At 35.3% G+C, this 72089-nt stretch overlaps 1 protein-coding gene across 4 annotated transcripts; it reads left to right on the top strand.

Annotated features, from left to right (window-relative positions):
- The first annotated feature begins 12087 nt into the window (after positions 1–12087).
- Positions 12088–67199, top strand: LOC149795290 (putative G protein-coupled receptor No9). Of its 4 annotated transcripts, none has more exons than XM_089965010.1 (3): positions 12088–12308; positions 55664–55733; positions 62054–67199. In XM_089965010.1, exon 3 carries the CDS (start codon positions 62702–62704, stop codon positions 64412–64414), a length of 1713 nt encoding a protein of 570 aa, XP_089821136.1. In that variant the 5' UTR covers positions 12088–12308; positions 55664–55733; positions 62054–62701; the 3' UTR covers positions 64415–67199. The 4 variants fall into 4 exon arrangements, with proteins under 4 accessions (XP_089821136.1, XP_089821135.1, XP_089821137.1 ...); XM_089965009.1 differs by lacking the exon at positions 55664–55733 and adding an exon at positions 13867–13965; XM_089965011.1 differs by lacking the exon at positions 55664–55733.
- Positions 67200–72089: the final 4890 nt, after the last annotated feature.

Raw genomic sequence — 72089 nt, 5'->3', positions numbered from 1 at the left:
TTAGCGCTTGTTCATTTGTTTTATATCTTACTTGATTATTTCTCGTACATTATTATTTGAGCGACGCAAAACGATAAAGTAATTAGGATTAAGAAGCACTCAAGTGACCGTGTTCTAAAGCAGGAGAAAAGAGCATTATACCTCAATTTATGAAACATAAGCATCGATAAGGCTCCAAAGTAATGGTACGTTTAGCTTTAAGCAGCAATCAATGTAGAAGTTATCTGCCGTCCTGGTCATATAAATTGATTCCATGAACCGAAAAGGGAGTTCAAATAACGAAGGCAACACGGCCTAAGTGGTAATTATGGCCTTAGTGGATTTAATTTAAATATGTGGTGCCTAGACGTTCTTAATATACAGATTTTGACAACGTTCCGCAAGGACACTAATTGTCTTGTGGGGAGGTATGCCTACCAACTGATAGGGTTTATTCCTTAGAAACGTAAAATTGAAATGGCTGGCTGTAGAGCATATATGAGAAATATTTGTATTATCTGTATTCATTGATTTACTTAGAGCGGGAAGTTATGGAACAAAACATCTCAATTACATGTGCTTGTAAGGGTGAGGCGGGACGCCTGACATAAGTCTGTCATGTTCGACAATAGAAATAGAAATTACTCTTTTATATCTGAGGCTCAGAAAGCATCTCGTGACGCCACCTGCAGCATTAGGTTTCAGGATATATCTACTTGTAGTATGGTGAAAATAGAAGAAAACACAAAGGCTAATCAAGTGTATATATATCTGTCTCTGTAAAGTTCAGTGTACATACTAAGAAACACAATAATACAGGTAGATACACAAGTCGAAATAAAGAAAGATTATTCAGTATAAAGAAATGAACGTATGACATATTCATACCATCAAAGTTGGAAATGTTTATTTCTTCTGCTCATTAATTTTGTTTCTCTGAAAATGTCTATGCATTCGGAGACTATAATTCATAGATTGATTTTACTTTGCCGTTATTGAATAAGTGTTTTGTGTCCAATAAATTAATTTTTCCACATTATCATTTCAAGAAGCGTTACAACATGCTTATAAAGTGACTTATAAATTCTTTACCGTCTTTGAGAATGTAGCCATTTCATTAACGATAAGCTTCATATCACCTGCTGTTTCTTCAGAGAATTGGACCTAATAAAATACAGATCCTTTTTTGCAAGAAAAGTGACGAAAGGAAAGGTATGACCTTTGAGCCGTATTATAGACTATATCGTTCATCGACCGTTCCCTTTATTTTAGTTTTGTTCCTCTTCTTGTTCTTTGTCTTGGATATTACAGTGGATGCATTTGCTGCTTCAAAGTTCTTTATACACTATGTATTTATTACTTGCTTCTGAATGACATCGGAAGACACCAGTAGCAAAAAGAGTTCTGAATCATGGTAACTGCAGTCACGTATCAAAATTACGTGGTCTGAAAATATCTATTTATAGACAAAGGAGTCAATTTTGCTGAGCTGTTTCTAAAACGAAAACATAACGGAAACAATTTGAACAACAGTTTACTTTGAGATGTTTCCGGAGCTGGTCAGATCCTAAACACTATATTTGTTAAATCGCGTGTTTCGTTTACGTCCGGTAATTATGGTTTATTATGTCTAATGCTTTTAAATTCTCCACATTCCCCATATTTGCCCATATCGATCTTTGAAATGAAGTTTTAGAAAAATATCGCAGGTTTTATATTCCAGTTAAAACAATATTTCTATTTAAAGTTGATTTATATAGACTTCTGAGGGAGACTTTAGGAAAAATAAGTCTTTTATTTTCTTTGTGATAATTTTGAGTTGTGCGCTCATATGCGCTAAGAAATATATAACTGGTGATGTGTATTTCGAAATTTAAATTTGTTGAAATTGTAATATTATTTAGTTTCATTGGTTTGCATCCTGAAACACGACCCGACACCAACATACCTTGGTGTGACTCTGGACAGATCACTGACTTTCTACAACCACCTGAAGAAACCTGCAGCAAATTTTAGCACTCGAAAGAACCTACTCCGCAAACAAGCTGACTCAACCTGGGGGTGAGTGCTCAGACATTCAAGATATCAGCACTGACCTTCTGTTATTCGAGAGCCGAGTATTGCGTTCCTGTCCTGGTTCGATCATCCCCCACCAAGTTAAATGATGTCCAGCTCAACACAACAATGCGCATAATACCTGGAACACTAAGTCCTACTTCTTTGCCATGGCTAACGGTATTCAGCAACATTCCTCTTCCATATCTGCATCGCCAGGAAGCAACCGCAAAAATGTTGGATGTGGTCTATGCCAGTGAGACACTTCAACTGTACATGGACATAACCCCATATCCAGCATTTCTAGCAATATGATTCACCTCACGGTCACATCGAACAAGAATCCAAACAGTCAAAGTCGGGTCAAACAATTTGCAAAATATTTACACATTAAAAACATTTTGACTCATGCACATCATATGTTTTGCAAATGTGTCGTATGCTTACCAATTAATCTGGAAATACGCAAAAGCTGATTTGCCATGATTGACCTTCAAAGTATTCATGTGCCACAGCTGATCACTAATATTCACCCGATACTTATTTTATCTAATGCACTCTTTCTCATCTCAGATCCGCTTCACTAAAAAATGTGCCCGTCTCAATTTATTTCATCTCAGTTCATGTGTCCACCACGTGCGAAAGTTTTTGTTAATAGATTAGTCACTGAGTTTGTCGAATGTATCACATCATTACTTTGGGGGCACTCCCGAGAAAGGACGGTATCATGAACGACTTTGGTGACGGAATTACGTGGTGGCACCTCATAATTATAAACTTAATATCTGAACGTCGTTCATAACGTAATATCTTTATTATTTCAAAGAACTGTTTATTTTATGTTAGCTTTTCTAACAGAAAAATTTCTTTCATTCCAAACTTAGATTATAAGAATGGTGAAATTTATGAAAAGCGGCAGCACTGAGGCTTTAGTAGATTGCATAGACCACGCACAGATGATCCATAAAAATACAACACATTTACATCAGAAATTTATGCTAATTTACATTTCTGTCCATTCTTCTCTTCACAGCACTTCCTCACCTTCCAAATGATCACATGTACTAACTTTGTTAAAATGTCTATACCACATAATGCCTTTGAGATGGAATGCTTCTAGTGTTTGGATATTTCGTAGGTAAGTTAATGTGTGATTGTGACTGTGGAGAGCCTTTGATTAAAGCAGGGGTGTGATGGGCGTAAGGAATGGGAAATGGAGTAGCCTGCACCCCAAATCATCCAAACAATTCTTGCGATACAACCCGAAACGTTATTTCTGGAACCACCTACGTACAAATCTTTTCAGTGCTCATAATTCAGTAAACTTTGCTTCCTTCACTGTGTACTACTTTGACAGCATCTAGCAGAGGACTGAACCCAATGCAATTTAAAACAAAACGAAATTTGCTGGTTTAAAAGGTGCAGAGATATGCCTTCCTGTCGTTCTGGAGTAGAATAAGTCAATTAAAAAAATGTATACGTACTTTTATAAAATTTTGCATTGAATTATTTAGACATGAGAGAGAGAGAGAGAGAGAGAGAGAGAGAGAGAGAGAGAGTTACAAGTATGCACCAAACAGAAGGGACAATGCTATCACTGGATTCTACAGAAGAATGATAATACTAGGCAGAACATTTAATACAAACAATACTGTCATACCGGTTTGAGAAATGTTAATTCGTACTCTACGGATATTACAACAAAGGTCAACGGGTAAACGGCACCAATCGTCTGCACGCACCCAACCAGTCTATATGCCATTACGACTAAGGACGCTTCACAAAAGTGATGCGGCAAGGTCGTTTTTATGAGGCTCTTTAAGAGCAACAAACCATGTGTAAGAGTGCTGTTATAGGAGATACGTTCGATGGTGTTTACAATGTATTAGATGGTTCAGAAACTATGCTTGGAGGATATTATGTATGTTTACTTGATGTTTCTAGTGTTTAGAAGGGTTAGAATTATTTGCTTGGAGGATGTGTGTTGGATGTTTTACAAGTATGCAAAATAGATTGTATAGAGCAGAATATGGATGCACGTTTGATGGTTTTGATAGTGTTCTAGAATGAAATTCTAGTATGGGTGCGTTTTTTTTAAGTGTTTATAGCATTCTAGAGCATTTCGAATGATGAAGGAGGAGGAGTTAACGCTATTCAGCGTGATTTTAGAGGTTTAGAAGGAATATGCTTGACAGTGGTGTTTCAAGGTAACTGAGAGTAAAATCTATGAAGCAGTTTAAAAGGTTAGTACAGTTTATCGCTGATATTACCCTTGTATATATCCCAGAAAGTGCTTCACATATCCATACACCTGTTGCTTTGATTGGATCGATGCAAACATGTTTAAATTGGTGACATCATAATATTTATCCATACGGCATACACCAAGCTATAAATATATAAGGTAAAGCCCAGCAAAAGCGTCTGAAATTACATTAATTTAAAGATTACACAATGAAACACTAAATTCAAAGTTCTGTAAAATCATACAAATCCTATTACAACAAAACAACCCAAACGAATGGACTGACATCAAGGGTTATTAAATATGAAATGTTTTCATCTTTTGTAAGAAAAGTACTTAGGAGATGCAAATATTGGCCAGACTAAATTTATAAGTAATTACCTACAAAAATCGAATACGGCGGAACGACCGTAACTGTCGCTCTGTCTTCCGGGATTAGACACGTATAGTTCAATTCCACTTTCGCAAATTCAGCTTTGTAATATCTACAAGTGAAATGTTTTTATATGTCGCCATGGCTAGTTACAAAAAGAGGATGTTAATAGGTTATCGACTTTTTCATCTACCACATGTTAATCGTGAAAATCAAAACACCACAAGTTTGGTTATGTTGTACACATCTATTTCCTTAACTTCAGTACGTAAATAGAACCTGACACCAAACCTTTTTGTTACATGAATTAAGACATGACAGCTGTCATTGCTTTTTCGACGACCGACTGAGCTTTAAATGGAAATCTTTTTACGCATTGTAAGCCTAAAAGCCATTCGCCTTTTTTAAAAATACATTTCTTTACTTGTAAGCATTAAATAAACATTCCATTTGCCTAGTATAATGACCTTACTTGATCCAAGGAAAGCGTTACCATCAATACTTTTCACAATATATTACACTAGAAATCTTTCCACATCTGGTACTTTATTTTTAAACGTTTAAAATTTCATTTTTATACACATGAGGATGATAAGAAAAGTTCGATAAAGTTAATTAATTCACTAAATTGTTGTATACATTTTCATAGCAGTTGTTCATGCATTTTTCCATCAACCTTTGCATGCCATTCATGTGTGCATTTTTCCATCAACTCTTTTGTGACGTTCGTACGCGAAATTTATTATGTTCGCAATGATTAAAGGAATTAGTTAGATAAAATCCGTGATTTAGGTCTTTTCCTTCAAGTTTCAATGTCACATTGATCATATTTGTTTAATTTCGTGCTTCGAAGACGGAGCGAAATACGAAAAAGTTTCCTTAATATTGTGTCCAAAACATTTGCCAAGGCGATGTATGACTTTCTCTAGTGTTATGCATATTTGATTTAATTGTATCTAATTTAATTGTTTGTAAGTTGTAAAAAAATTTTTTTTTTTAAACATTATATTATATTTCGAAATAATGTTTGCTAGGAACTCATACTTTTTACAAAACATAGCTTGATTCTGACTGTTCATTATAATAAACACCAAATGTTGACCCATATCCTGACCTTGATTCAAAATTAGCAGCAGCCACGTAAATAAGTTATATTTTTATTTTTAAATAATTGGTTGTTTTCGAGGTCATGATGGGACTACGTGGTTTAAAAGTAAACAATTTTGTTTTATTTCTAAGTGTAAAATGATTGATTTTCGTCAGGGCCATGTTAGGCGTATGTGATATAAACATGATCACGTGACCCCCTTTCAATTTCGCAATTTGGGGATTTTCGAAACTGCATTTTAAAATACGATATAAACTTTGTTCTTGAGAAATATTCTCATTTGGACTCTTACACTGGAAAGTGTATGTTGTGCCGTTTGGAGTTATTTCAAATTACTTGGACTCAAAAATATTTATTCTATTTTTTTCGTGTGAAAGTACCTGTGCTCATATGAAATTCCTGAACAAAGACAGCTCTTATAAAAAATTTCTTCGGATTTCCAAAATCGGAGTGATATTTCTTATTTCTACACGGAACTGTAGACTTTAACACACTACAGGTTACATCATACGTAAATGTCTTCGATCTTGGATTCTTCTTATGGACTCAAACTTGAAATCATTAGAACATTGTATTATTAGGACTTCTAAAATTTTATTCGTAGATTATTCTTGGGTTATTTTTGGATTTGATTCTTAAAACCGTAAGTTCATATTTTTCACTTTTACAGAATTTTTCCAGGAAAATAAATTATTATATTTTTCAAAACTTGTTGTTTTCACTCTTTCCTGTGTTACTGTTTATTCGAGCCTAAACACGTAACACTAGGTTTTATTTTTGTCTGCATAAATATATTAAATCTGAGTGCATTTGTCTCTGATTTAATGCTGCGTCTTAACCAAGGTGAATGGGTACGTAATGAACAGAATTACTGACAAGCGGAAATATATATATTGGCCAAATCAACTAAAACAGAGTTATGTAATTAACAGATAATTATTTTTCTTTTATTTCCATATTCACTCTTATTATGTAACTCCCCTCAAGCAAGATCACACCTGATGGTTTAGTTTTGTATTTTATCTTGTGTGTAAAATTTAATTTTACATAAAAATGCGGTTTAGGGAAACGTAAGGACAATGTTTAATGATTTCTCTCTCTCTCTCTCTCTCTCTCCGCGGAAATACAAAGATTCATTTGCATAAGCGATGTCGAACATATTATAAAATATTGATACTACGATTGAAATAAATTCTTGAGTAGCATATTCTGTCCATTTGTCAGGATTTTCTTAAATATTTAAGTAAACTAAATGTCGTAAAGTATTTAGGTTAACTAGACCTTAACACAATTTAATATGTACGCTGAAGAAAAACATGAGCACTTTGTCTTCCATAATATCAAGATGCCCTTTACATTTTGCTTTCTGGAGCTTGGATACATGTATAAATTGTACCTAAAACATAAACTGACCTAAATATTTTTGTTTTAGAGAAGCAATGAAGAATATCATATATTGATCCAGTCCTATTTAGCGTCGATTTGTTTCGAGCATAGTGATATAATGGGCTTACTCGGCAATAAATGTTGCATACATCAAAATTCCGATACAATAAAATTTCCTCTGTTACTATCTTGATTGCTGATGCTTTCCTGTACAAGAGATTAACGATGTGTATGCTGTAAATTCCACTTTCATCGCTCTTTCACTTTAGGCTAGAGTATGCGTTTAAATTTCTAGTCAGTGTACCTTAGCAGAGAGGCCAAGTGAAAACTGTTGTGCCCGGTAAACTGATAGGATTATATTGGTCGCGTTCAATTATTTACAATTTCAGTTTAAAGTCACAGAACATTATACCAAAATGGCAGTTTAAGTAGCACAACATTCCTAGCTTCTGGAGCAAAAATCTGACATGCTGAACTTATTAATTCATATATGGAGTTACATCCAGTATGATAATACTATCAAATAACGTCGAGTCCTTTGTCCAGTTAAGTCGACACGATATAATATGAGCCACAGTACAACAACCTGTCAGATGTTTGCGTCGTCTTAAATGTTTTGCGTTCTATTTTGCAGTATTAATGATACCCAGTTTTTTTATTTACGTTCTGTTCCCTGATATGCACTCAACAATGGTTTCAAATCTTCCTAGAATTATTTTATATTTGCCATAAAGCCCGACAGTTAAACAGGGTCATATATTATGAAATCAATATCACCAACATTTTGACTCTGTACAATGGCAATTTACTGTGGAATAGTGCAAACGAAATATATAATAAATTTTAAATATTTTTTTAAAAAAGTTTTGTCAAATTATGCTGCCTGCTGTTTGTCAATTGATACAGTATTTTGGAACAAGTTTTATTCCATATTTAGCACATCTGCATTAAACTTATATATTTAATGGTTGAAAAACACTCAACTACTATGAAAATGCATTAAGATAGTAAAGAACTTTGTTTTTTGTGTGCTACAGTTTTTTTTCTTCCTCACTAGACCAGTCCTAGTTCAGAATATAACGATTTACGTTTCCCGTCAAGTTAATCATACATGATATATTTCACTTAGATTACCTATACGAATAGACTGTCACCTTAAAACAGATTGTGAAAGATAAGCTTATGAAGACGATGTCCATCGTATCAATGTTAAAGAAAAAAGTGATTACTTTTCGCTGTATTGTGAGCTCAAATATTAATTGATTCACAAGATATCGGTGATCAACTTTTATGTACAACCAAAACTATATAAATTCAAACCCCGACTATATCTCCAGCGAATGCAAGCATCAGAAGGTAACAGAGACAAAAAGTCGACAACAGCTCTTACGGATATCAAAATGCATGTATCACTTTTAAAAAGACTCCCCACACACTTATTTTTATAGCATTATTTCTAAGAAAGAATCTCGGTAAGAACATTCGTTTACAACACTATTTAATTATTAATGGGATTGAGGAGACGTGCTGACTTAGGATATAGCACATTTGTATCGCAACATAGTTCGTGAACTAATTCGTTGCTTTCAGCATTTAATGACCAGTTTTATCCTTCTTTCATTTCAAGATACATGTATTTTATGCATAATTTGCATACTGATTCGTAGAACTTTTTAACGTAAGGATTGGAAGAGACAACAACTTGGAGATCTTCATCTTAAAGACACTGGTCTGCGTACTGGTCAACAAAGTGAAATTTCAACAGAATCCAAATGTTGCGGGTCGGAACAACAACAACAATAAAAATACTCAAAAGCTAATCAACAAAACAACTCCTCATTTTGCAAAATAATATAAAGAAGAATGAAATGATTTATAAAATGGGATTAATCTTTTATTTTACTTAAAAAATGAAACTTGACCTTACCCAACGAAATAAATCAATTTACAATTAAACCAATCTGCATTGTGAATTTGGATTATGTTTTAAAAATAAATCATATCTTGACCATGTGTAACATGAATAAATCAAATTAAAGTGCACTTGGCTTTATTTACCTTTCAGCTCGAATAATAAACCTGTTTTAGCAAAAAAAACTCGAAATCGAAAGACAACCAATTAACGCTATGACAAAAAGATATGCTATTCTCATGAGAATAGATAACGAAAATGGCATATAATATGACTAATTGATCCAATCTTATTGATATTGATGCCATTCTTGATTTGTATGGATTTATATAAAACTGTTGAATATACAAATTATGTGGAGATTTACAAGACAGAAAACGAAACAACCACTCTCGTCAGTCACTCGAACATCAGATGCAGCGCATCGTGTACCGTTTATCAGGACATTTTAAATATGTATACTAGTAAAACGATATAACACAAGGAAAATTGGCAAAATGTTTAAAAATCTTGCACTAAGAAAATGGACACAGTTAATGGTTAGTAATACTAGTTTTATCCCGTGTCCACTTAAAATAGTTCATTCAAATTATCTGAGCGCTATCAAACATTGAATTGTCTATTCAAATTTATCAGTCAGTGTCATTAATGTGTATGCTCTCAACATTGTCGTTACTCCATGAATTTTGATATTACAATTTCAAATGAGCAAGGCGGAAACTATACATTGCAAATAAAAAGGTGGCACTAACTTTGCTGGTTGCACCCAAATTACATTATGACAATTATAAATAGGTAAAAATATTTAGTCAGCTGCTCTGTAACTAATAGCTGACATTTTTATTAGTTTCTAAGATTTCATAAAAAATTGACAAAGCCCGAAACGCTCGGTCATTCTCTAATTGACCCCATAAGCATGGAGCTATCAAGTCAAGGTTACTTACTAGTAACATTAGTGACCTTTGTGGCTTGAATACATAGTCTGAGTGGTATGAATATAGTCGAAACCTCTCAGGCTAGTTAGATACTAGTTTTGCACTGTTCGTTGTCAGTTTATTGCACTTATCTTACTCAACCCGTTTCGTATGTAATACAAAGAATGACACCAGTATGATAATGACTGTTGGTCCGATTTTGAAGATTGCCATAAACGTCTTAGCCGAAATAACTTTTGCAAGCACTGCCGTGAATGCGATGACCAACACTGATTGACAAACTTTGTCGCAGCATTACCAGTCGAAAACTGCACCAAAGAAAAAACACTTATGTGATGCTTTTCACTGTCTCCATATATATGCTTACGAATGCTAATCCGTTTCAATGTTTGACCCGTAGCGTTTGTGAGCCTGTTAGATCAGCTTAATACAGAAATAGCAACAAAACTATCTTCGATAGAAATACAGTAATTCCTAGCGTTCATCAAGAAGATGCTATTGTATGATTGTTTATATGTGCAAATGGTCTCATTTTCTAATCTGGAAGAAATACAAAATATGCACATCTGATTCATTAGATTCAGGGTTTATTTTTCTCATTGAAAGATGGTTGTGTGATAAATAAAGAGCACACAAAACTAACGATGGTTCTAGAGACTCAATCCAATATAATAAGGCTGTAATTAGCAAGCTATCAAGGCACTGTAGTACCCAAGAGATTGGGATGGTTAATTTATCAGATATATTTCTTCATAATGACTATCTAATTTGGTACTAGGCTGATTTCGTATATCCATATTGCTCATGAAAGCCGATCAAGTCGTAGATAAATGACGAATGAACCGAATAACAGAACCATGAGTTGCGCAATAAATACTGTAACGATAACGGAATGATGTCAACTAGGATACCAGATTCCCCGTACAAGATAGATTGGACTGTGCCCAAGTACATAAACACGTTAAGGTTTAGGTTACCGATGACATCATGTTCTAAAAACTGCATTAACCTAAGGAAATAAAAATATAGCATCCATTTTATGCAACTTCAACTGGAATCAATCTGTGTATATATGTATGTATGCTTGTATGCTTGTATATGTGTTTGTGTGTGTGTGTGAGAGAGAGAGAGAGAGACAGAGAGAGACAGAGAGAGATTATGACTTTTAACGTAGCTTTAACAATGTTTCAGTCATATTGCTACGATGTCTGCAGTGTGGCAGTTTATAGCGATGTCTAGCACTGAGGCATCATGCCGCAGACATGCAGCATGATGTCCCACCCAGTCACATTATCCTGACACGAGGCCGACCAGTCCTAACACCAGCCTGTTAATGCCGAGCGCCTAGCGATGCAGCTGTTAGTAATATATTTGTAAGTCTTTGGTATGACTCGACCAGGGATCGAACCCATGACCTCCCGCTTCCGAGGCAGACGCTGTAACCACTAGGCCACCGGAGCGGTCATGTATGTATGTATGTATGTATGTATGTATAAATGTATGTATGTATGTATGTATGCATGTATGTATGTATGTATGTATGTATGTATGTATGTATGTATGTATGTATCCTTTTCAAGCGCTAATAATAAATGATATGATAGCAAGAATAATTCTTATTGTACTGGCGATATTTTACTTCCTTTATCACAGTGTTTACTAAGTCTTTTCAAAAAAGCTTTTTTGAGGTAATAAAGTTACGTTGGTATGGTATTTAGAATTTATTTTCAGTGCGCGAGACTCATTCATCCGCATAAGCTGTCACAACCTGTTACGTCTTGAATGGAATAAAACATGTCACACTAAGGTAGATATTAATCAATGAAAAACAGATCAGAGCAATAGGTCAGTGAAACGAACTAATTGGCCAAACGATACTAATGTTTTCGTTCTTTGCCACCAATTCGTTTCCTAATTATAAAGCCATTATTCCGGATGTTTTCTCGGTGGTAAATCACTTCTAAAATATTAGAAATGTCTCTAACTGGTTCGGCAGTTGTTGATTCATGCAATGCACGGCATCTTCGCCAGTTGCCTCTATAATAAGTTAGGAGCTTTCAGTCGAGAAACTTGTGTCGCTCGGCGTTTGTAATCGAACACGCCAAACCACAACGGTAGATTACATTGCAATCCGTTATGCAGGGAATATTCCACTGGATGTATATAATTCACTTATACTACAGACACTGATTGAAAATATTAACGTGTGAATAAAATCAAGTTCCTTCCGTTCTAGTGATTTTTGAAGAAATGCAGATATGTGGATTTCATGTGACTACATAATCTGTGGAATTTAGACTTCCTATTCAATCGAGGTATGTTAACGTTCGTTGTATTGTACCACACCGTATTCGCAGTTGTAATGTAATTAGATATTTAGCACGAAATTTATTGTCGAATTAGCATTGAAAAATCGTTCTTGCTGCTCTGATGTTGGTACAACTTTATATACTTTCCTTCCGTCGTCAATTACATCAGGTTCACACATTTGCAAGTCAGTTGCCGTAGGAAAATGCTTTGGATTTTGGCAAAGCGAGAAACATTGTCCATGTAATTCTAAAAACGACATGACTGTGTTTAGTTCTGCAATACAACTGTAGCCAAAACTGAGGAAAGTAAGAATAGGAAACAGTTCACATACACACAGACACACACAAGTATGTATGTATGTATATATGTACTTATGTATGTATGTATATATATATATATATATATATATATATATATATATATATATATATATATATATATATATATATATATATATATATATTTATTTATATATATATATATATGATAAACAAAAGCTTACTTTGGAGTTACGCCATCGTCTCCCGTAGACGGACGGATGCCAAGGAAATATATATATATATATATATATATATATATATATATATATATATATATATATCTGTATCACCTTTGACGGTGGCATTATATATTAAAACCAAGCGAAATGTGTTCTAGGAGGGTTATGACAGAACTGCATAATATTGGACACTTCTTAGGTACAGGTGATATAATTTCCAAGCAATCCATTATTATACATTGAAGCTCAGGTTAGTTCTTGATGTGGTAAATGTGTTCTTGCTTGCAAGTACTAATGCTATATCCTTGTTTCCAAAATGCAAACGAAAAAATAGACACTTGATTTACCTTTTTTAAATCGGATAAAATCACATCCCTTTTCATACTATGTACGTTTTGTAGACCTTTGTTTGATGACTTGACGTAAATTGTAATCTCCAGCCGTGATTGCGTTGATGCACAATTAAAGCCTGAAAGTACATACATGCATGCATGCGTACGTACATACATACATGCATACATACCCATCTATTTTCGCTGCGACACCGAAAATTGGAACCATTGATAAACGTATTCATTTTTAACTCGAGTTCTAATTTCTGCCAAGCTAATAATCTATGCTGGTCGAACATGTAACTTCCTGGTCATTTTTTATATAATATAACATAAAATAATTTAAATTACACGAGCAACGAGGTCTCTTAACATGTGTTTTCAGTTTTCGCCTTGTATTGTTGCACAAAGACAATCGGCTTCATGACATAAGATGGAACTCAAATATTGTTATTGTCTATTAGGGTCAATGATCAGATAAATGCGGAAAATGAAACGTTAGGTAAATTACAAATTAACTTGTAGGGTACTCAACTTATTCTACTCATCTACCTACCTGCATATCAATCAGATCCCCCCACCCCCGCATACTCAACATTTGCAATGAAGTTCATTGTAGGCTGTACATTAGGCTGTACTTTATTATCCACTAAATTTGCATGGCATCATTACTGTCTGCTCAGCTGTCTGTACAGTGGATGGGAAGTCATAAATTCAAACATTTGTTTTCAGACTTGTTTACCGCTCCAAGCTTCAATTGTGAATCAGATACCAAGGACAAAAAGGGATTATTACATACTGTACATAAATCAGTACTCAGCAATTATTTAGGTAGGTAAAACAAACATATATCTTGTTTGATTTATGTCATTTCTATGCAGATATATACATAATTAACAGCATGTATAATTAACAGAATGTCTGACGCGTTCTGCATATCTCTCGTAATTACAGAGAGAGAGAGAGAGAGAGAGAGAGAGAGAGACTCACTGACCCGAACAAGATTAGTATGAAATAAATGCAAACTCAACCTATCTAAATTGCATTATACAAACTCAACACGACAGCGATAGATGGGTTTTCATCGAAATTATAAGCTGTCGAAAGCGATAATTAAAAAAATAAGGGAAAAACGTGAATGAGAAGGAAGAATAATAAGATCAAAATTTGCGAAATATCCAAATCATAGAAAGTTGAACAACACGCCTACAGAGAGAGAGAGAGAGAGAGAGAGAGAGAGAGAGAGAGAGAGAGAAATAGAGAGAGACCCGAACAAGGAATAGTATGAAATAAATGCAAAATCAACCGATCTAAAATGCATTATACAAATTCAACATGACAGCGATAGATGTTTTACTGTCTGTTATATTTTGTTTTATCTTTTAGTTTCTAATCAAGAATTTTCTCTTTCCTGTCATTTGTCTCTTGATCGATATATAAATAGATTGAGGCGTGTTGTTCTCTTGAAACATTCGAACGAATATCACAGTTTTTTAAATGTTGTCATGGATATTTAAATGGCCATATTTAATGCCGTTTGTAGAAACCAATATTAACAACACATTTTTTAAAACGAATAATTGTTTTATACAATGGACACTTTCCATCTTTTTTGCCAGATTCCTAATTTTTCATTTAATAGAGCCTTTAAAGAAAACTTTTCATTTAAATTATAAGCTGTCGAAAACGATAATCAAACGAGAAAAAAAATTAAGTGAGAGGAAAAAAATAATAAGATCATAATTTGCTAAATAACAAACATTTAACGTTGAACAACAGACGAGAGAGTGGTTGTGTGGGGTGGGATGGAGTGGGGTGGGGGAAAGCTACGTTAAGAAGCCTCATAGACAACGTTTATTTCATTGGATACTATGAAGGCAGTAAAGTTACATGAAACTCAAGTTTACACGAGTATCTTTGATATTTAAGCCTTATTTATTGAAGATAATGACATATTTGGAAGAACACTCCAGAGAAAATAATGGTAAATACTGTTTAAGATTTCACTAATCTAGTGATACTGATGCTATAACATACAGCCAAATGTGTGATGCCAACACACTAATTTTATTTTCTTTAACATATTAAAACACAAACGTTTTTCAGTCTAAAGTCAAGAGGACGTCATATATTTTTTAAAATAGTTTTGCTTTAAACATCGCCTTATTGTTCTTCCTCACTCCCTGTACTCGTCATCTTCTCCGTACTCTCTCCTCCTTCTGTGTAAATGATACATTTGTTTCTCCCCTAAAATTCACGTGTAAACCGTTGAAAGACTTTGTTTCGAGGCAATCCTTGAACTCGAACGCTCTATCTTCCATGAACAACCACATATTCTTCGGTAATGTCCCATTCCTTTCTTGTGGTTAACCCTGATACGATACTAAACGGCACGCCAGCTGTTATCAAGGATTATGTACGGTCTGATAAAGTAGAACTCCATCTGAAAGCAAGCCGAAAGAATGCAACAAACCATTACTATTTTTATCTTTCATTGCCCTACGTATTTTAGTGGTGATGATTCCTTTTTATGTTTATATCAATCTTTCATGATATACTTGTACAAAGATCGATTTCTCTTAATGCTCTTTTCCCATGGATACCAAAATTAAGTTCGGCAGAATTATCTCAAATCTCTTCGTAATCCCCTCCTGTTATATCGCTGGAAAAACAGTACTTATGAGCACTAAATTATATTTAAGCTAATACAGTAATAATAATAATAATAATAATAATAATAATCACTTTCTTAAATAGATAGTGGTTTTTAAAAAACCAAGACGTTTAATATTGCACAGGCAGAGATCCTCTACAGTGTTATCTTTATCCAGTATTACAGAACTAAGAAGTTATTTTTTGAAACCAGTAAATGATTAAACTAATGTCCAGAAACTATTATTAAAAAATTAAGAACAAATAATATTAGTTGTTATTTTCAATTATTTTGGATGGCGTCTATTAAAGTTATTTGAATTTTCATATTAATGACCAATAGCTGCGAAATTTGTTGCAGGACCTTAGAGCCTGCTAAATTATAGGTGAACGTGCCGGGTGTGATGGTTGATATGTTGGGATGGGAAGATGAAGGAGGGGAGAACTGGGGCACATCACTCATATTTTCATTATCTCAGCATAACGAGATCGTCAGCGAAACTATCAATGTAATGGATACAAGTCGATAATGATACCACGTAGTTAGACATTTCTTAAAACTAAAACACCGCTTACCTAAGGCCAATCTCATATTGTTTTGATACCCAAAACAAATACGTTATATATTTGAATAAAGTCACATTATTTATTGTTTTTACAATAATTTTTTTAAGTTACAAAATTATGCAGTGTCTTAAAATTACTCTCTTACGAAAACTGCCCGTGATGTATCTGTAAAGTACCCAATACCTAAACGGAATTGCTCGAACCGACATTGTAAACTTTAAGGATCGTTCAGAACAGATTTTCATGGAAATCACCGTTTTGCTAAAGGCGAGTAAAATGTTATATCAACATACCAGAAAAGAAATAAGTAGAAGCGACAGTTTATTGATGAAGTTGTGGACAATTATAATGCTGATTATTTCAACTTATAGCTGGCAAAGTGTAGTAAGGGAAAATGCCATCCGAGCATCTATATGACCTCTTTAATTGAAGTCCTCTTCCTGATGGAGCGGCGCTGGGACAATATGAATTTCAATAATATAAACATTTGTTCTCGCAGAGTCGATTTGTCCTATTGATATAGATCCCATGAAGGCATTTTTTGTGTGATCTTTTACATTAACCCTAGATCTGCGACTATATCTATCCTTGTGCCCGTGAGCTAAGTGCTAAAACCGTCGTTAAGGACAAATCTTTTGTCACCCTAGCAAGACAAGCCGACCTTATTTAGCGATTAGGTACAGATCGTGAGATGGTCAGACGGGATAGTGTTCATCCTGTAACCAGCAAATGTGATCCTACGTAACAACTTTATTGACAACATTCTTCTTGATGCACTTAGCTTGTACTTTGTTTTTCTTTTCCTCTCGAACTTTATTGAATGCATCTTGCTTCGTATACTGACCAATTGTGCAAATGGGACTGAAGATGTTTCATTCTTAAATCGGAGAAATGATATGTCCTTTGCCTGGTACATGTCAACATGAACATCATCTGAAGCTATCCATATCGGTAAACAGAAGTTTGCGGCAGAACTGTATCTAAAAAATTGACAAAACCATAATGGTGATTATGAAACATCTTGCACATCTTTGGCAAAGTGAACCCGCAGTATATTGGCTTGTCCAATTCAGCAGATTTTTCTTGCTGTGGACAGCTACCAAGGTTTTATGAAAGATCTTCATCAAGACCAATGTCAGGACAACCACTAATTTCGTTCGGTTGCGTTCACCTGTTCGACGATTACGCGCCTCCTTATGTTCTCCACGTTTATACCAAATAACGCTGTTATTCATCAGTTTGAAGAAACCTTTTTCAGATTGTTGGTAGCAGAAGTGTGCTTGTTCGTACTAAAGTCGATGTATGTTTTAAGCCAGCACGACTGATCAAATTGCAGCATACAACGGATCTCAGGAAGGTACATACCAAACTCGAGGTGTTGACCAAGGATTTTGTTGCGGACAGCATATCTTTTACGCATGTGGTTTTAAACAAGTTTTGGTATGATTCAACAACCATCAGGTGTTACTTTGAGATGTCATGTGAGCTGGAACAGCAGGCCATCCGCTATTGTCATACTTTCTGATACCAGTGGACACTCATTATAAACATCATACAGTTCTGGTGGATAATCCAAAGCAACTTCAAAAATGTATCACCATCACTAGAAACAGCCGATGTTGTGTAGACTGCTTTGGATACATTCCAGCAAACCCTCCAGTTTTTGTGACTTCGCCCCATCATACGGGTTGCTGTGATCCTTTCTAGAGAACGTAGTTTTGCTGATTTTCAGGATCATAATCTAAGATAAATTGTTTGTTCGCAACATAATGCCGTGGCGTAACAAGGGATTTACTCCGCGCGTACCTTATTGATATTCTGGAACATGTCATCGTCAGTCAACAATCACAGATTTTGAGAGCGGCATCCCTTGATAAAATAGGGTTCGAGTAATACAAGCTAGGATCACGACCGTAATAGTTCAAGCAAATATCTTTGAAGTTCTCAAACACATCAGATAGTATCAGAGTATATGTCTTTAGACAAATATCGTGGTAGTTTCCTTTTTTCGCCTTCCATACCGACATCGCGTGGTTGTAATCGGCGTTTGAAATGCTATAATCAGCTCGCTTGCTATAATGTTTCAGCAAACTTGCTTCAATCTGTCATATAATGGTACATGTGCACGCCCTCCCGAGTTACGTATCCAAACTATGCTGAGGCCTTAATACATTTATTAGTGTCTCTGAAAAGATCAATCAAATGATGAATTTCGTATACTTTTCCATCTAGTTGGAGACACAATTGATCTAGAACGGCTTCATCGATGGGCACAGTTAGTGATTCAAAATCTGCGTAAACTAGAAATGGTACGAAGTTCTGATGTCACATCACGTTTTATAATCAAGCATCGTTTCGATCCGAACGATGTTGATGTAATCTGTATAACGTTGCTGGAACCGTTGAGCACTTGGGAAACCGTGGAGGAATTTCTTGTAATAGAACAACCTGCATTTATGTTTGTTGTGTTAAAAAGTTCTTGATTCAGCAATAGTGGCCATCTCTGTTTTCACCAGAACGTATACCAACATATTGATGTATTTCACATCAACACTGGATGTATTGGATATGCATGATGAAGACGTTTTAACCAAGATGATTATCTGTTCGAACCTTGGTAAATCGTTGATCTGAACAGGACACTGTACACCGCTAGTGTTATACGTCTGCTGATACGCAAAACAATCGCTAAGGCAATTAAGATCATTATGGAAAGGATAGAGAGCAGACAGCACAGCCGATATAAAACATTTGTCGTCCGTGTTTTCAACGTTCACGAACTCTATCCGTTAATGATTCTATTAGGCAGGAGCAACCATGAACTGGCATGTGATGGATTGTACTTTGCAATATTGCTCAAATATTTAAAGACGTCGACAATAATCTAGCTATATCCTTATCGTTGAAACATGTGGTACGATTCATCAAACGTATAAACTATGTCGCGAATATGAATATCTCTCAGGTCGAGCACACCTTTTTTTGCTTTGATGAGAAATGAGCTTCGTGGTCAATAACCGATTTTTTAAAATTCACTTGTGTGTTAGCTGGCTCCCGCAACGACACCCTTCTGATCCCAGACTCTGATCGTTGTGATACGTCGTCGATAGAAAAGCGTCTTCGAAACAACCAAACAAAACGTTTATCATAGTAGTAGCCAGCAAGTCACGAGGACGAAATCGTATTTAAGCCATCATATATGTAGGACATAAGGAACATTTAGGTAATTAGTTGCAAACGCGATAAATGGAGATAATTTAAATAGTATTTAGAACGCACAGGAAGAGAGAAGAATAAAAAAAGCTGAAAAGAGAGCTAGAAAGAAGGATAGACAAAAGCTTACTTTGGAGCTACGCCATCGTCTCCCATAGACGGACGGATGCCAAGAAGAAGAAGAAGATTTAGAATGCACCGATAGAAAACAGAAATAATTTGAACCGGTTATAAAGAAAGTTGACAGAAAAGTTATAGAGAAATGTATTGTGTAATTAAGGAAGAGTATTGTTTATTGAATATTCCTTGGAAATTAAATTGGAAATAACCGAAATCCTTTAAATGGTAAATAAATAATAAAATACATGACAAATGTAGTTTGCCTTGCATATTGAGGGTGAATAATAGGAAATAAGTTTTGTTTCACCATTGTAATACCCAAACGAAACTTTCCTTGTCTTTTTATGATAGTGAATTGCACGAGCAAAAAGAACTGTCTGTTCTGGTATCTGACCACATGATATTCTACCAAATATGTTCCAATATATCTCTTTAATTTAATAAATTAAATTGAAAGGTGAGACATCTTTGCTTTTGTTTGATTTCCCCATAGTTATTGAAGTCATGAAATGCTAGTCTGTTTCAAAACACATCACCAAGTAAATAGTTCTCTTGTCTATTCATCGATCCCTCCTTCACGTCTTCCATCCATCCCACGTCTTACATCCATATTCCCTAGAATACAATGTGAAAATTAGAAAGAAAAAAAACAACTTATGGAATTCCGAAATAAATTCCAAAATAATTCAAGAAATACAGGCACAAGCCCTAGTAATTTAAAATCCAGAATGCAAGTCAGTAAAAGTACCGAAATAATACCGAAACTGACGTCTATGACGTGTCTTTGGTAGCTATTAAAGATTCGATGTGTCAGCATCCTTTTGTTCAATGGCAGAAATATAATTTCCGGTTTTTAATATCCAGTTGATGTCTCTATCCAAGAATTTTATCGGAGCATTTTTATATTTCCATATAGTTTTCTACTGGACCACAGGTCACAATTAACATTTTCTAAGGAAAACCATCACCTAATTCAAAATAACCATATATAAAGATCTAATGAGCCTTGCATAGTTACACCACAAGAATCTGTAAAATTCAATTAGTAAACTCCAAAAGCTTACCCAATTCAAAATATTTACCACTTCGTATTATTAGTTGTTTCTTTGAAAAATAGAAAACTAATCAGTAAGAACTGAACTATATTCCAGTAAATAAAGTTACATTACAATAGCATGAAACGGAATGAACAAAATTAAAACTAACAAACAAACAATTAAATTAAATCAAATATAAATTAAATCAAATATACATAACACTCCTCCCCATAAAAGAAACTAAAGATTTATATAATAAAGCTTTCTTTTTACCATAGGTTAAAGATATTTATGGTTTAATTTTTTTAAACTCTTAGAAATTACATAGTGTACATGAAATAATGCCATGTTATACACGGAGAAGTGCATCTGCTATTGAGTTATCTTTTCCCTTGATGTGCCTGATGTAAATACATATTACTGTAACAACAAACTCCACCTTAGTAGTCTTTTATTATTATTTTTCATCTTGCCGATGAAAGTAAGGGGATTGTGGTCACTAAACACAATAATCAAAGAAGGAGCTGAACTAAGGTAAACCTCAAAATGTTGTAATGCCAATATCAAAGCCAAACATTCCTTCTCGATTGTGAATAATTTCTTTGGCGTTTATTTAATTTCTTCGAAAAATAGCGCACTGGATAATCAACACCATTTTCGTCTTCTTGAATCAATACTGCTCAAACCCTAACATCACTTGTATCAACAGACAGTTTAAATGATTGACTGAAATTTGGAGCTGTAAGAATTGGTGCACTATTAAGTATGACCTTTAACATATCAAAAGCCTCCTGGCAGTTTTCAGTCCAAAGAAACTTCTTTTTCATGATCAACAAATGTATCAGGGGTTCAGCAATTAATAAAAAATTGGAACAAAATTTCCGATAGTATCCAGCCATACCTAAAAATCGCATCAGTTGCTTTTTACTGATAGACACATGGAATTCAAAGAGAGCCTTGACCATAGCATCTATAGGTTTAACTTGTCCATATCACACGATATCTCCTAGAAATGTTACACAAACACGGCAGAACTCGTTTTTTGATAAATTAAATGTCAAATTTGCATCAGTGAGTCGCTCAAAGAATTTCTGAATTGTAGCTAAATGTTCTTTCTAGGTGTCGTTGTAGATGATGACATCATTGATGTAAGCATCACAATTATCTAGACCAGAGGTAATCATGTTCATTAGAGGTTGAAAAGTACTTGGTAAACCTTTCATCCCAAACGGCATTACATTATATTGATAAAATCTATCTGGAGTCATGAATGTCGAAATTTTCTTTGCTCTTTCCGTCAGTGGAATTTGCCAAAATCCTGTCAGAAGGCTTAAGTTTGGTGTCATACTTGGCATTTCCGATTTTATCAATGCGGTTATCGATTCTTGGTAATAAAGATGAATGTGTTTTAGTCACATTGTTAACCTGTAATCAATTCACATACGGAAAGTTTAATCTGGTTTCGGAAAAGTTACACATTGTGAACTCCAGTTTCCTTTAATGGGCTCTATGAAATCATTTACCAGCAAATACTGAATTTCTTTTTCAAGTATTCCTGTTTGAGAGGGTTCATCCTATACGGGTGTTGTTTCACAGGTTTGGAATTTACAATTTCAACGTCATGAAAATATTTGTTCGTTCTTGTAGGAACATTTGGAAATAAGTGCACATGTTCAAATAATAACTGTTTAAGTTCAGTTCTTGTTTGTTTGTTTTTAGTAAATGTAAACGTTGCTAACCAAGATCGTTAATAATTTCTGATTCCAAAGATTTGTCACTCCAAAATCAGTAGAGTTCAATTGCAATCCTTCACTTAAATGCTTACTGATTGGGGCATGTATAACTAAACTGATTCCATATTTAACCTGGATATCTTTCTCAATATACTCCTTTAGCATGTTTATATGGCAAAGTTATTTTTGTTTTCGCCTCCCAGGTGTATTTATGATGCAATTTAAAATCATGTACTTTCTTTTCAACTGTGTAGGGACTATACTATTTGGCCTGACGAGGATTCTGTGATATGGGCAAGAGAGCCAGAACTATATCACCAGGCTGAAAACTCCTTTCCATTGCGGTTCTGTGACTTAGTAGAGTGCCGATTAAATCTTGCATCCTCACAATCCTTTGACAGCTTATACATAAAATTGCTAACATAATCGAGAAGATTAATCTCAGCATCCACATTAGAGAGAAATTTCTCTTTCAACACCTTCAATGGTCCACGTACAGTGTGTCCAAAAACCATTTCAAAGAGACTGAATCCTAAAGATTCTTGAACTGATTCCCTAACAGCAAATAATAGCAAATGAATGTCTTTATCCCAATCTTTACCCGTATCAAAACAATATGATCGAATCATAATTTTAAAGTCTGATGAAATCTTTATAAAGCCACATGGCTCTCAGGGTGATAGGAGGAAGGTTTTAATTCTTGGATGCCTTATTCGTACATAACTTGCTGGAAAATTCCAGACATGAAATTTGACCCTTGATCAGACTGGACAGATTTTGGAAGGCCAAACTGAGGCCTATCGGATCCTTGTTAACGCACATATTATGGACAACAAGTATTGGTTACCTGACTCGGTCTTAGGTAAGGGACCAACACAATCTACCATAATCCTAATAAATGCTTCATCAAATGCAGGAATACGTTGCAGATGAGCCTTGGAAATTTTCTGATTGGGCTTTCCTACCATTTGTAAAGATGACAAGATCTACAGTACATGTATTTACAAACAGCACGTTTGACTTTTGGCCAATAGAAGCGAGTCAATTATCTTGTGATAAGTAATATTAATCCCGAAACTACCAGCCAGACGAGTTTCATGGGCCAGACTAAGAATTTCCTGTCTGTACGATTTTGGAACTACAATTTGATAGTTCACTAACAACTCGTCACATCCACGGCTGAGTCATACCAAAGACTTACAAAAATGGTACAAACAGCTGCCTCGCTTTACGCTCAGCATTAAGAAGTTAGTGTTAGGTCTGGTCGGCTAGTGTCAGGATAATGTGACTAGGTGGAACATCATGCTACATGTCTGCGGCATGATGCCCCAGTGCTAGATATCACTATAAACTGCCACAATGCAGACATCGTAGCCATATGACTGAAAAATGGTTAAAGCTACGTTAAAAATCCAAATCACATCACAATCACTCGTCACCAGCAGGTATATCGGGACGTCTCCATTTTCTCATACGAATTCCATCTGAATGAAATAACAGACATATACTTCAGTGGCTTCAGTTTCACTAATGACCCTTTGAAACAAACAGGAGATCTCATGATCTTTTTCCTATTCAACGACAAGTAATTGTTGTTTGTTACCCTGATTAGTATAAAGAGGATGCGTCGTTGAAAGAGGATCACTGTGATCAATACGTTTTGATTAATCCAAGCAAGGAGTGAAAATGACCTCATCAAAATCCTGACAAATACATGTTTTAGCTAAAGGAATACTTTCCTGATCAACTTCGTTCTCAAGAGCTTTCTTTGTCATAGCTCTAGTAACTGCACAAGCTGGGTATAAATCAGAGAATTCTTTTTCAATATGATCGACTTTCTGATCCAAGCAAGGCTTGTCAGTTACAAGTGGATTAACCACAAACTTATCTCCAGCTGGGTCGTTGCCTAGTAATAAATGAATGCCCTCAAATGGTAAAACAACACTATTCCGACTGTCACTGATCCTGAGACTAAATCTGATGACAAATTTACGCAATGGAGAGGAACATTAACAAAGCCGCACTCTACTACCTGAACAAGAACTCTCTCATTAGAAGAGGACTTCTCAGAAAAAGGCAAAGTACCTGATAATAAAAGACTCTGAGAAGTTCCTGTGTCCCTTAACGTTTTAATAGGAATAGGATTGGCCGAATCACCCTAGAGTGATATAGAACCCTTCGACATGAATGGTTCATATTTCTTAATAATAAAACATATTCGGATTTATAAGACCCAAGTAATGTATTGCTTTCAATACATGACCGTGACCTTGACCTCTTAGAATTAAGAGCATTTTGAATGGATATGTCTTGATTCTGATACCTATTTTTAAATTTGTAGCAATCAGAAATAACGTATCCTTTCTTGTTGCAATAGGTACACTTAGAAACAGACAATGATTTTTTATCAAGCTTATTAGATGCTTGACTTTTTTAAAAAAATTCCAGTTTGAGATTTAGAAGGGCTTTGAATAGGCTGAAATACTTTTCTGCCAGAAGACTGCTGAGTGGAAGTCTTTTTTACAAAAGGAAATTTATGAGTTGAAGAATTCTCATCAGCAGCACTAGCAGCATTTTCCAAGATTTCGATCTGATGCTCGTCAAAATAAGTCTTAATGTCACTATGGACACAGTTCTTGAACACTTCAAGTAATACAAGTTGTATGAGACTTTCATAATCTTGTTCAACTTTCTTGGCTAAGCACCATGTATCAAATAACTGCTCTTTTTCTCTTGCAAATGTGACATGCGTTTGTCCACTTTCTTTTTTTTTATTTTTCCTGAATTTTTGCCGATAAGCCTCAGTAACCAATTCATAACCCTTTAAGATGCATTCCTCAACCAAATCAGAGCCAGTGTTTGTAGTGATAGTGAATTGTAAATATCACTAGCTTTACCAGTAAATAAACATTGCATTAATAGGGTCCAAAGCTCTCTTGGCCATTTCAAATTCTCAGCAATGTTTTTAAACTTAGGAAAATATTTGTCAACTTCTATTCCTCTAAAAGGGGGCACTAACCTAGCATTCCTACTGACATTAAAACTTGAATTCGTATGTGATGTGGAAACGTGCACTTCACTTGCCAGCTGTATTTCTTTTATCGTAAATTGATAGTCCCTCTTTTCCTTTTTCTCTTTGCTTTTGCAGTTGAATCTCTCTCTCTGTCTTTCTCTGTCTGTCTGTCTGTCTGTCTCTCTCCCCGATTGCAACTGCATTTAGTTATCTCTCTCCTGTAACTTCATTTATTGTTTTTGCACCTGCATTTGTCTTACTCTCTCCTCTTCCTACGCTTGTAACTGCATTTGTTTTTGTTCCTCTCTCCTCTTTCTCCAATAGCATTTGTTTTTCTTCTTTCTGTAACTGCCTTTGTTTTTCCTCCTTCTGAAGTTCAAGCTTTCATAACTCCAATTCCATCTTGCATTTTAATTTTAATTCCTTTTATTTTATGTCAGAGTCTTATACAGACTTACTCATCGAAACAAAAACACTTTTATCCAAACCATTCTTTTCCACCAAATACCGGAACAAAATATTTTGTATTTCTCGCTTCTTTAAGGAAGATTTTGCCTCAGAAAGATTATATTTTCTGGTAAGTTGGATCAATTCATCTTTTTATCAAACAGTCCAACTGTTCCTGGGTAGGAATTGAAAGAAAGATCTCAACTTTTATGACATGGTAAAAAAAAGCTTGCTTATTTCACTAAAGATTTATAAAATTGTAAAATAATTGTTGCAAATTTTAAAAAAATTCAAAAACATGGGGAATTTAAATTTCAAAAACAAATTGTTCTGAAATATTTTAGCCAAAATTCATATATCCCAAGGACGATCAATCCCAATTTACTTTTGTTACGTGTTTAGGCTCTTACAAAACGCAACAGGGGCCCCGAGTGGCCGAGTGGTCTAAAGCGCTCTTCGTTATGGTTCACTGCCATCTCACCTCTGTCTGCGGCGGTTCGAGTCTAGGATTCAGCCAATGTGGGTATGTGAGAAAGCTTGCCAGTAGCTTCTCGTGGGTCGGTGGTTCTTTCCGGGGTTTTCCCGGGTTCTTCCTCCACCATTAATACTGGCCGCCATGTATAGCCTATCGTGTGCTGAAAAATGGCGTTAAACCCCACAACAACAACAACAACAACAACAAAACGCAACAAGAGAAAGCGAAGACAGCAAGCTTTGTAAAATTTAGCAAATAATTTATATCCTAGAAAAACAAGGTGAAAATTAGAAAAAGAACTTACGGTTTTACGAATCGAATCCAAAAATAGTCAAAGAATTAAGAAATAGAAGTCCTAGTAATACAAAGTCCTAAATGAAACCCGATCAAATCCAAAATGGAAGAAGATGACGTCTGTTGTAACCAATGAAGTTTTGCAGTGTCAACAATCTCTTGTTTTGGGATAAAAAGGCAACACAAAAGCCGAAAAGTCTGTGCAGCTAGGTTCGCATTTAATATATGTATCTTCAGGCACAAAATGTCAAACAGTCACTTGTTGAATCACAGAAAATATTATTCCCGTTTTTTAATTATGTATAAATTTCGATAAATGTCCTTGTCCAAGAATTAATTAAAAGCACTAATTTCTCAGCGGAAAAGATTAACTTTTCTTAAAAATAATATGACGAAAATAAAATAATTAGCATAAAATTGGTCACAACATAAAACATTAATTTCTCAAGTGTTACGGCAAGAATAACTATTATTTATCACATATTCCAAGTATGGTCTCGATTCCCGTTTTTGCATCTTACTCTGAGAAAGAATTAAAAACAACTTTTAACACAATTGTTTACTACAACTCTTACTGGCTCTGAATCAAGATCAGAAACTAGGTCAGCGAGAGCTACACAGTTTCTATTATTAGTTGTTTACTTTGAAAATAATATAAAAAATCAGTCAGAACTGAACTCTATTCCAGTAGGTAAAGTTACATTACAATACCATAAAAAAAACCAGAAAAACAAACAATTAAATTAAATCAAATATAAATGTAATCAATTATACATAACACTTCCGCCGTAAAAGAAAAAGAAATATTTATATAATAAAGCCTACTTCTTGCCATAGAATATATATATATATATATATATATATATATATATATATATATATATATATATATATATATATATATATATATATATATATATATATATATATATATATATATATATATATTGTTTTCTTTTAAAACAAACTTTTTTTTATAAATTACCTAAAGTGTACATGAAATAATACATTGTTATACACTGGAAAGTGCATCTGCTATTGAATTATCTTTTCCTTTCATGTGCCTGATGTCAATATCATATTGCCCTTACAACAAACTCTACCTTAGCTGTCTTTTATTTGTATTTGTCATCTTGCAGATGAAAGTAAGGGGGTTCAGATCACTAAGCACAATAATCGAAGAAGGAACTGAACTAATGTAAACCTCAAAATTTTGTAATGCCAGTATCAAAGCCAAACATTCCTTCTCGATTGTTGAATAATTTCTTTGGTGTTTATTTAATTTCTTAGAAAAACAGACAGACAGACAGACAGACGGACAGACATACAGACAGACAGAGACAGGGAGAGAAAGACATGGAAACAGAGAGAAGGCAGAGCAAAAATAAATAAATCGACCGAACGGAGGGAGACGATGCATAGAGGTGCTTCTTGCTCTAAGTCCCGGATATAAATATTACTATAAGAAATCAAAAATATAAATGTATAGTGGGAGAAATAATAATAATAATAATAATAATAATAATAATTCGACTTTGTAGTCTAAACAATAGAAATAAGGGAATTATAATAGCCATGATCCAGAGCCTCCTAATATTTAATTCAAAGAGAAAATAGTAGCTATGTATTCTTTATTTACAAATATAAAAGTTATCGGTCAGGTACAACTTGAGCTTGATTTTGGACAAGGTCAAGTAGGAAATACAATTCTAACATAATAATAATATAATACAGATTAAATACACATAACATAATCATAATATAATGCAGATTAAATATACATAACATACTAATAATATAATGCAGATTAAATATACATAACATAATCATAATATAAGCGGGGGAGGGCAGTAGTCCACTGACGCGAATCGAAGGGTGCGCCGTTGGGAGATTTTTGGGGACAGCGACCTATTTCATAATAACTCACCTTCACCTTGGTGCAGGGATGCACGACCTTTTTCGGCCAAGGGCCAGATTACGTTTTATAAGACCACTCGAGGGCCGCAAACACTAATTTATTTAATATAATTAATGTTCACGGGCCAGATTTCTGTGTTGTTTTAATTTGCTTCGAGGACCGGACAGAACACGTTCGCGGGCCGGATTCGCTCTGCGGACCACGGGGTTGTGCACCGCTGTCTCAGTGTAACGGAGGAACTTCTAAACAAAACTTACAATTAGGAGGCATGTGTTGTGGAGGAAGCAGGTTACCAACTAGTAGGGCAATTATTCTCTGTAATAACGTAGGAGTGCAACTACATATCATTGCCCCCGGGTGCCATAGAAGGGGCGCCACTTATGAATAATTGTCCCCACCGTGTCTAAGAAGAGAAGAGAGCGACTACACGTGCTCCTATGAAAGAACACTTATGTACTTGCTATGTTCTTATAACAAATATTCTGTGAGTTCTCATCAGCAGTATCCAACTTCATTCTTGTCGGATACATTCATTGTCAGTCCATATGAAACTGACTTTATGAGCAGCATTATGAGGGACTGGTAGTCTGGTATACGGAGTTGAAAATGTTGTCAGCTATAGCTTTTTATACAGTGTATGTATTTGCAGTTGACATTAACCATAAACTTTCTACATTCCGTGTATAATGCACTATGCAAAAATGTAGCATTCATCCGATAAAGAATAAGGAGAAGAGACGGTCATCGAATAGATCATCGATTCTCATTATCTGGGAAATAGTGCTAAATTCCACTGTAGTGTCGTATGTAATCTCCAGGTCAGCCGAATTGATAAAGGATCTTTTCAATTGTCAGGCTGCCAGTTCAGACAATACCACTTTCACAGCACTTGACAGAAGTGTCACTTTAATAACCTACACGTATCAAATTGAATATTTCTGTTAACTCCGTACCCTAAATTAATGGTCAAGAAAACCTCATTTCGTTGACCGACTGACTGACAAGAATTAACTGATTTCCTGACATAATTAGGAATAATCTAAGTAAAATGAGCAATTCCTTGATACAGCCTCGCATCTGTCAAGGCCAATGAACTTTATGCAAACAAACACCCACTTACATGAATGCATGCATACACACACACGTGTATATATATATATATATATATATATATATATATATATATATATATATATATATATATATATATATATATATATATATATATATATATATATATATATATAATTTGATAAGTGTAGGTTATTAAAGTGACAATTCTGTCAAGTGCTGTGAAAGCCTAGCTAACATTGTATTTTGCGATTGATTAAGACACGACATCCTATCAAACACATTCTCCTCTCATGTTATTAACGGTATGGAGATCTGTATTTTGAACACATGTCTCGACCACAGTCGGTTACAAAACAACGCTCTAGATTCGTCCAGAAAACAAGAAGAATCGGGAAGTTTTTTATTTTGGTGTTTTCCATTCCGTTCTGTATTGCCGGACAACTCTAAAAGAATTAGGCTTGATTTTGTCTTGGTTCGATTCTGTAATCACCTTCGACAGAAAAGTACTAATAATCGAAAGCTCTGAAGATAGCTAAAACTTGCTGGCACTGTTTGTTTAGTACGCTTTTTGCAGTTATCGTAAAAGATCCCTGACACACGCAATCAATTACTGGATCCATTGCATTTTAAATGACTTTTCTTTGTGATACGAATAGTATCTGGACCATAAATGGCTTTCTTGATATAAACTTTCACCGATTCCTTGGACCACTGGGTACTCTGCAATCCATAATTTCAACACGTTATTTGTAGGCTAATGTTCTACCTATGTTTTGGGGATTAAACCATTGCAAAACAGTGTTCTTCACATACTAGGCGGTCCTTCAGTTTGCTGATTTAGGAGAAGTAATGATATTTTTGGATACAATACCCAAAACACATTTCTATATTTTGACTTGTATTTATATGCCCTGTTTCTGGCTACAATAAACGTTTTCAAGGCTGAATGAGTTGTTCAGGGGCCTGTTATATCAAGCAAAATCACATTCAGACATTCGTCATCATGATATCACGGTTTGTTTGTGCATGTGTTGTATCTAAGATATATAAAATTCAACCGATATTATTATGATATACCAGCTGATTCAGGCGCTTGCCTTATCAAACAATATGAAAGTCAAGTGTTCATCAGCATGATGTCACGGTTTGTTCAGGCGTATGATGTATCAACCTATATCTAAGTCAAATGTTTTTCAACACGATAACACATTTATCTTTACCCATGCATTTTGCGTAAGTGCATATCGTGTCAACAAATACACGATATTACGATTTGTTTGGTGGAGTGTTTGTCAAACAATATCAGACACATGTGTTCCACAAGATGTAGCAACAGCTTGTTTCGGTAACGGGGATTTTATAAAAAAAAGTGTAGGATAGTAATCAGTTTAATTATGTTGTCATCTACTGATGTTCCCATTTTACTGCGTAACACACGGATCTTACCTTTATCGTATTGAAGCAGTTTAAGTAAACTGATACGTTTAATGTAAATTCTTCATTAATGCTTCTCAGTCCTGGTAGACAAACGACCTCAAGTCATCAGGAGATCATTCAATTGTATTATTATTATTATTATTATTATTATTATTATAAGCATGCATAGTTGATATTACCACCTGATGTTTGGTTATAATAGCTCGACACTTTGCTGGCATAAGGTTAAAGACCTTTTCAAATAAGCCCATACATGTTTTTCCTTCCAAATTATGTTCTTTTCGCTTGCAGAATATGGAATGGAAATACGCTGATCTATAAGGTGGATAAATCATGAATGTATCATCTACCTGTTTAATTTTACATGGCTGATCTGGCATTCGATACAGATATACACTCTGTAATTCCGTTTGATCTGGCATTCGACACAGATGTACGATCTGTAATTCCGTTTGATATGGCATTCGATACAGGTGTACAGTCTTTAATTCCGTTTGATCTGACATTCAATACAGATGTACAATCTGTAATTCCATTTGATCTGGCATTCGATACATGTGTACAATCTTTAATTCCATTTGATCTGGCATTCAATACAGATGTACATCTGTAATTCCGTATGATCTGTCATTCGATACAGTTGTACTATCTATAATTCCGTATGTAATTCTGTATAATATGGCATTCGATACAGATGTACAAGCTGTAATTCCGTTTGATCTGGCATTCGATACAGATGTACAATCTAATTCCGTATAATCTGGCATTCGAAACAGATGTTTAATCTGTAATTCCGTAAGATATGACATTCGATACAGATGTACAATCTGTAATTCCGTTTGATGTGGCATTCGAGACAGATGTACAATTTGTAATTCCGTTTGATCTGGCATTCGATACAGATGTACAATTTTGTAATTCCTTATCGCTCATTCCGTATAACACGCCTAAAATTTCTGTATCGCACACCTAGCTTGGGACTTCTTTTACAAGTTAAAATATGAAATAATACAGCGGTTAACTTATAAAATATCGGGAATGAGTTATTGTTATACATTTTAAATAATTCAAAAATGCCAAAACTTCTTATAATTTTAAGAAATGCAGTTACCTTTGGTGAAAATGGTCGCATTGGACGCTGGGATAATGGGGGAGCATCGTAAGTAGCGAAGGGGAGTGTAGGTACATTTCACGGTATCTAGGACAAAATATTGGAGTTTGTTAAGGGGACAATAATATCTTGCACAGAATGCTTGACAATGATTATTCCGATGAAATTGGTATGCAAAGTGATATTACAATTGAGAGAGACAGAGAGAGAGAGAGAGAGACAGAGACAGAGAGAGACAGAGAGAGTGGCGTTTGGTAGAGTTGGGGTGGGGTGCTCCCAACATATGATTTAAATTACTATGGAAGTCCCATCCAGTATCGATTTTGTAGGAAGTGAAATTAGTGATAGAGAGAGGTAAAGCTCCGAGCCCCCAGTCAGCAATGCCGACCGTTAAATTATTGAGAACACAGAAGTGAAATTCAAAGGAATAACAATTTAATACAATTCAATATTCAAATGCTAATAATTTCCCAATCACTCGTCTTCCTATCGAACAAGTGATAGCCAATTGCATCCTGTGATTTATAGTGTGAGATTGCTTTTCCACCGGTCCTTGTTTTCTACTCATCTGCATCTCTCCTATCCCGACAATTCCTTCTCTAATTCCGACTTCCCTTCTAACTCCTTCTCCTTGACTGTTCCTTCTCCAATTTCTCCTCCTCGACTCCTTTCCCTCCTCCTCCTTGACTCTGCTCTCCGACTAGCCTTCGATTCACAATTGACTTCTCCACTAGTCTATATTCCGTCTCTCTCCTAGAGGCTCGGGACTAAACCACACCGGAAGTCTGTCCCCTAAAAGCTTCCTGTGAAAACACAAGGACGTTATAATATTTCCTTAGCCATCTCGTCTCACACTAAACCAAAAATCAATCATCAGATAACGTCTATTACATTTTTCGGTCATCGAAATACTCATACACTCTTGTATGGAAAACAACGTCGTAATAAAAGCACGGTATCAACTACTTATCATACAGACATCAATAAACTGCATCACATCAGTATATATATATATATATATATATATATATATATATATATATATATATATATATATATATATATATATATATATATATATATATATATATATATATATTCTTAATCTCATTATACTGAACAATAGCACATCAATCAGACGCATCTCTGTACATTACACTCCCACAAGTGTACACCAATATTCAAATATCCATATTAACTAATTGTACACACTGCAACCATTTTCCGAAGTTACAATTCAATTCAACAGTTGCAAAATCTAGAATATCACATGAATAAATGCACTAGCTTACTACTAATTAACCAAATAGCGAATATTTTTTCTAATTACGAGCTAGCAATCTATATAATTCTTTACATAATCATAGCTCATTTCTCAAATACTCATGTAAAGTAAACACTAGAAAGGTAATTCTACGTACTAACGATTCTAGTAATGAAGTATACATACTGCACATAATTACAATGCCATAATATTCTGCAACAATCGAGCAAATAACTCACTGACCTTTACGAAGCTTTGTCTTTCCTGAGAATTTCCTAAGTTTTCCCGCCAATTCACGAGTGGCTTCCCGTAACTATTGCTACATGTTCTCAGCACGATGTTTCATAATGACTGTTTTTTTTTTAAGTCTAAAATACTCAGTTAAATTCGAGTTGAAATGGTGACCACACCCTCTCTCAATTCCGATTGGATATTGATTCTACTCTGTTCTATACATCTTAGCAGACAATGCTCCGGTCGTCTGTCAGAGTGGTGAGATTTACGACGCCAATAAGGGTTATTTTGTTCTTGAATAAATCTTTCAACGTCAACACGTGATTTTTGACACCCAGCAAGCTGGGCTCTCGTAATAATTACGAACAGGACCACTATAGCAGCGGTGTCTAACATATATACATGGCTTCTAGCCGATTCCTTTGTTCTTGACTTAACGTAATCGCGGACAGGCAACGTGACAACTCCCCCACGCTTGAGAATAAAATCGGGATTTTATTCCCCCAAAATTGCTTCAAATTCAAATGCGCGTTACTACACGAATAAAAGAACACAACCACAACGACGCTACACGCTGACTACGGACACGAATATACACACAACATACGGTTATCTATAGAGCGATCTATGTCATTTCAGTGCTCCTACTCATGAAATCAGCGCCTACGTTCTTGGTTCCTTTCACGTATCTGATCTGCATCTGGTACTGCGAACTCGACAAGTGACATTCTCCCGGGCATATCCGTAAGCACATCTGAATACCCGGCCATCAACCTCTCTATCTCTTCCCTCTGTACCGCAGTCAACATGGGGTCACTCTTCACGTCCGATGGTGTCTCAGCCCTCGTTAAAGGACAGCCCGGGACAGTGTTTGCACCTTCCATATCGCCTTCGGCTTCCTCAATGACGATCATGGCGACGACAAAGTCGCTGACGGTCTCTCTTTCCCGCTATTTCTTAAGGAGATTGACATGGTACAGCTTCTCCTTATTCGGTAGTCGTATCCGACAGTTTTGACCTCCGATCTTCCCGGTTACGACGTACGGACCTTTGCAAGAAACTTGCAATTTGTTGTGTTCTTGGGACAACAGCAACAACACCTTGTCCCCTACTTCATACTGGCGTAGTTTTGCGCGCTTGTTGTAATTCTTCGCCTGACATGTCTTCACTCGCTTGAGGTTATCATGTGCAAGGGAACAAACTTCCTCCAGTTTGTTTCGCAAATCCGCGACGTACTGATAGGTACGTACCTCTTCGACAGCGTGATCGTCCGTCCAAAGCTGTCTCAGTACGGCGATTGGGCCACGTACGGTCCTCCCATACAAGAGTTAAAAGGGAAAAAACCCTAAACTCCATTATGGTACTACCCGGTATGCAAAAAGCATGGCACGAATATACCGCTCCTAATCTATGGGGCGACCTTCGCACAGCTTCTTGAGCGTATTTTTCAGTGTCCCGTTAAACCGTTCGACCAGTCCGTTACATTGGGGGTTGATATGGTTTAGTTGTAAGGTGCTTAATTGACATCAGTCGGTTCACCTCTGCCATCACGCGACTCATGAATTGTGTCTCTTGATCGGTCAGGATCTCGTCGGGCCAAATTACAAATAGCGCTTCAGCGACGGTTTCCGAATCAATATTACGCAACGCGACGGCCTCCAGATAGCGTGTAGCGTAATCTACGACCGTTAAAATATACTGATTTCCGTGCGACGACGCGGATTTTATCTGTCTGATCAAGTCCATCGCGACGCGTCTAAATGGTTCACTGATAAGGGGTGTATTCCCCAAGGGGACGGGTCGATGATCCGTTTTTGGTGCCATTCTCTGACACTTGTCAAAGGAGAGGCAGAACCAATTAACATCTCCCTGGACCCCTGGTCAGTAGAAATTCTTTGACAAGACGGTCACGCGTCTTGGACATTCCCATGTGTCCTCCGATGAGACTTTCATGCGTGAGTTTCAACACTTTATCTCGATTCTCTTTTGGGCGGCGACTTGCTTGAAGTATTCGTTGCCTTTCCGGGCGTGGCGATACAAGATTCCTTTCTTATATGCGAACTTCACCGCTCCATTCGGAGTTTCTTTCTCCGTTCCTTTGCAGCGTGTTTGTGCAACTGCGCCAGAGTTGCATCTTCCTGCTGAAGGTTCATCAATTCGGCCGCAAGAACGTTACTCACCGGTGTCGACGTAACTTCTATCGGCGTCGCTTTTGTCTGTCGACTCTTGGACCTGGTTTCCACAGAGCATCGGTGTGCAGGTTTCGGGGTTCGGTTGTGGCAACACATAACGACATACCAGTATGACGTCATGTGATATTCCAGCCAAGCACGCAGCTTCAATTTTCCTCCTCACGTACTGTGAATCGAGGTCAATGACTGCCACTGCCAACGAGTCAAGCGCGCTGTTCGAGAACTGGATTTCAATTACCTTCCCTGTGTAATCCTCAGGCTTCACGTATTTCTTCTCGACAATGGCTGGAACGCTACACCCAGTGTCATACAAGATCGTGGCACCTTCGCCGTTGACAGTTGCAGATGCGAGGTTTGCTGCGTTACAGCATCTCTCCGGCTCGCACTCTTTGCTAGCGACGGCGTTCACCTGGGTCTGCCTGCCCTTGGGACAGTCCCTGGAAAAATTCCCCGGGCGCATGCAGTTGTAACACGTCGACGGCCCTCGTCGACCTGAAAGGCCCATTCTAGTGGGTGAGGCATATCCTGGTCTGTGGGTGCCATCATTACCTGCGGATCCCCCTCCGACCTTTTCGTCGCCCTGGCGGTTACGGACAGCCGGCTCTCCCTCACCCACTTGGCGCTCCTCAGTGGGTCGAGGTCTGTCTGCAGCCCCGGGACCTCTACAGTGTGCCTGCTCGTATCTCTCCGCCATGCTGGCGATCTCTTCGAGCATCCGGTGTTCTCTGTCTGCTAGAAAGACTGTCATCTAGCGACGGTAAGTAGTCAGGACATACTTGCTCCTTCAGTATGACCTCGCGTAGACCGTCGTACGATCGTTCAACGTCGGCCATCTTCTTCCACTTCTCAAATAACCATCAAACACGGGTGTGGAATTGAGAGTGGGTTTCCGTTGTCTTTTTCGTCGAATACCGAAAATGTTTACGGTACTTTTCGGCGGTCAGCCGATAATGGCAAAGGAGGGCCTTCTTGAGCGCTCTGTAGTCGTCAGCGTCGTCTGCAGCTAAGCTGTGGTAAACTTCGAGAGCTGCACCTTGCAAAAAGGCTGAGACGTTAATCGCCTAATGCTGCGAGGGAATTTTACAAGCGTCCGCGAGTTTCTCAAATTGCAGAGGGAATCGTCAAGGGCTCGTCTTTGTCATTGAACCGCGGTATACTTATTTGTACCGTTCGGTGATTGATACTGGAGTCGTCCCTATCGGTGTTCTAGCTGATAAACTTACTTTCTCCATTTCGAGAGCGTGAGTGTGTCTGGCCAGCTCTAGCTCTTTCTGTGTTTCTCTGTCCGCTGAAATCTTGGCCAGCTCCAGTTCTCTGTTCGCTGATATCTTGGCCAGCTCTCTGTCCGCTGTTTTTTCTGCCTTACATTCTTGATTTTTTTCCTCTTTAAATGCTGCCAGGCTATCTCCCTCGTCCACGAGATCTTCCAAGCCTATGGCACGGTACTCCTTAATCATTTATCGTTCTGTAGCCATTTTATTATGATACTAACAGTAAGTGATACCTTGTCTCGACTTGCTAAACAACTGACAGATGTTACACGTTCCTAATCAAATATTTACCTGTTGACACTACTAACTTCGCTCAGGTAAGATAATTTGCCCGATATTTGTTTCACAATTACTGCAAGTAATTAAAGAGATACCAAGCACTCAAATATCTAATATAACATACACAAGATGAAAAATATCTCACAACTATCTCACTAATACTTCCTAACAAATAAAACTTTAGGTCGTAAAGATACTATTTTATGTCTAATTCATATCCCAGACGAAGCGCCCATCGTGGTGTTTGGTAGGGTTGGGGTGGGGTGCTCCCAATATATTATTTAAATTACTATGGAAGTCCCACCCAGGCTCGATTTTGTATAGGCCGATAAATCAGCCCTTCACCCGTTACGATCTTGATGTTGGGGTTAGGGGCTGATTTCATGTATTCATTGAACTCTGCAATTATCAGCAGACACTTTTGGCTGCACAAATATGTGTATATTTCACACACTTACCGGTATTTTTCGCGGCTGTTGAGCTCCCGTCGGCTGAAGAGTTCATTTTGCGATATGTACAGCATATTTCCGAATCAAATCCTACGTTTGACAACTTGTAAATCCAAGCAGAATAACACAACCCTAAAATACCGTTGACATTTAAGTTTCGTGATCACCATACTACACAGAGCAACCAATCCGATGCGACTTCCGCTCGTTCGCTCATTCGAAACACTCGGTACGTTTGGTCATGTGACTCGGCTGTAGCAACGTGAATGTGACTATCACGTGATTCAAGCAGACTCCGAACAAGACAGGTAAGAAACATCCTTTGTAGTACCATTCTCGTACAGTTAAGTTAACGCGTGATTAGAACGAAATGAATGCAAAAAATTAGACAATGGCGGAAAATACATGCTCGCTTTGTGGTGTTCACCTGGGCGCAAATCGATCCAACAAAGTTAATTTACATGGAAAACTGAAGAGACAGACAGAAACAGCTCAAGATGTGCTACATGATCATTTGGGGCTAACATTTACTCCAGACAGAAGTGCATATATATGTTATGCTTGTTCTACTGTGATTAGCAAGGTGAAATGACAAACTTCCAAGTTATAAGGGTCCCAATAATGGTGCATTTAAATCCAATTTTAGAGATTCAAAACAAGAATATAAAAAAATTACAGCACTTGTTTACAAAAAGTGTTGCCACTTTTTCTTTATTTATTCTATAGTAGTGAAATTAATAATTAAATAATTAAATATTCACTTAATAATCAGTATGACACCCAACATTAGGAAAATCTCATTAAACAATGTTGACCCTAAATCATAATGCCTATGCAGATTCCATATCATAAACATCTCTCTCTCTCTCTCTCTCTCTCTCTCTCTCTCTCTCTCTCAATGTTATTTGTAACCTTTGACAGTAAATTTCAGATACATATATTTTTTTAGAAAAATAAACAGTAGTGAAAGGTATCAATTGATGCTTGAAAAGAAAGAAAGATAAAATGTTGATTAAAGTTTTGTATGGTTTTAAGAACTGCCCAATTCCTATAAAAACTATCAACACATTTGTGATATTTTAATAATTATTATTTAGATCAATAAATAAAGATAACAGACTTGAACTATAATATCTTGAATTAACTATTTGTAAATAATAAAAATATGTCATACAGTTTATTTAATTAATACTATAATTCAAATGAGATATTTTCATTTAGTTCTTTAACAGATAATTGTTATCTGTGATGGATGCCAATAAATTTTGATGCGTTTGGACAGGTAGTCTCTCATTAACATAAATAACAATATGCAATATATTGCTAACAAATGTATTGATGTATCTGTGACTGACTGTAAACCAAATATATATTTGTTATTTACAAGTACATGTAATATATAGTTTACATTAGGTTATTTAGCATAGAATGTGCTGATGTGTTATTGAATTTAATACAGTCCAAATCCACTGTAATATATGGGATTTTACAGCCATGATATGTTGACGTGTCATTTAAATAATGTCTGGGAAGTCTGGAATGGAAAGTGGAGCACATGGCTAGGCATTTTTTAAACATGTACTTCTAATCAGCTTTTTCTTAAATGTCAGCTTGTTTCCAACAGAATGATGTGTCAATGAATTATGTGCAGTCCACTTGTTAGTCACCAGTTCATGTAGTAAGCCTTGAATGTGATGATATGCCAATCAAATTTCTATGCATTTTTCATCTTCTGGTAGTTTCAGTGTTGTATAGCCCAGTATGTGCTGAAACATCAATGAGTTACATCAAAATCCACTTAAAATGGTAATATAATATATACATGTTACTGTACATGAGTACCGGTACATGCAATTTTTGTATGACTCATTGTTAGTATTTGTTTCCTGCATTACTATATATATATATATATATATATATATATATATATATATATATATATATATATATATATATATATATATATATATATCAGCAGATAACTTTAAACCAATCTTATGTAGTAATTTGTTCTAAATTAGGTTAGAGAGCCTTGAATACTGTAATGTTTCACTGAATTACACATAGTGCACATTCCAATCTGTTAATATGTATTTCAACCAGAACTCTACAACCGATCAATGACATTCACAGGTTTTCCCGCACATCCACATCTGTACATGCAGTTAACACAACACATACAGGCTTTACATTCACACCAATCACAATCCTCTTGAGTACACATTCTGGACGATGGTAAAGATGATTGGTCCATGTTGGAGAGAAGGAATTGTTCCAGCACACAACGTCTCAGACAGTCAGATGTGTTACAAAGCTTCTTCATATATTCATCTGAACAGCGGCTAAGAGACCTAGGAAATATGTAACATAATCCAAGTCCTTTACGCCCATCCCTAGAACATCTTCCAACTTCTTGCCAATAGGAGAGAACTGAATTTTCAACCCCCCAATGTACTACAACATCTATATCCTCAACCTGAATTCCTATACCAAAGGCAACGGTAGATATAAGAACTCGGATGGAACCCTGCAGCTTCACAAAATCTTGCAGAATTCTAGTCACTGATTCGTTATCTGTCCTGCTGTGGAACATCTCAACTAGACGATTATTGGAAGCTGACTGTTTATCCTTGTATGCATTCTCTGCCAAGTCTTCCATGAGCCACATAAAAATGTTCTGGCAATCCCTCATGCTTTGGCAATAGACAACTATCTTCTGGGACTTCTCCTTCCTGGACATGACATGATGTGGCAACCATGCAAGCACTTCCTCATACTTCTCTGAGCACTTCTCCATATGTATGTAGATATTAGGTCTGAAAGAGAAACACTTTTTTAATACTAGTGTTATGTTGCACAAGAAACAAATACAAGTCAGGACATTTTGTTTCACCTTACGTTTTATTCAATAATTTTTTGTGTCTGTTTAAATGCTCATATTTATCTGACAGAAAGCCCATGATCACTATTTATAATTTGTTGGAATTCATCACACGAAAACTGAACACTGCATTGCAAAAAGTGCAGTCACTTTAAGCAGACAGCAAATGGTTGATAAGAGAGGTGGCAAGTTTAGATAGGTAAAATATGTATGTAGAATGAAGAGAATGAAATTTGTACCTTGCTTGAATATAAGAGGTTTTCATCAGTGGAGAAGGGTGTGTGTATCACCACTATGGGAGTATGTGTTGAATATTATAGAAGTTATGCTATAACAACTTACATTTCCCCTATTTGTTTCAAACAAAACAAAACTAAATAATGTGTTAACCCTATTTCTACTCAAGTATCCCTTGATTCTTGCACTTACCACTGCTAGTAGTTGTTTGTATTTGTATGTCAGTTCTTTATCGGATAAAAGTTTAATAGCATGTGAATAGGTCGGTAGGATGTGCGTAATGTTATGAATATCCACAACCAATGTATAGTTTTACTGTGGTGTTGGGGTTTATTTCAGGCAAATACAGCTAGAGACAGGTTTGTACAATAATTTACATATTTCTTGAAATAGTAATAAACAGACAAACAAAATACTTAAAATATAAGTGAAAGTGAATGGTCATAAAAATCATAGAACAGATGTTAAATAAAAGAATGAGGTACCGGTCTGGAAGTCTGGCAATGGTATGTGTGTCCCCAGTAGGAAGTGCAAGTAGAGTCCTCAAATCCTTCTCCACTTTTTCTGTTGCTGTGGCAGTAAGGAGAAGAGATGGAATGTGTTGGAAATGAGTCACCAGCTCAGCCACTTTTCTATACTCCGGTCTAAAGTCAAGTCCCCTGTTATGGAATAATTAAACTTGCTATAAGAATGATTGTACTGAACTTGAAGTAAATGACCCAAGGCACTAAGAGCTACATGAGTACATGCAATTTTTGTATGATTCAGATTCAGAGGTAGTATTTGTTTAATGCATTATTATTTTCATAATGTCTCATTTGAATTTAGAGAGCTATTTTATCTGATTTGAAATACACACATCAAAGTCTTTAAATAACAGAATTTTACTGCATGGAAACAGGGACAATATTGTATTTAACTCCTATAAACGAAAGACAGACTCTGTGCCAGATGTTACACAGTATTCTATTATGTTGTACAATAAATTTTAGTATAAAGAATATAATAATCACCATTGTGAAATGCAGTGAGCCTCATCAAAAGCAAGGAGACATAGCTGTGACCACAAAGGTTCTTGATGTACAATCTGTAACCATTCCTTCTTCATGATAGCCTCTGGACTGGCCAGAATAACATCTACATTTCCATCTTTGATATCTGTAGAAATGTGAAATTTGATTACTATCCTTTTCCTACATTAACAGTTTTTACTTTATTATTGTGTAATAGATTTGTTCTACAACTTGTCTTTGTAAAAGAATAACAAAAATATAAAACAGGTTATGTTTAAGATAAATACAGATCTGAATGAAGAAACTACTTCTTGCACCAAAATAACTTAAGGTTTCTTGTATAAAGATAGTCTACCATTAGTGTATGATCACAATATCCCATGCTAAATATAACAGTTGATTTATTTCTTTCAATAATTATTTGTATTACCTTGATTGGTATGTAATAAGGACAAGAACAGAAATCAACACCATCATAAATCTCTTAGTATATTAGATACTTTGTGGAAAGTTATTAATTGGTTTGCATAAATTTTTGTGCCAAATTTTAATAAATCATTTTCTTTTACACACACTGTTTTATATATGCATGACTGTCAATGGAAAATTACCTTGAATGGATTCCTTTGGCATGTCTTTTATAATGCATTGGGCTTTGATGCTGTGTGTCTTCATTATTGCCTGTTGGTCTAACATCAAGGCCCGTAGTGGTGATATAACCAGCACTGTTTGGTGCTTACCGGTCAACTGAAGATCAAAAGAACAGAAAAACTATTATTTCATGCATGTTTAAAAAAATATTTTCTGAATTGTACTTATCATTTTTTTATACAATGTCACATTTAATATTTTTGGCTTCCATGCACCAGTAATAGCCTTATCACAATGACAATATACAGAAACTGTTATGTGATCATCTTTATATGTTGTCAATGTGTTCTTACTGAATGCATGTTTCATTATTTAAATTTTCTAGACAAAAACACATACTTGAATAATTTATTATATTCATTAATAAGAATAAAACAAAAGAATACTGTCATTTAACACTGCTATGAAGATTGATAAAGAATTTTCATGAATTGTGTGGTAATTATGTTTTATAATGTAGACAGGCATTCATAATTTATATGAATCAAAACATCCCATATTAGGTCTCCAAGAGAAACGGCATAATCAGTAAGATTCTGTCTAACATTCCATAAATCAGTGTATCCATCCAACACTTTCCAATGAATACTGGCAAGATTTAAATATCAAAACTATGAAAAGGACAAAAGAAATTATTATAACTTCATATTAATCCTATCAATCCAAAAAATGATAATGTCATACTGTCAATAATAATCATAATAATTTTATCAATGACTCCTGCTACATAATACTTTAGATCATCACAAATCTTGCTCCACAGCTTTTATGGTCACACTTAAATCCCCTTGTTTGAATACTGTGCAGTATATAGCTATATAACTTATATCTGTAAAATGCAATAATTATTACTTTTATGTATATTACTTCTTATAACTAAGATGTTCTTTTGTTACGCACTATGACATCTTTTTTGTACCACATGATGTATGGATATGTATCTTGGGTTAGTGGCCTAAAACACAAATAAATATTATTAGTATCACCAACACAGCTCGCCCAATCGATTATCACTATTCTCACATACAAATAACTCCTACCTCAATAAAGAGCAATGTCATTTTATCAACATTTCCTAAATTCACGTTACCTTTCTCTTGATGATAGGGAAAAGAGTATATATCAGGCTTTTCCCGAAGCCGGTGGGTAAAAAAGCAATAACATGCTTTCCCTCAACTAATTTTAATAATGCTTCTTGTTGTTCCACCTTTAATCTCACGTCATAGCCCAATTCGTCAAGAACACCCGCAATAATTTCGTCCATCATACTTTAGCGCTTTCCAGCATAACAACCGAGTCACATGACCAAACGTACCGAGTGTTTCGAATGAGCGAACGAGCGGAAGTCGCATCGGATTGGTTGCTCTGTGTAGTATGGTGATCACGAAACTTAAATGTCAACGGTATTTTAGGGTTGTGTTATTCTGCTTGGATTTACAAGTTGTCAAATGTAGGATTTGATTCGGAAATATGCTGTACATATCGCAAAATGAACTCTTCAGCCGACGGGAGCTCAACAGCCGCGAAAAATACCGGTAAGTGTGTGAAATATACACATATTTGTGCAGCCAAAAGTGTCTGCTGATAATTGCAGAGTTCAATGAATACATGAAATCAGCCCCTAACCCCAACATCAAGATCGTAACGGGTGAAGGGCTGATTTATCGGCCTAGATTTTGTAGGAAGTGACATTAGTGATATAGAGAGGTAAAGCTCGGTGGCATACTTAGAAATGCTCCGCGTTTGGACAAAACTTTGCACCTGTTTAATTCCCACGAAGCATTCTATACTGTAAATCTTCTCAAACGCCAAACGGAGCTAACACCCATTTAAACATAAGAGTTCCAAAAGTATGGTCTGCTGAATTGCATTTTAGGAAGTTTAAGTGGAGGGAATTACATTGTGTCTGTTAAAAGTACAGAAGAAGGGAATTGGTTAATAAACTCTGAGGATAAAGTTGACAAACATTTGAAACATGTTAGACTATCGCAGAGAGCAGCAGCTGTTTCTATCGTGAACCAAGTTAGAAGTATTACATATGTTATGTACAGTGTAATCGAGATCACATGGGGCATTGAGGAAAATCTATAGTTACATTTTAAATTATTGCGCTTGTTCAAGTAGAAATAAAGAGAAAAAAATGAAATATTGTTTCGAATGTTCTTGATAAAGTATGTCCAAATAAATATTAAAAATCTAATCCGCATGATAGAAGGAGACGGAATCTTTCGTTTCTTAATTTTATTCTTAAATTATCACTTTAAGTCCAATTCATCAATAATTACTTGTATTAATTGAAACCATAAAATTAGAGAGTTTGAATGTACTATAAATAGATGGGCTTTCTGTATAAACTTGAATATATTTAATTGCTGTTAATTTGTAAAATTTGCCCTTAAATTTGCGTGGAAATAGAGAGTATATTGTAACAAAAGGGGCAACTTAATGGTCCAAAATCTATGTTCTATTTGCGAAGTCAGGAAAGAAAATCACTTACCTGACTGCAGATTAAATCATTCATTTAGCCTATACATCATTTTTAAAACTTCAAAGCCAAAGAGTAAATCCACATGTCAATTGCCGACAGACCGATGATGTAGCTACACAGTTTAAAGAGGCTTAGCCCCGGTTAAATACATGTACATTTTGCGGGTTGTACACTATCTCTCATAAAATGCCAAATTCCTAATTATCTTTTTTAAAGTATACATTACATATCTTTTTAAATGAATGTGTGAATAAAAGGGGATACATAATAATGCAAAACCACATTAGTGTTTTTTTTTCAGAGTCGACGGAAAGATCTCGTTTGATATGGTGTAAGAACATAGCTCATCCGCTCATGATAAAGCACCCATGAAGATCCGTCAATGTATTACATATACATGTACAAAATTATCTTACTGTATTACATATACATGTACAAAATTATCTTACTGTATTACATATACATGTACAAAATTATCTTACTGTATTACATATAAATGTAAATATTGATCTTAAAGTATTGCACATACGCGTAAAAGGGATATTGATGTGGTAAACATCCATAATTAAGAATTTTTGAAGGTTTCCTCGGGCTAATCGTTTCTAACTTCCAGATTCTGCAACGTTAAAATATAATTCAATTCAAACAGCACGCAAATATGCCTTCAGTCCATCAAGCTCAGCACGAGAGAAACAATACTTTATGCCCTTAACGGTATATTACTTCAGTTAAATAATTCTTATTGGTACTTATATTTAATTTGTATTGTTTGTTTTTTCTTTTTTATTTATTATATGCTTTGGGTTATGTTAAATTGTATTTTATTGTGTTATGTACAATTGTATTTTGTATCTGACCTTGTCCAAATGCAAGCTCATTGTCTCCCAGACCAGAATCATTGATTTTGTTTTATTCTGTAAACAAACTAATACGTAGTTTATATTTTTTATGTGAGTATACGTTAAATATTAAGATCATTATCTTGGTCTGTGTCATTGATATTATGTTTATCCTGTTCTTTATTATGATTTTAGCAATATAGATTGTCTAAATATAGCTTGGATTGATCTGGAAATGAACTTTTGTCACAGATCATGACTCTTCTTTGTTGTGTATTAGTTTTCTATACAATATATTTATCTGGAAATTATTCTTTTGTGCTGTAAGATCGTGAAGCAGAATCATTGTTGTGTTCAGTATTATGATTTGGTTGAATTTATTTAATTCAAAATATTCTTCTCTGGAAGTACAAAGTGCTCAATAATACTAACTTAAGAGACATTAACTTGAATTAAAGTGAATTCAGACTAGGAAACACTGGATTATATTACTGTTAAAAAAAAGCCGCCGGCACATTATTACAAGTCAGGCCATTAGCACGTATGTACATTAGAGATTACTGGCCACTACAGGAACATCAATCATTTGAAATACCACTATGTTTTTTCAGAACTTTATCCATTCAGACTTGTGTTCGAAATTCTAGGATTATGTGGTAGGTAATTCGAAATACCATAAATTATTTTTACATTCTAACTTTGAATAAGAGGGAAATTATTTTTTGAATCATACAAACTTGATGGTTTTCACTCTTTTCTGTTACTTATATTAAGACCATACAGTCATGTTAAATATACACAACTGCTTCCACCTTAGTGAGATAACCTTCCGATTAGAAAATGTACCTTTCAGTTGCATTAGATCATTGCAAAGCTTCATTGCACACGGACCATAAGTCGCTTAAGCAACAGCTCCCTTCGATTGCGGTACATGTAACCATTGCCACTAGGAGTTAGTTATTGGTTCAATAAAACGAAGAACATGCAGGTACTTAATAATCATGCATATCACGCAAACCTAATCAACAAGGACCTATACAGGAAAAATGTACACTTAGAACCTGTATGATTTAGTTTACCATCGTTAGTATCTTAGAAATCGATTGCACCTGAAAACAACATAGACCGTGCTCTGATAAGGGTGTATTTTGATTCTTTTACTGATTACGTCTAACAGACTGCATGGACCCGGGTCTGCCAGCGCATTAAACAACGACAGGGTATATTTAGTTTTCAAATAAACTCGATTTATGCGGTTGTAGGAGGGTAAGTCAATGAGCTATATTCTCGCTAACATGTAATAACATGTATGCTACTTAAATCAGATCATCCGGGTTGATGTATGTGTGTTTGTTGTGTTGTGTTGTGTGTGTGTGTGTGTGTGTGTGTGTGTGTGAGAGAGAGAGAGAGAGAGAGAGAGAGAGAGAGAGAGAGAGAGAGAGATTTGCCTCTGTAGTAAAGAATCAACTCGCACCAACTACCGCATAGTCCATATTTCTTGTAAAGACCATTGAAACCATGTTTTTTCATATTGCCAATTTACGGTACCTTCTAAAGTTGCATGCACCGCATTCGAGAAACGTTATTTACTGAACACTCTACCAAAAGACCTATCCCAAAGTGTTCTTTGTAATGGTAGAGTGACTTGAGGTGTTTTATCCATAATCGTTTGCTTCTCTCTTGGCAGTGTGGACACGATAGGATCGAGCCTTAAAACTTATACCCCTTCAACCGTACTCTATTGCTATCACAGTAAAGTCAAACGAAGCTCCAGTATGAAATGACTGTTACATTATTTATCAGAAGATCTACCTATGTGTGGCACAAAAGTGAACGTACATATTGCTCCATATCACAATATTATGGTTTTTGTTCCTTCTAAAAAGCTTTTAAAGTGAGTCAGTCATCCCAAAATAATCCCAAATGATTTGCCGAGTATCAAGCCCAGTCGTAATGAGTGGATTGATATGAAACGGTTCAGTGGTTACATGAAACAAACTGTTTACAGTAATGTTGTTGTTGTTGTTGTAGGGCTTAACGCCATTTTTCAGCACGCGATTGGCTATACATGGCGGCCAGTATTAATGGTGGAGGAAGAACCCGGGAAAACCCCGGAAAGAACCACCGACCCACGAGAAGCTACTGGCAGGCTTTCTCACATACCCACATTAGCCGAATCCGAGACTCGAACCCACGCAGACAGAGGTGAGATGGCAGTGATCCGTAACGGAGAGCGCTTTAGACCACTCGGCCACTCGGGGCCCCTCGTTTACAGTAATACATATATCGAAAGAATAAACTTCCGATCCTGATCTTTATAATAAAAAAGGTGTTTGCAAAGTTGACAAACTGTGCACAGGATAACAGTTGAACCCCTCCCATAAGGGCCTTCATTATGCTATGTCAACCTAGTGTTTCTGAGTTAAGTTTCTGTTCTGGGAACAATATTTGCTAGCAGAGAAGACTAGTTGCGAAAGTGAAATTTAAAGATTCATTATATAAAAAAGAGTATGACAATAATTGTGCAACTGTCAAAATCCATAGAAGCCTAGGCTTAGTGAAATCGGTCTTTAAGTGATGTTTTGTGGAAATATGTAACCAATTTTCGTTGTCATCAAAATGTACAAATCCTGAATACACGAAATAAGTCTGGAGTCCTTTTTCATGTATGATATGTACCTCACACACACACACACACACACACACACACACTCGTACGGGTGCGAAGACCGAATTTTTGATACAGTCATCACTGTGGCACAGTGGCAGTTGTTAGTATTTACATCTGTATATCAAAAGTCGTGTCAAGTTTGCGTTGGGCGAAACGTCGCCCCACCCTAGGAAATGAGACCTTAAATTCTGTAAAATGGCACTTCCCAGGTTTGACGCACCAGGCTGTCGCTCGTATCTCCAGACCTGTGCAACAATTCTGTCAATACCTTCTCGAAAATAAAATTCTTTATTTTGGGATTGTACCCAAAATTTTACATATCTGTCTCATCATAGATTTTTGGGCGTTGGGATTGCACACACGAGCCTATGAAAGGTGGATCATTTTATTGATAAGAGTGGAATATATTTAACACAACATATAAAACAGCACAGGATTTCGTAAGGATTTACGGATAAGAATCATGTTTTATTAAGAAAAATAACAAGTATTAACAAGTATTTGTTAACACCTCTTAGCTCCATCACATTATATATAGCTGGTTAGAGCTTAGAAGTGACACCATGTTTTTCAAAAAGTGTATTTTGGTTTGTTTCCCCTGTCCTCCCTTTTTATGTGTAATTGGAAGTGTATTAAAAACAATAATGCGGTAAAAGGTTTGCATGGTTGCTTTGGTTTTTTTTTTATCCATCAAGTCAAAGAGTTTTCTTATCTCACAAAGCTACTTGATGTACTATCTTCCCTATGTCAGTGCTTACAGTGGGCCTGAATTCCTTCATGGTAGCTTGGATATAGGGTTGTACTATTATTCCATAAGTTAGTTACGGCTATGGAACAAGTTCCTTCCCTTTCCCCAAATAATTTTGTATCATCAGTACCGCACTTGATGTATTTAGTGCATACCACATGACTGTTCTTAACGTCCAACAGTTATGGCCAGTAAGGTCCACTGCCAGCACAATACTTTTCATGCATTTATCCTACCATCCATCCATCCATCCGTCCGTTCGTCTGTCCGTCCATATAGACATACATGCATACATACGTACGTACCTACGTACGTACATACATACATACATACATACATACATGATAGGTAGAGATATAGGAGGGTTATCAACCTTTATGTGCTCAGTTGTTTAATATAATTATAATTGTTAAACGAGAACATGGCACATGGTGAATACACAATAAAGTCACAACTTCTAGGTGTAAGCTCTCGTACAATATGTTACAGAGTAATTTTCTATCTTTCATCTGTGATTAAATGTCTATCTTTCATAATGCTTTTTACGCCAAGTTTTTCGGCTATCATAGCAACCAGACGGTTGCCGAGGAAATCGTAGCATTTAATGGAATATATTTCAGCAATCAGAAACATTAAAGCAAGATTAGCTTTCCGTGCATCAATATCAAACGCAGACGGAGAGTGTGTATTAGCCAAGCGAGATAGAGATTACGTTTCTCAACGAATGAATGAGCCAGTGATTCTTTGTATAATGGCAACGTTCCTTTCGGCAAACACATTTTGTTTCTCTTTTTTAATATAAAATGAGAGAACAAGTACACAACATTTTTTTTGTCTTTGTCAAGAAAATATTTCAAAAAAAGTATTTGAATGTACTTAAGATTCATATTTTACTTCAAAGTCCAGAGATGGAATTGGGTTTTCAATGAAGTAAGAATTGTTCTAAACTATGGTATAAACTTAAACCAAATTCTGAACTAAAGGTAAATAGAAACACAAGAAATACGTTGTACCTGAAAATAACTTTTTGAAAAGACTTGGACATATACTGGTTTGAAACATCAGTTTTTGCTCTACTCAGAGTTCTGCAGGCGCATAACTAATATATATGCACATATTTGAGAACTGCTACAACCATTCATGTTTGCTGCACTCTGCACCGTGTCTATACAGATTAGTGGGGCTAAACATATTTCTTCGTACGTATTTGCACATTAAATCAATGGTGACCACTTTAATTAAAACATATGATTATACGACTTGATACATATGTGCATGTACCACCACTCGAAGGTCGATATCATTTACAGAGAGACGCTGGGTTTCAAGTTGCAGAAATGAGGGAATATACTGAAAGCTTTTGCTCCTGCTGATGGAAAGATAAGAATCACGCTGATGGAAAGATAAGAATCACGCAGATGGAAAGACAGGAACCATTGCAATCTATTTTCGTATGTTCGGATATAAAAAAGTGGGTTAGATATGTTTCGACAAATTAATTTGATCGTTCCCTGAACGAAATGGATATTATGTAAAAGATGCCGCCCATAAGGCATAGGTCAAAAATAAAGTCATATGATCAACTTTATTGTGTTCTTCACATTTCAAGCGATGTCGCGGGTTTGAACCCCGGTCGAGCCATAACAAATACATACAAATGGTACTAGCAGCTGCGTCACCTGGCGCTCAGCATCAAGAGGTTAGTGTTAGGACAGGTCGGCCTGGTGTCAGGATCATGTGACTGGGTGCTAGATATCACTATAAACTGAAACACTGCCAACATCGCAGCTAGATGATTGAATTTTTTTAAAGGTTCATTAACAATCCAAATCTCTCTCTCTCTCTCTCTCTCTCTCTCTCTCTCTCTCTCTCTCTCACACACACACACACACACACACACACACACACACGCATTTAAAGCCTTAATCAACATTACTTGCTCTTTTAAAATAGAGAAATATCGCAAATGAGGAAGAAAATATGTTATATTCACGAAAGATATTTGAGGCTTCATGTCTTGAGCTTAAGGTTGTATTTTCATATTATTTAATCATGATGAGTAGCTTACTTTAATCATTATTAGTAGCTTACTTTGATCATTATGAGTAGCTTACTTTGATCGTCATAAGTTGCTTACTTTAATCATGATGAGTAGCTTACTGTAATCATTATGAGTAGCTTACCTTGATCATTATTAGCAGCTTACTTTGATCGCCATGAGTAGTTTACTTTGATCATTATTTGTAGCTTACTTTGATCGCCATGAGTTGCTTACTTTGATCATTATTAGTAGCTTATTTTAGTCATTATGAGTAGCTTACTTTGATCATTATTAGTAGCTTACTTTGATCAGTATGAGTAGCTTACTTTGATCAGTATGAGTAGCTTACTTTGATCGTCATGAGTTGCTTACTTTAATCATGATGAGTAGCTTACTGTGATCATTATGAGTTGCTTACTTTGATCATTATTAGTAGCTTACTTTGATCGCCATGAGTTGCTTACTTTGATCATTATTAGTAGCTTATTTTAGTCATTATGAGTAGCTTACTTTGATCATTATTAGTAGCTTACTTTGATCGTCACGAGTTGCTTACTTTAATCATGACAAGTAGCTTACTTTGATCGCCATGAGTTGCTTACTTTGATCATTATTAGTAGCTTATTTTAGTAAATATGAGTAGCTTACTTGATCAGTATTAGTAGCTTACTTTGATCATTATTAGTAGCTTACTTTGATCATTATTAGTAGCTTATTTTAGTCATTATGTGTAGCTTACTTTGATCATTATTAGTAGCTTACTTTTATCATTATTAGTAGCTTACTTTGATCGTCATGAGTTGCTTTCTTTAATCATTAAGAGTAGCCTACATTGTCCTTATAAACTGGACATCAGGGTTATATGAAAATACAGATATAACAATTTTCACCAGGTAAATGTATGTCTCAGTTTCGTTCCGTCTCTTGATTAAATTCATCTCTTACGTAAAACTACAGATGGACATCAAGTTATATGGTACTTATATATATATATATATATATATATATATATATATATATATATATATATATATATATATATATATATATATATATATATAAAGAGACATTGTGCAAGTCAATCAAGAAACAATCATAAAAACCAGTAAACTATTCTACGAGCCAATAAAGAAACAATTCGTTAAGCCAGATAGATATTTTGGTCTTATTCATAATCTTTGCAAGTAGGGATGACAGCTGAAACACATGCGCTTACATCATCCATGAAATCATAACAAACCAATGTCAAAATGATGTCGTCCAACTGTAACATGATATAAATAATATTAGTAAGAGACCAGTAATTGTAATATACACCTCCAGTTATCGACTGAATTCCTGTATCATTTATATTGGTTGGACAATTTGTACAACAAAGTTTTACATTATTGGTTACAAGACTCCACTATATTTTCTTCCCTAGGTGAGGATACCGTTTTTGCTATTTTGTTTTGAACATACATAAAAAAACGAAAATAAAACAACAAAGTAGGAAACAAAACATTATAGCTATAATAAACCAATCCACTTCATATATATTGATTTCCACGTTAATCAATCAAATACGTGTGCCGTGTCACGTGATAGAAACGAAGCATCCCGCAAATCAAAGTCAGACAAAAGTAGTATGGAATGCATGCCGCATTAATAGGAAGACGTGTTTTGGTATTATCCTGATTTTACTGAATCGGTGTGTGCGTTTACGTTAAGGTAAAGTCGGAATGTCATCAGAGCTCTCTTTAAAGTGAACTTTGTCGTATCTCTGTTGGAAATGGTGAAATATTGCATTCATGAACTGACGGATTTAGCATGTAAGGCAACGAGACCTTCATTTCGTTGAAAATCGAACTTCAAAATATATTCACGGTGAGTCTTTATGAGCGGAAGGCTTTATGGTTGGTTGGTTCGTTGACGTTTTATGGTACATCAAAGGACAATATTGGTTATATCATGCAGAGGAAATGGGAGGAGAGCTCGATGAAAAGAAGATTAGAAAACACAGACTTTTGTTGAGAGGTATGTACTTAGTGTCATTATGACCAAACCACCCGCCTTATCTGAAGCATTTAAGTTGACAGTACTAACTAATCAAACCTTGGATGTCAATCCCAGTAATAGCAGCAGTAGCATACTGATTTTGGGGATCAATGTCGTCATCGGCACGAAAACAGTAACAAGTGTGAGATGGTCGAAGTCATGTTACATGATGAATCTTATGAGGTGTAAACCAACAACGACCTGATCATCCACCTTCTTTTTTTCACGTCCTCGTTATCATAAGCTTCTTTGATTTTAGCAGTGGTACAGCTCTTTGATAAACGACTAGATCAGCCTTGCGATGGCTACAACACTCTACATTAAATCCGTACGGGACAGATTTCGGTGTTAAATTGATAATAATAATAATAATAATAATAATAATAATAATAATATTATTATTATTATTATTATTATTATTAACACCGCTCCGGTGGCCTAGTGGTTAGAGCGTCCGCCTCGGATGCGGGAGGTCGTGGGTTCGATCGCCGGTCGAGTCATATCAAACACTTACAAAAATGGTACTAACAGCTGCCTCGCTTGGCGCTCAGCATTAAGAGGTTACCGTTAAACTGGTCGGCCTGGTGTCAGGATAATGTGACTGGGTGTGACATCATGCTACATGTCTGCGGCATGATGCCCCTGTGCTAGACATCACTATAAACTGCAGTACTGCAGACATCGTAGCGATATGACTCAACCATTGTTAAAGCTACGTTAAGAATCCAAATCACACGATCTCAGGGTCTAATGTTAACTATTATTAAAATCGAGTCATGTTTGCACACATATCTCTGTTCAACATATATGTGTACGTTTTAGACATTTACATGTATTTCTGGCATATTTAAGCTACCTACTTATTGACATTATGTACGTAATATTTCCTCATCAAGCCCTATTACTGACGACATATAAATCCACGTGGAATAATACAAGGATATGGCATGTATACTCTGACTAAGCAGATAGAATATGCTCCACCCATTTTCGTATATACGTATGTTTGGTTCAAAATCATGTGCATCTCAATGACGCTATTGAATCAACGTAACAAAAAGTCTTTGAACGCAAATGTTTACCTGAACTTTCTCACAGCATTAAATAATAACGACATAAACTCTTGCTGTATCTGCGCGACCATCAGCTATTGGCGCTCAGCATTAAGAGGTTAGTGTTAGGACTGGTGGGCCTGGTGTCAGGATAATGTGACTGGGTGGGACATCATGCTACATGTCTGCGGCATGACGCCCAAGCGCTAGACATTACTATAAACTGCCACATTGCAGACATCTTTGCGATATGACTTTTTCTCAGCTGTCTTGCTCCACTACTACAACTTCCTTTGTTTTTGAACAAACCGCCATCACGTGATACTCGCCAGTCAACCCGTTTATGCTATGAAGGACCCTCATTAATTGCTTTAAATGACCACTCCTTGGCTCTCCACACTACATTTTGCTCTAGACTACACGAACTGGGACTACATTTATCATTACCTAAATGTAAACAGAAGCGACCGAACAGCCAATACATGATGAACACAATAACGTAGACGAAGACAGGCAACAAGCACATATATCATGAAAACGGCACAAAACAAATGGAACAGCTGCGTCCAGCCGGTTAATCGATAGCGGCCATCTTGAACAGCAAATTAATAAAATAAAATCAAATTGTTAGGGAAAACGTTTAAACTCTTGCATTAATGCAAACTCCTTGTTCCCATAATTCTTAAAGTGTACATGTATTTTTCACAACATTGTATCACACACACTACTATATTGTTCCTTATATTGTCGACTAAGATGTATTGTATTAAATTGTTATGTAAATAATGTTAGCATTGTATTTTCATGTAAACAAAAACAAAAAAACTAACGATCCAACTCTTAGGAGAGGCAGTGGTATTGTCTTATTATAAACAGTAAACAAGTTGGAAAATAGTACTTTCTTTGAGATATCAGAGACTCAGGACACATCATCTGTCTGTTTCAGTCACTAACCAACAGTGACGATAATATTTTTTGGTTATTAACTGAAGTCCATTCAATTGATTTCGTATAAAAAAAATCTGTATGGTTTTCCTTTTTATTTCAACGTAATCTCCGCATAAACTATGATATCTTGGTTGATTTTGCAGGAAAGTGAAGAGCCAAGATGTTAAGCAGATATTCCAGTTTGCTTCTACAGAAGTTTGTGAGCATATACATGTACGTGGAAACTTTCGGCGTGATTGTTACTGGATAACATTGATTAATTCTATATCCAACTAAATAAACAATACAAATTAATATATTATTTAAAACAATTTTTTAATTTATTTATAACAATCTTGCATTGTTATAAATATTTATGTGATTTGTTTGTGTGTTTTCCACTGGATAACACTGAATAATTCTACATCAAACCAAGATTGACACTCTCTAAATGAACAATACAAATTCAACTATCTATCCTAATAATTTTGTATTAATTTGAATATTTATGCAGGTTTTTTCTCTCATAAAATTAACAACAGCATACATGCATTGAGGATTTAAAACTAATGTGATTTCTGCAAAAAAAATAGATAACATTTATAAAAAATCCAAAGCACAGGCCAAAAGAATATATAAATATTATGTTTCAAACATAGTTTCCAACACTGTCTCGTGATCACTGAAGATTAACTTTGTGCATACATATGCTGAACGTGTGAACATACATTTCATACTTAATGTATGCGTGACAGTTATCATCGCAAAGAAAATGCTAATCCTGTTTTATACACATTACATGTAAATGCGTGAATTCCTTGTGGTCACACACACACACACACACACACACACACAGAGTAAAGTGTTTTATTTGGTAGTTATCCTGCTATACAATTTTCAGACAAATACTCAATGCCAGTAGAATTGTCAACATTGATGGGGATATTTAATTTTTTGAAAGTTATATTTAAGCGATCATGTAATTTGGAACACCTGCTTCTTTCATATAAATGAAAGTTATTGCAGTTTAGTTTCCCAACACTGTTTTTGTAAGAACTTATAAGTCTTTAGTAACATGCAGTCTTCAGGAAAATCTAGCCTCTACAGCAGTTGTCAGGGCAACATGTACTGAAGCATGATGGCTAAAACAAATCCTTAAAGGGGGCCCCGAGTGGCCGAGTGGGCTAAAGCGTTCACCGTTACGGATCACTGCCATCTCACCTCTGTCTGCGTGGGTTCGAGTCCAAGGATCGGCTAGCGTGGGTACGTGGGAAGGCCTGTCAGTAGCTTATCGTGGGTCGGTGGTTCTTCCCTGGGTTTTCCAGAGTTCTTCCTCCACCAGTAATACTGGCCGCCATGTATAGCCTATCTTGTGCTGAACAATGGCGTTAAACCCTAGAACAACAACAACTACAACAAATCCTTTAAGATAATACCAAATCCCTTGAAAATGGGCATGAACCGATAGATAACAAAGGATAAGAAAGAGCATTTTCTGCTCTGCATACGTAATGTTTCAGAGATAAACTCAAGGGTGGGCTGCATTTTGAAAATGACTGTTGCATTAGACAGTGTTAACGTTCACTGCATCTTCAATGTCATACTCGGTCTTTGTGAAGATTTCTCTTACTCAGTGTGTAGTACTTATTATAATATTGATATAGGTGGAAATTCACAGCCTAAATATTTATCTAACATGAAACATATCATCACAGAGAGGGATCAAAATAATATTGGAGCCCTTAAACACTTTAAAATCTCGCACTTGCAGACATATACAAAATAAGAATGTAACAATGTATAAGTCGTTTTCGAAAGTACATCGAAATTACAGGTTCATTTGTTAAAGCACACGTAAGGTACATGAATAGTTGCAACTGATGCCTTTATATGTGTTCAGGTAGTTTGCTGTGTCAATCAAGTGTCAGGCTCAGCTACAAAATTTCATCCCAGATACTACATGCTTTAATAGACCTGTTGTTAATGTACACACCATGAAGGTACAATATCTGTCTAAAATTAGGATGTTTTTTTCCCCACATTCAGCAAGGGCACTTCGTATGTTTGTAGCGATTGATGTTTTTTTTTTGTATTTTGCACAAAGTTTCCTCGAATAATTGCAGCACTTTAATCAATTCTTTTATAAAATAACTTTTCCAAACTAATTTGATACTTTTCTCGAAAGAATCATGAATCTATGGAAAAAAGTATGAATGGATATTGATTGTGGCTACCATCTTTGTCTATAACGTCCGATCGTAAACGTTGTTTGCTGCATTTAGGGTATCACTATAATAGTGAATAAATGTACTTCCGTTATTAAAATTTTAAAAGTTATATCCTTTCTTGGAAGCTTTCGTACCTGATCTGAACTTATTAACTAGGCTGATTTTTGAACATTACTGATAACATTTTGATGAATACATCACACGTGGGACAGATACAAAACATAAATGCCAATTACTGCATCAGGAATCAGGAACTACTTATTTAGTTCCAATTTGAAAAGAAATCTGTGTTTTCATGTCGGAATAAAGTATTTAGTTTATTGATTTCTTGGTTGTTTAAAACCTTCAGAGCATTCTCGATCGGAGCACATATTGTAACTCAGTCATAAGGTAATTTCAGATGCCAATACTTTCATTATGTAGTAAATACAGATTATTCACTAATTATTTTTTTGAGAAAAAAATTATAACGTGACTATTTTGAATTTTTGCCACGTCTATAGACCAGCTTTATTCCTTCATCATAACGTTGTTAATACACTTTGGGGATATTTGTTTCAAAATTTTATATTTCCTTTTTGAAGATTACTAGATGTATGTTTATTCGAATTTTGTGATTGAAAACTTTGCCAGGAGGGAGTATATAATTGTGTTGAAAACATCATAAAGACAATTTCTCGTACCTCTTGACAGAAGGAAAAAAGATGGGCGAATAGGACATAGCATGAATTGTACACATGAAACTTTTATGAAGGCTATGTTTGTTTAAAGTTGCGTTGTTTTAATTATTGTTCCAAACACACATGAGAAAGATCGAGGAATGTTTACTCACAAAGCGTGAATTAAAATATTTATAATATTTACACAATTGTACAAGTACTTACGTTTTGCTCATCTGAATGATTAATGTCTTTCTATAACAAGTTTGGTATAAGCTTTGCCCAACATATAAATATGTACATAAATAATTGTTTCGTTAATTGTAAGTAAAACTAGAAAAGTATCTATGAAAATAATGTCATAAACACTGCATCTTTAAAAAAATAAATCTGTTGTAACCTCACAAATGTTCCCGTATCATTAATTTTAAATGATAATATATATTTGTATTACATCACACATCTTTAACACTGTACATTTGCAAGCTATTCAAGTAAATTTGCGTGGTTACGGTACATTATGTTTATTTCCTCATCGCATAAGCCAGTTAATCGCTGCAAGACGATTCGGAGAGATCGTTGGCAACGTGTACAGATTAGTGTGTCACTGGATTTGAAGTCCACTTATTAATCACACACATTTAGAAAGTTGTCAATCCTTTTGGTTTTTTTCGTGTATTATTTGTATTATTAACTGAGCGTGAGTCAAAATAGTCATATTGATGGCAGTACCATGAACGAAATTGGTCTGCTATGATATTAATCAATGCTCATGACACACCATTTAGTTAATATATATAGTTCAACTCTCTTTTCTGAGACATCGCGGTTTGAATATGTTGGCGATAGCTCCAGTCTCTATGATGAACGTGTTTACAGATATGCCATTTGTACAAGTATTGTAGTTGCAATGTCTGTGAATGCAAATCATTGGTTTTACTTGATTGTTAACAAAGTCATATAGCAAAAAGGATGCATTTGTCTAATTTCAGTTATCTCTAAAAAGGTCAGATTTTTCTGCTTATATCTCTACTAGAATTGTATGTCGGAAACATTTAAGTTTCCTCATTATGTCAATTTAAATTCTATGTAAAAATTTAACCTTGACTTATTTGATATATTTCTGTGTCGATGGAAACAGCAGGTCAAAGCGGCATTATTATGCCTGACTTAAACATTGAGCTGTATTTCATGAACTTCTTCGTGATGATTGGCACATACATGAAGTACGTTTCAAGCATAAAGGAAAACTATCTCACAATGATAAATCCAATGATAAATCAAACGAACAATTAAATACAACAAGATATATTTTTGCACCTAGAGTCTTAGTATAAACATATATATCTGGGTTGGTTTGAGTTTGTGAGATTCAACATAAATTTAGGCTTAAGATAATTGACAGTCTTCTTTTTGGTTGACGAAGAAACTCATAGGATCCCGGGAAGAACCAATGACCCATGGGAAGTCACTAGCAAGCTTTTTCACATACCCATGTTAATAGAGCGAAGACTCAAACTTTTAGGACAGAGGTGTGATGCGTGAGTGATATGTAAAGGGGAGCACATTAACCCAATGAGCCAGACAGATAGTGCGTATATTTAATAACTGTTGAAATCATTGATGGTTTTATATTATAAAGGTTTGCAGTTTTGTAACTTGATAATCTAATTTCGAACCGTTGTCAAGAAGCAACAAAGTATGTTTTTTAAGCCTTAGTGAGACATTTGTCTACCTGAAACATGTCTTAGAACTGAGTGGGAAAATCAATAGACATTTGTCTACCTGAAACATGTCTTAGAACTTAGTGGGAAAATCAAGAGACATTTTGTTCATAGCGCTTCCTCCACGCTTCGTGGGTTCCTTTTGTCAACAAAGGTGTATTATATTACATCACGTGTAAACCAGTACATTTTAGAATGTTTTCCTGTAAACATGTGACATGGACAATGCTTCGTTTAGTCTATTTCAATAAAGAGGCAATCGCAGGCTGATGGTCTATGAAATCGCACCGATGTGCGTTAAATCTGTGTTCGGCGAGATTTCATCTTGAGCCATTCAACTTAAAATGGTAGTAAAATTTTGTAAAATGGAAATCAAACGTATGTTTACATCGTCACATGATAGTATAGACATTCTTCAGGTTCCATGTCTAAGGAAAATTATATAATTTATCAAATGGAAAGTTAATCAGACACTTTCTTACACTACCTCACAATCCGTAGTTCAAATCCATACGACGTGATACAAAGATGAGTCAAACATTGAACAGTGCAATACAATGTAATATATTATGAACAGTAAAATAGTATTTGTTTGTGTCGTTGTAATTGGTACCTCAAACTGGTAAAATGAAAGTGAAATGGGTTGACGTTTGCTTTCATTTCCCAGAGCTTATATTATAACACAATATTTAGTTTCAACATGTAAGAATCAGTGATAACAAAACATATTATGTATCACATACATACGACAATAACAAAACATATTATGTATCACATACATACGACAATAACAAAACATATTATGTATCACATATATACGACAATAACAAAACATATTATGTATCACATATATAGGACAATAACAAAACATATTATGTACCACATACATACGACAATAACAAAACAAATTATGTATCACATATATACGACAATAACAAAACATATTATGTATCACATATATACGACAATAACAAAACATATTATGTATCACATATATAGGACAATAACAAAACATATTATGTACCACATACATACGACAATAACAAAACAAATTATGTATCACATATATACGACAATAACAAAACATATTATGTATCACATATATACGACAATAACAAAACATATTATGCATCACATATATACGACAATAACAAAACATATTATGTACCACATACATACGACAATAACAAAACATATTATGTATCACATATATACGACAATAACAAACATATTATGTATCACATATATACGACAATAACAAAACATATTATGTACCACATATATACGACAATAACAAAACATATTATGTACCACATATATACGACGTTGTGTACATTGTAATATATCATCTACGCGTCATGCTAGACTTTTGATAGAGGACTTAGAATATTAATTAATATATGCCCTTTAGCAAATACATCAAGTACAAATTAGAATAGTATATCACAGAAAGCGTTATTAACATGCATGAAAACTACCTTGATGGCGACGACTGCCAAAACAAAACAAGAGAAAAAGAAAAGAAAGGAATATCAAAATAGCGTGTCGATGGTGATATATGATATAAAGAATTGTGTTCTGTACGTTGAGCTTCAGGTATGCCTTTTTAACTAATAGGCGATGTTATTAAACAACCAGTCATAACTTCGACAGCGTAAAGGGGGAAATCGATATCAATCAGAAGATGTGTTATTACATGATTGCATGTGCTATGTTGTACTCACGAAAATATGTATGTGGTTTCAATAAAATTTCATACTTCTTTCCTTTATGTTCGGTGATTTATACCGTTTTTATACTGTATTTTGCACTGTTTCCCTTATCCACTGCGTCGTTAATGATCCGTATGTTGTTATTCTCACAAATATGTTGGAATATTCAGCTGTATATTATATTTTATTCACTTCACAGAACTAATGTAGTTACTCTTTTCTCTTTTGTAGCAAGAACAATTTACACGTTGCATTCTGCCATGATGCCGTCGTGTTGATTACAAAAGAAAGCGATTTGTACAAGTGTGCAATATCTAATCCCAGTTGATCAAAAGGATTTGGAATAAAGGCAACATCATCACAAACTGCAGAGAGCGGCATATGTCTTCAAATTAACCATGTGTATTTATGTTTCTATATTATGATCGAGATGTATTGCTGGAGTTTCAAACTGAATTAATAAAACGCTAAAAGTAAATATTCGTACGGCTTAGGCTAAGGTGCGATTGGACAGCATTTGGAATATACAAGTGTACAACACATGGGACAATGATCATGTAGGTAGATATTGATTATGTCCTATTGCGTGCATCTTCAGGCATTTACTTCTATCACTCAACGAGGGATTGTAATCAAAACTATTTTTAACGTAGGAGAGAGTTACACATAACAGCTGTTGATATATGTTGTTTGAACATGCTAAAAGCCATTAAAGTTCTGATTTAATTAAATATTTCTGTGTTTTTTAAAATGTTTAAAGTTTGCATATCATTGTAATTTTTATTTCTGGAATTACATACCTTCCAGGATAGATACTTTTTAAAATAAATCCCAGTTGTTGTTTTTTTTATAAAATCTGATGACATCGATGATCAAAGGATGGAATTCGTTGGAGTGAGTTGCGAAAACGGGTCCAGGAAAGAGATTAATATTTTTGACTCAGGAATCATCACGACGACAATAGTGTTAGGAACGATAGATCTTGTGGTTATTCTTGGAAATAGTCTTGTTATAGCTGCTGTCATAAGTACAAGAAAGCTTAGGACTGTTACGAATATGCACATTATATCACTGGCATGCGCAGACCTGATGTTAGGATTTGCCGTTCTTCCATTCTCGATATCTTTGGAAGTTGTTGATATATGGCTGTGGGGCAACACGTGGTGCAGTATGTGGCTTGCCATTGACGTGCTCCTGTGCACAGCATCAATTCTCAGTTTATGCGCGATCAGTTTGGATCGTTACATTGCCGTTACGCATCCCATTCGTTATCCACGGATAATAACCCCGAGGAAAGGAAAGATAATCGTCACATTTGTTTGGATTCTTTCATTGGTTATTTGTCTTCCACCATTACTTGGCTGGAACGACTCCAATGTTCATTCTGAGGAGGATTCGACGGGAGGTATATTACAAAAGAATGCAAGCATTTACGTCTTTGATATTTTCGAGAGTGTCACGAGTAGATTTACCTACACTAATACATCCTTCGTTGAGGAAATGAATGTTAATCATAGTGCCTTTAGTTTTACTAGAACATTGTTGTCAAATTCTTGTAAATTGCATGTTCCTAAATGTGAACTTACTCCAACGACAGGATACAGAATTTACGCTTCTTTAGGATCGTTCTATCTGCCTATGTTTGTTATGGTATTCTTTTACTGTAAAATTTACAGTACTGCAGTTAAAACATCAGCTGCTTTGCGCAGAGGAGTTCTAACAACCAAAGCCAGCCATGAGCTTAATCACAACGAAGACTGTATATCACTACGTGTGCACAGGGGCGGAAGTACTAACTCTGCGCGTACTCCTGCGCATTCAGAGGAACGAGACCGAAAATTCATTCCCTTAACCCAAATTAGTCAACACGGGGTAGTAACTCTTGGATTAAGATCTAAGACAGGATATTATCCCAAAAGGGAATGTCACATTATAAATAAAGAAGGAAGACGTCTAACATCAGATCAAAATTGCCGATCAAGATTCATTCCACCGTTCAACATTAAGTGGAAAGCAGTGGGGAAAGCTAAGACAAGCAAAGACTATCAAAACGTCAAAAGAGACAGATTTCTTCAAGTTCCAGTGGGACAGGACATAGAAACCAGTACCCTTGAAGAAGCAGATTTTGATCAAGCGGATGATGTAGCAAGAAGAGTTGGAAATAAAACCCTATCAATTACAAGGAGATGTAGATTGATGCTGACAGAAAGTAAATCAGTTGTCAGCTCTAAGGGGCACGCTCGAAAATTCAAACGAGAAACAAAAGCAGCCAAAACAGTTGCAATTATTGTTGGAGCATTCATTGTATGTTGGTTGCCATTTTTCACAATTTATTTGATTGGAGCTTTCTGCCACGACTGCGTGTCTGAATTAATATTTTCCATCTTCTTCTGGCTTGGATACTGTAACTCGGCTCTTAATCCATGCATATACGCCTTATTCGCTAGAGATTTTAGGTTTGCTTTCAAACGCCTTTTAATATGTCGAAACCAACGTCGATTAAATAGGATGGCACGCACAGATATAATAATCGGGACAAGAAAAATGCGGAATTCGCCCGTATTAGAAAGTGACAGCATTTCAGATTTTTAACTTTTCTGGTTTAAAGTAATGACATTTCGAAAATAAGGGTCGAAAGTCATTCCGTTCAGCAACACGGGAGCTATTATTAAAATCAGAGGCAAATGACTGTACCGAAACATGTTGTGGTGTAAGTGATATATAGTACATGTATGACCATTTATACCTGGTCCCAGTTTCACTGAAGATCTGAATATCTCTTCTTAACTTAGATATGTATGATGAACATTCTTATTACACAGACGGCAACGTTTTGTTTTCTTCCACGGACATTCAGTAAGAATCAGGAATTAAAAAACAACCACAAAATCTTGAAATTTCCTTAAAATATATTAGCCTCATTTCAGAGGAAATGTTGATGCTTTCCTCATATTTATAGAATTACAAAACTCTATTTTCATGAACATGAAAGTTCAGATGCTAACGTTTGAAACAAAAAAGTTATTTTTCCTCGGGTGCATTATCTATTCATCTGGCCAAATATTGATATTTTCTGACGATTCATAAGCAAAGAAATGTAAAATCTAAATTTAAGAAGCAGCTATTGGGATTTTCCCGAAACCGGGAGCATGATGCTGGTTTCACTAAACATCACTAACTATCTTCGAACGTTTGAGATTTTACATTATCATAATTCCAAAGTTTTATAAATTGATACAATTTGATTGGATGTTAACGGTCACGTGATACTAATCTAGAATTGTTCTGCTGTCTACTCTTGGTTCCATGTTTCCTGGTCATGTCATTTGAAGTTTTACCTACATCAACGCCTTACACCATAATAATAACAGCAACACGCCCCTCCCCCCGGGTTATTTCCGGTCACAATTTACAAACTCTGTATTAAAATCGTCCGTTATAAGTTAAAACAATGTAATTGCAGAGACCACCATGTACTCGAACACACCCCTTCTTGCCTAATAAGGCATATGGCAGGCTTTACAAGTCAGTCATGAAAAATCATTATATTTCGCTTCAATATCTTGTTGCAGAAGCTGTTATGAAAGGTCAGAGGCCTTTGACGAGCAAGGAATAGCACTAAAACTTGACACGAGTTTGCTTTTGAAAGGTCGAAATGCGCCGAAAGCAAGAACAACAAATGATATAACAACACGTACCATAAGCACGCGTATTGTTAAAGACAGGAATAACCTGGTTTAAATAGATTCAACCATTTTGTTTTAAATTTTTAGAATGATAATAACTAGCTGATATTATATCTGGCATGTCCCACGCTGACACTCGACCCTATATTACTACATAAAATCAAACACGCTGACACTCGACCCTATATTACTACATAAAATCAAACACTCTTAGGTAATGAAGATCAGGTTATGCATTCTATCGCAGTGAAGAGCAAATGAACGAAAACGTCAAGCTACCTAAAAGTGAACTCTTTATAAATGAACATGGCTGATGAAAAAAAAGTAATGGAGTTACACGGATTAAATGACCATGGTTGAGTATTTATTGATGAGAAAATTGTTACCTAATCACTGACAATTTTAGCATAAAGTCTTACGGACTTTATTACTTTGTGAATGATTAGGTAGACTTTACATATCGATAAATGCCAGCCATGATTATTTAATCCAATATTCACTATTTTGTCAGAGGTAGAGATAATAGAAAGGATGCAAAATCAATATTTGGCCTTAATATTTGACAGATGGAGACCGTTTTGATATTGAGAAAATAGTTTAGAAATTATTCAAGATGGGAAAATCCTCAAAAATTCCACAATGATCAAAATGACAACGCTTCTATATTAAACTTTCAAAACGTTAAGACTGCATTTGAACTATGATGCATGCTTAGGTTTGTGTAAGGAATTATTGATTTCAAGAATTGAATACAATTATATATAAAATCTCAATTTTTAGATGAAATTTGGAGATATTTAGCAAAACTGACGCCTGGTATTTATTTCACCGGTGTCCACACGAGGTAACAATTACAAGGCATTATCAGTTCAATATCGGCAGTATAACATATTTAACGGAATATAAATAATATTGACTACTTCATGATTTGTCAGTTACACATGTTTGATTACACGGGGATGTTTAATAACAAAACTCTTAGACACTAACCATAATTGTCAAATAATAATCGTGTTACTATTCTTCGAAAACATGTGTATACATTACGTGGCATGCCTGTAGCTACTGTAGCAAGTTTTCATGAAAGTCATATGCCTTTGTTGAAAATTGGGAAAGTATTCTGCAGAGGGAAATAATTTGAAGAAAACATGTTTATTAAACAATTCTTTGGTCATGATTGCATTGATTAAACAATAATACTTAATAGTACTACTACTACAACTACTACTACTATTACTACCACTACTACTACACCTACTTACTATTGATGTTATTATTATTATTATTATTATTACTGGTGTCAGGATTTGCGAATAATCTGTGCAATCTGGGTGTAGGAATTTTACATCCATCAATGTATTGCATAAATAGAAATAAAAAGGATCAATAATATAGGCACTATACATGAAAGTCTATGCCTTAATCACTTCAAGCGTGGTACTTAGTGGTAAATAAGCAATTCAACGCTCATTTCAAGACTTTTCAGTCTATTCCTTTTTACCTGATAAACGTTGCAATTGTTTGGGGTGGCGGCATCTTTTATGTTGTTCTCAATCATAAATATTTATCGTGCATAACGATGAAGAACGTTTTGTGGATACAGTTTTGAGAGATAGAAAATCTTTAAGCTCATTTCAGTTCTACAAAGTGCATTATGTTTAAATGTTTAGATGTTATTTTATTGGATTAAACGCATCTATCAGAATAAGGTGTTTTAACTCTATCATTTCAGTCCAGCTAATTTGAGTTTCACCCTCTAACACAGGATAGAAGCGATGTAATCCCTCTAAGCTGTGTTGAATTGATGACTTTTATTTCAGTTTAATTTTTATTAACACTTATTAGTTTCTAAATAATCAAAACATGAGCTCATTAGTTAAATGTTTGAGTCCGATCAATTAATATATAAGCAATATAAAATGATAAATTAATAATCGCTATCTAATAATGAATCTACCATGAATGTTTACTCCCAATATCTGGACGAAAGTGCGATGTCGCATCCTTACTTTCTTTAGCCTCCTCCCCGGAGGAAACCCCCAAAACAGATATTTAATGTTAGAGTACACTCTGCTGGATTTTTAGTGATGTGATGTAGGTCTCTCATTTACTGAAATACTACCGTAGTATCGTTATATTCGACACATGCCTACTGTTTTAATTGAAGTTCATAAAATAGTACAAATGTGGTACTAAAACATCATCAGTCTGAGCGTAGATAGTCATACCAACGCTGCTTAGATTATTCAGTTAGGGCAACAATTGATTGGGATCAAACTAAAGCGTATATTGACATATCTGGGAGAGTTTGGATGTTTCACATTTATATGTTTCTGTGGTATGATCATTAAATACAGATTGTTCCACTAGAATGGTACAACAAGTGTACACACCGAGGTTAAACAAGCCGATGAAATCTACATTCAAAACAGGACAGAAAGAGCCAAAGACAATATTGGGAAATACAATGCTTGTATAAACCAGTCCATTCTAAAATTAGAGCTGGGTACAGAGAGCAAAGTTATTACTGACTCTGACTTGACTGACATGAGTGAAATAGTAATGATGGATTAATTCGAATGGACGTTTACAACATATAAAATATTAAACTGGGCTCCTATATAATCTTCAATTGAATTGACAATTGCTACATGTCAATAGTTTGCGGAGTTACATGCATGCATTTTATAGTTGGCTAAGTAGGACAGCGAGACTACTTTACACTGAACTGAAAATGCAAATCATATGGTATTCACAGATGACAATAAGAAATATTTTGCTCAACAAATGCATGTCATATAGGTAAGAGATAAATAAGTGAACACAACGTGTGATGGTGATCACTAGACTGGATTCTACACAAGTACAGCTCATTGCAACTGTAATTTAAATTTGATTTACAATCATCAATACTTATATTTATTCACAATTATTCAGGCTATAGCAGTGATCTTGTCAACAAAACAATAATACCTAACAATTATGAAAAACTGCATGTCAATCAGTGATAATTATAAAGTAGACAGGTTCGTAAAGAAGATAAAGAAAATAATAACTAAATGAAAGCTTTGCTGATAGCATTATATTTTTAAACTATTGTAACAGCTGGCTAAACATGTAGCTGCCAAGTTTATTGAGACTATAAAATATTTTAAAGACATGCAACCTACATATTTATGAATGTGGTTATCTACATAAATACACGCTCAGTTTTGAACGATTCACTGAAGGATTGTACCACCCAAATAAACACTTCATTCAGTATAGAGGACTTTAATCTATCTGATAAATATTGCCAGTACGTACACGGTGTGATGGTACAGTTCACTAGATCATCTTAACGACTACTACGTTAGAAGGACACGTTAATACTATGTGACATTTTCGAAGAGTATAGCAAAATACAAAACATGACCCTACGAATTATTACAGCGCACCTGGTTTAGTGAGTGGAATTAGGTAAGGAATTAGAGTGATCTCCTACAGATCGCAGCTTGCAAAAAGGTATGATGAATGCACGTTTAATTCTAAGTAGATGTTGAATAAAATAACATTTTTGAGTTTGAAGAATGACTCGCTGTTTGAAGCCAGAGATGGAATCTATCAGAAGGAGGACGACATTTGAAATGTGTCCGGATAATAAACTATTGTGTTTTAAGTATCAAAAGATACATCGTTTGTTAGGAGACAAATAAATAAAATCTTGCCGCTGGTCAGAATGGACAGCAACATGAACAAGTTAATTAAACCTCCTTCAGGTTAATTTACAACACTTGATCTCTCTAAATGGCTGATGTATGAATTTCAATACTCCAAAATGAAACGTAAAAGCGATGCTATAATGAGACTACTCTAGACTGACCCATATTCATTATGTATCAATGTTGATGCTGGCAGTATCGTACAGAATGTAATTAAGTTCTATGACATTGGTGACAATACCAAGGATGATATGATTGGCATGCCAGAAATGAATAATAATTTCCAGGCATTTTCATGGATGAGTAAAACAGCAAAGCAAATGGAGAGTTGACACTTTAAAATGAACATTCTATTCAAACAGGACATATAAAGATAAAAAGAACGATTGCAAAGAAATAAAACGAGTGTTCAAACAGAAGACACATTTTGGAATCTATACGCACACTTACTAAGTAATGAATTTGTTCAGGTTACACCATCACAATATGTGCACCATCACATTGAAGAAAGTGTCGTTGTCAATGTGTGTTACTGTAAATATTTGACATTGTCAATTTATCGTTGTCATTGTATGAGCTTTGTTATACATTCTGAAATAATGATAATAATAATAATAATATTGAGGACTTTGTATAGCGCCTAATCTTTAGAAGCTCTAAGCGCTTTACAACATTAGACAACACCTATAAGATAAAAAAAAAACATATATGATGATATGATTACAAAAACAAACTCCATGAAATTAGAAAACATAAAAAACATGCTGAGAATATTTCATATAGGAGACTTTATTAGGTATTTATGTTTGTTCTTGCAGTCGAAATAAATGAGTTTTGAGAGCACTCTTTAATGGGATCACTGTCTTTGTGTCTAAGTTCAGTGGGCAATTCATTCCACATTCCTGGGCCCTGGTATGCAAAAGAACGATGTCCATAGGACTTTGTTTTCATAGTGGGAATAATGAGTATACGATTGTCAGAAGAGGAGCGTAAGTATTTTGATGTGTACACATGGGTGAGGTATGTTGGACTAGAGTCCGTCAGGGAAAAGTAGCACAGAGAACAAATTTTGTGTTTGATTCTGAATCGAATGGATAGCCAGTTTAGGGTACAGAGCAGCGGGGAGGTGTGCTCTGATCGTGGTACTCTATGATCCGAGCAGGTGTGTTTTGAACCTCTTGAAGTTTCTGGAGTAGATATTGAGATCAACCAGTCAGAACTGAGTTACAATAGTCCAGTCTTGAAAGTACTAATGAACACACAAGTGTTTTAGTGGCATCAACTGAAAGATATTTGCGAATGGAGCTGATGCGTCTCAGCTCAAGATATGCAGCCTTGCATATGTTCATGACATGTTGGTGCAATGTGAGAGTACTGTACAGAGTAACACCTAGGTTTCGTACAAATTGTGTGAATTTAATGTTGGTGTTGCTGATATTTATTGTTTGAGGTAAAGGATATGAATGAGAAAGGTTTTGTGTTGTGATCAGAATGGCCTCAGTTTTAGCATCATTCATCTGCAACTTGTTACATGATTGCCATGATGACTAGAAGTTTTTGTTTAACTAAACGTCACTTCTCCTGTCCTGGTCACACTTTCAGTGATATAACACTTACTGCAATTGCTCACAACCCCAACTGGAGTCCCCAAACCAGGAAAGAAAAGGAATCTTTCTGGACACACCGCCTTAGAACATTGAAACCAAGCGGTTTAAACCAAGAAGACTAGAAAAAGACAACCATGCACAAATAAGATTATCTTTTGCAGCCGACACATTTTATTGTAAAAATTCCTCAAACTTTGCTTAATAGCATATGATTACTATAACAATGAAATATCCGGGATATAATCTGCGCTACATCATGTGTTAATTCTTTCGTGATCTATGGTTTTATGGATCTGCATGTATTCAGGAAAATATTTAAAGTTGATTAAATAGTTGTGAGAGTCTTTTATTTACCTTCTTTGAATCAAACGTTAGTTGGGTCTAAATGCATCAAGCTAACTTTTTATTTTAATTGCCCTTGATAGTTTGTTCTCAATTGCGTAGATAAACTTGTAGATTTGGTACATTGTATTTGCTGTTAGCTTTATTTAATTATGGTTTGGTCAATTTCTTCTTCAAATAAAATACGCGGTTTTTTCTTTATCTTATACACAGCTAGAACAGTGCCGACAACGGAGTTGCCTTATCACATTTATTATATCTTCAATGTTGTTGTTTGCATGTGATGCTTTTGGATGTATATAGTGTTTATTGCTACTCTAAGGTCCCGTGATTATTATAAATTCATTTAACGTTTGTATTTTATTTCACCACTGGATACATCGTCTTTACCACACGACTATACGCTATAATCATGTTGGCTGTAACTGAAAATAATCAATATTTGCATGTTGGTTGATGCTGCCATCTGTGTAGACCTTTGACGAATTTGCTTTGTAATTAAGTAATTTTCATCACGTCATCAATTATTAACTTATGTGTTCCAAGTGCATTAGTTGTGAAACAATAAATAGGTCGATCAAGCTAATTTCTCCCTTGCTTGATTCAACTAGAATCATATCTCTAGACGTGCGATGACTGTTATTGTATCCTTGAATTAGCTTCAAACTGTTCTATGGTTCTATTTTGTGTGCAGTTCCTCCACTTTCCCTTTTTATAAATTGTCAAGAAGTTAAAAATTAAATACTTTATGAGTTCCAAATTTTGGTCTTTACATTTAGAGCATTGATTTAGTTTGAATTGTTTGCTTAAGATCATTTCTAGCATAAATAGTTAATTTAAAAGAATCATCTTATGCATAATTTACTTTTTATTAGGAGGCTTTCGTAGCATTTCAAAAATTGCTGAACTAAATTATCGACATTTATGCATA

This window comes from Sinohyriopsis cumingii, chromosome 7 (assembly GCF_028554795.1).
Source record: "Sinohyriopsis cumingii isolate HCF-2022 chromosome 7, ASM2855479v2, whole genome shotgun sequence".
NCBI classification, from domain to species: Eukaryota; Metazoa; Mollusca; class Bivalvia; order Unionida; family Unionidae; genus Sinohyriopsis; species Sinohyriopsis cumingii.
This window is presented reverse-complemented; position numbering and strand designations above follow the sequence as displayed.

Coding starts and splice junctions, on each gene's coding strand:
- LOC149795290 (XM_089965011.1), top strand. CDS start 62,702: ATGGAATTCGTTGGAGTGAGTTGCGAAAACGGGTCCAGGAAAGAGATT.